Source organism: Punica granatum, chromosome 2, assembly GCF_007655135.1.
Source record: "Punica granatum isolate Tunisia-2019 chromosome 2, ASM765513v2, whole genome shotgun sequence".
Lineage (NCBI taxonomy): Eukaryota > Viridiplantae > Streptophyta > Magnoliopsida > Myrtales > Lythraceae > Punica > Punica granatum.
Window position 1 is genome coordinate 14,394,372 of NC_045128.1, and position 69,659 is coordinate 14,464,030.

A 69,659-nucleotide genomic window follows, 5' to 3' on the forward strand; every position below is an offset into this window, starting at 1 on the left:
CCCAACAGGGATCTTTCAATTGCCTAATCAAGTCCTTGTTTTCAGATTGGGGTCGCTGAACCACGAGATGCAATGGTCACCCTGAGTTGGGCTAGACCGAGGGCTTCTCGAGGTCGGACCTTTCTTATGGTTGTAGAAATTCCTTTATTTATTTTTTTGTTCGGTTACAAAAAAATTATAAAGAATATTTTTTTTTTTGCTGAATAAAAAGGTTAGGTCGAGTTATTAGCCCGCTGTGGTTGCCCCAACTAAGGGAACTTAACCGTCACGGAATGTTCCTTTCGCCATATCTCGCTGAGACTTTAGCCCAACTTGATTACCGCAGCCCCACCAACACACTAGTGGATTAAGTCCAAGCTTCACAAGATCAAGCATTATGGACTGGCCACCGCCATCCCATAATACACCCACATAGTGGCAAGCTCTACGTCCTCAGTGAGTTCGAACTCATGATGTTTAAGTGGTGTGCTTGGAACTTAATCACTAGACCACCATGTTGGTGGTATAAAAAATAGATTCATTTGGTTGATTCCGTCCCTGTGGAAGGATAAAATGTTCAGGTAATGAGACAGTAAGATGGTCAGACTAGTGAAAGCAGGGCGCTGAAAATGCGGTCGGAGCTTCCACTAGGGTTTTCCACTAGCTCAAGTATGAGGCTTTGCTCTCAGAGAAGACCTTTCAGGCATGGCCACCTTCGGCTCTGGCTGGCCAGCTGCCCTTCTTTGATCGGTAGCGGTGCCAATGATTATGCACAAAATGTTTTCTATTTCCTAACTTCCGCTGATTCTCGTACTGGTGAAAGGGAAAGCGAAAGGGAAGGCAACAATGTCATGGTGCGTTTGGTTTCAGAGTTAAAAGTAACTTTGATTTTGACTTTGATTTTGATTGTAGAAAAGGACAAGTGGGATGTGATTATAAATTTGACTTGGGAAACGTGTGTTTTTGTTGTGTAGTGTGTTGAGTTAAAGTTAAAGTTAAAATTTTTGACTTGAGAAATGTGTATTTTCGTTGTGTAGTGTGTTGAGTTAAAGTTAAAGTTAAAATTTTTTGTTTGGGAATCCAAACAGTAAATCAATGTCTGTCTGTGTGTTGGTATGATGTACTCCATGCTGCTTCAGCAATATATATATATATATATATATATATATATTATGATATAATAAATCTTCATCATCGTCTTCTGATCTTCATCATTGACGTTGCCACCACCTATCACTGCTGCCAGGAAAACAAGCTTGGAAACCTTCCTTTTCTTCTTCTTCCTCCTCTTCCCTGTTCCTGTCCGTGTTATTGAGAGGCGATGACGATGTTAGTTACATGGTGGTGGTGATTAAGTAATTGCAGGCGTAGAGAGCTGTCCGTAGCTTGGCAGGGCGGCGCTGAATAGCCGCAGCCATGGCGGGGCCTTCGACATGTCTGATCAAAGGCGAATCTGAGCCTCCAGCACTTTCTGGGTCATCATTTTCATTTTTCTTGACTTTTTAGTTTTTTCATCTTTTATTGTTTCCCCTAACTGAAAGCTTAATTCTCATCCAACTTAATTACTTTTTTTATTAGGTGCGAATTAATTATTTATTATTTTGGTAAAACCCCACATTAATTATCTTTTCCCCCGAATTCCAATTCTTTTTCAATTTCAAAAAATGATGTTTCAAAACTATCCTTTCATTTCCCAGCTGGACTCTACTTTCTATAATTATTATAAAGAGTTAACCATTCTATAATTTGGTCCTCGAATGAAAGCTATATGGAGGTTTGCGGGAAGATCTATCCTTGAATGGAAGCTGTTTGGTTTGCGGGAAGTTCTAAAGTGCAATACAATCACTTCTCTAAACCTTGATGAATAAATAAATGAATAAATGGTCCGCTGGGAGGGATTGATTTGAATGGAATTGAAAATAGCAGAGATATGATCTAGGATGAGGCTTTTGGTCTTAGAGGGGTGACCATGGGGGCTTTCATCTGGTTCCCCTGGCCTTCTTGGATTGTTAGCGGAGCCGATGACTTCTCTAAGCCTTGCCTTGTCAGGTTGTCGATGATTTCTCATGCTTGATGCTGACTCTTGTTTTCAAAGCCTTAACAGTTTCTCTGACCAGGAGAGAGAAAAACCGGAAAGAAGAAAAAGAAAATGGAGATTTCACTTTGAAGTGGGAAGGGCTTTGCTAGCCCTTCATGCTTCATCTATGTGTATTTGTGTGCGCGCGAATATATGTGTATATGCATGTGCGCATGCATACGTACTTCATCATCGAACCAAATGCAAACCTTCACTGCTCTGCTTCCTATGATTATCTTTGTCTTCTCAATTGACAGCGACTGAACAGAAGCCTTTTTTGAAATCAATTCTTGCAAGAAATTGGTTCCAGCTGAGTACTGCTCTTCCTCCTCGCTGACGACATTGTAAAGAGGCAATGATGATTTGAAAATTGGGAAGAGCTGTGCAGGCAGGGAGAGCTGTCCGTAGCTTGGCATGGCAGCTTTGGAAAGCCTGCAGTCATGGCGGGGCTCCTTCAGCTGTCTGATCAAAAGCGTATCTGAGCCTCATCGATTGCAACACTGCTGGTTCCATTCCCTTGTTCCCACTAAGTTCTATTCTTTTGCTATTGGTGAACTAAATTTTGGGGAGAACATTTGTTCTTTGCTTGATTGATTTTTGTTATTAAGAAGAAACTCTCTTATTATTATATTTTCTCTTACCATATTTTGAGCTGCTCTTTGGACTTCGCTTGTGAAAATTCCTTCCTTTTTTTTAACCAGTATTCTGAATTATATGGATAGTGGATGATTTCTGTATGTTGAATTATTGAAATGAGATATTCCAGTTCCACCAAAGAAATTATTAGAATGAGATAGCTATTATAGGTTATGGCATTTCGTGTGTGCAATAACTGATTCGTGAAGTAATTGCAGGCACAGAGAGCTGACCGATTCTTGAAGTAATTGCAGACACAGAAAGCTGTCCATATCGTGGCATGGCGGCGTCAAGAAGCTGAAGCCATGACGGGGCTTCATCAAAATGCCTGATCAAAGGCAAATCTGAGCATCACACATCTTCCGATTCATTAGCTTCATTTTCTTGCTTGGGTTAAGCTCTGCAATTATTCCGTAGCTTGGCATGGCAGCTAAGAAAACATACAGTTAAACCTTGATAGGTTTTGACCTCCAAGTTGAGTCGTATCATGACTGCTGGGGGATAGTCTTCTCCAGTTCGAAGTTGAGCACATGACTTCTCAAAAGTTTGTCTTCCCGAAATTTTTTACTTATGAAACTTCACCAGATTTTTCTGGTAAACAGGAAGGGCAACAGCGGACAAAATCAGAAATTATACAATGAGTTACTCGGTCTTTTTGTTTTAGAATGAGGCTCTGCTCTCCGAGAAGTCATCACTCCAGCCAGTGAGTTGCTCTTCTCCGATTGATAGCGGAGCTGATGATTTCTCAAAAACTTTGGCGCCCCTTAGTCACGCCAAAAGAGGAAAAAAAAAAAAACACCTGTGTATGTACTTCCCCTGCAGCATTGATGTCCACCATCAATGTTGTCATCAACATCCTTGCCGCTGCTATGAAGCTGGAATTTTTTTTTTCCTTTTTTTTTTCTTCTGGAGAAGTATGAAGTCGGAATGTTGCAATTGCAAAAAATCAGTTGCCTCAATAAGTACTGTGAATGCTTCCAAGCCAACATCTTATGCTCTGAAAATTTTAGGTGTATGGACTGCAAGATTTTGAAGGAAGTGAAGATAGACAGGCTTTATTCCATGGCGGCCATTCCCAACATGGCATACATTCTGCGGCCTGCAAATGCTGCCATCACCGGAGCCATTGGATTCTCGAGTTATGCAAGAGAAAAGGCCAAGAGCTCTTCTTTGGGTAAAGACCCGTCCAATCAAATAGTTGAGCTTCCCTCAGGTAATTTGACGGTTAAACACAGAGATGTAAAAAATAGTGGTATCTGTGGCTCTATTTGGTTTGGAGATCTGGGAAAAATAGGTGTTCTATTTTCTCTGTTTTTTCATCAGACCCGTCTTCTGCAGTGAGGTTTTAATGCATTTTTTCCTGTACTATTAAAGGTTAAAAGTTGGAAAACTTGGACATTTCTTCGAACTCCCAACAGCCAAATAGAATCCCTGCTTCATCATCTACGAGGAAGATATAGTTCGCTTGATAAGTTTACGCCTTTTCTAGGAGGAACTAAACATGGAATTTGCTCGATGCATATGTGACCTACACTTTTGTTGGTGCTGCAAATAGAAAGTAATTAATATTAATTGCAATCTCTCTCCCTTATCAGGGAAACCATGTAAGAGCTGCAACTTCCTCTTCCTTCTTTTTCTGTAGCACCAGTTGGGGGCCCTGCATTACCGGGCAATTCCAAATATACCTGTAGGTATAAACCTTCTTTTATACTGTTCAAGTTCAAGCAATATTTATAACCTCCTTGCTCAGTAAGTTTACTCAATGTCCTGGATGAAGGTCTCTGTTAGCGGACATCATCCAACTGCAAGATGTGAAGGAGCTTTGCTCAGTCCTAGTGGTATGGTTGGAAGAAGCTGCAAAGACTCTTGCAGGTGTGTATATATCGGCTTTTATGTGGTATTGCTTCTGCTTCAAAATAGTATTTCCATTGGTGTGTAATTACCTTGCGATGTAGACGTCAATTTCAATTGAAGTTTTGTCCTTTCTATTGTAGGAATTGCTAGTTTGCTTATTTAATTTATCCCCCTTTTTGAGGGGAAAAGTATCCAAAAATGTTTTGTTTTATGTACTGCTAGTAGATGATCAGGATTTATTTTATATTGTTTTTGAGGTGTATTATGAACTGGAGAATATCTTAGAATAGCCTTGGCTCCTCCCGTTCTTAGTATATTTTAAAAGTATCTTTTGCTCCTACAGCACTTCATTGGCCCTGGTAGATAAAAGATTAGATACTAATCGTAGTCTTCGACAACTCAGCTTAAAAATGCCATTCATCATTACAAGAATATTCCTCTATGAAGCATAGCAAGTTTGCTGTTCTTGAGAGGAAACTACATTATAGGGACATTCTACATCCATGTGGGGCATTTAGTCCGAGTATGCAGCATCAATGTCTGATAACCTCAGCCTGGTGTTATGGTGCTTATAGTTGCCTAAGCTTGTGGATGACACAATTGCTCACTGCATGTTTCTTTCCTGTCATCTCGATCAGAACAAAAGGATGCAAAAGAGAAACTGGCCAAAGAACAAACGGAGACTTCCCTCTCAATGTCAACGAAACAAGGGACTCAAAATCAAGTTGATGGTGACAAAACTGTGGCCAAAGACCGTTCCAGCGCAAGTCAGGCGCCTGATAAGAGCGTCCAAGACGAATCTGACACAGAAGTTTCTGCGGATATGCCCCAACTGAGAGGCCAATGTCCCCTGGGACTCTTGGCTTTGATGTGTGATGAACAGGACACGATGTTCTTGGCGGCTGCTTCCTCGAAAGGATTAATGGGCGCTGGCGGTAATTTCAAATCCACAGTTGCCTCCTGGTAATCACGACGGAGATTTATAGAGAACAGGAAAGGCTGGTATTTAAGGCAAGTTCTGATAGCCTTCTCTTTAGCATAGAACCTCAAACAGTGTTCTCATTCTGCTAATTTATCATTTGATTAGTATTTTGAGGTATTTGAAGAGAAAATTATATTTATCAACTGTGGTATAAAAAAAAGAAAATCCTGTTCCTCTGGTGCCAAATGGAAAGTATATGGTGCCATAGTATAAAATTGGATGTAAAGAAGATTTGGGATTAGAATTTATCAATCTCATGTTGAAATTTTGTCTAGTGCCAGTGCGTACACTCTCATGGCATGCTGGTAGTGTTGGAAATCTTTTGACAGTAATCTTTCCCACTCTTGTAGAAACGAAGTACTCATCGCTCACGAGGGTGGAATTAGGAGGTCAGGAAGGAATACCCAATCAACAATGGAACAGCAAGTGAGGGAACCGGTTTCGCGAGTAATGGTCTCACGAAACCGGTTCCTCCTGCTGGCAAAACTTTTCAGGCTACAGAGATTACAGCTGTTGCCTCCACTTATAGTGACATTACACAAAACCAGCCCCCTTCAGAAAATGATGCTGGCACTAGACCAACTTCAACTGCAAGGCTCGACCAGAGAAAGATCTAGCCGAAACTTAACTAGGTCGGCGAAAGGATCATTCTTCAACAGGGTGTTTGGTCCCATTCCTTCGTTTTGGTGTCCTTTTGGGCTCAGATTTGCAAATCCAACTCCCTCAATTCTACTCAAACCTAGATTTGCAAATCCCATCTCCCTCCTCAGATTTGCCATTCTGAGCAAAAAACTAATTGGGCCAAAATACAATAAGACCAAACAGCCTCTGCCATTTCTAATTTTCTGGAAGCACCACGCCACCATGGCCGTTGCCGCTGATGCTCGCACAACCGCCCTCTGCAACTCTCGTTGGCCATCGATTCAACTGATTGAAGCAGGACGGACACTAAAGGGGGGAAATTCCCAAATGTCCTCTCAGAGCATTCATATATGTATGTCGAAGAATGCATATACGTGAATCTACCGGTGCAAAACAGATGAAGATAGCCATTAGCCCCTTCCCTCCGCCTCTCTGGAAGTCTCTAACTCTCTGACAGTGACTGAGGCGTCGATGACGACGCCATCGCTGCCGCTCAGTGCTCACTCTCGCTCCCCCTCCCTCTCGTCTCTGCCAGCGGCCCACCTCAGCTCGTTGTCTCCGTCAGCATCCAGCCTCAGCTCATGGTCCCTCTTCACAGTCCCTGTCCTCCAGTCCCTCGAGAAAAAAAGATGAGAGGGAGAGTATAAAAAATTTTATTCCATCATGGACATATAAAAGATGCATGAGAAAAAGATGAGAGGGAGAGTATAATATGTTATTCCATCGTGGACATATAAAAGAAGCTCATGCAGGATGGAAGTTTATCGTATTCATATGATTAATTACAATCGATGTCATTTTACCATATGTGACCCGAAAAACATTCATATATAATTTTCACACAGTCGGAGATGCTGTGGCTACTCTCCGATCAATCAAAATTATATAGATCACACGACACCTCTTAAATCTTAATGCATGCGGTATTGCATAAACTCAGCCACAAAAATTCCAATTTGTCCGGGTCAAGCCACGAGTTAGAATGTGGCCCATTAACAAAGACAAGTGATTTGATTTGAAAACAGAGTGGAGCTCACAGTTTCGAACCAAACGAATATAAAATGTCGGGCCCACCAGTCAAGCCCAATTCCAAAATCAAAGACAGATTCTGACCCGGAGCCGAACAGAATTTAGGTTCTAAGTTGGTCAGATCCGATTGCACCAAGTTCGAAATCTAACCTCAGATTTTCAGGGAGTTAAAATCAGTCTTATCAGAACTGGACCGGACGTCGAACCGGATAGTGTATTGGCTCATGAGTTTACGGGTTCAACCGGTGGTTCGATGGATCGGACTGCAGATTTAATTAATCATAATATTTTATTATTTAAAATAGTATTAATGATAATTAAATGCATAATATCTATCTAAATTCATTAACAACGCATATATTTAGGGAACAAAACTAATTGACGAAGAAATAAAGTAACAAGTAGCTATTGCCTAATTGGTTAGTGTGTGTACATAGAGGGAGAGGTCAGAGACTTAAAATGGACAATTTATAATGTTATAAATTTTTTTCTTTCAGATTTCAAATATGAAAAATGGGGTACCTCTCTTTATCTATACATATATATAGTTGTATCACACCTATTGAATAGGATTAGAATAGTAAATATTAAAATAAAGTTTTAACTTCATTTTTATTAAAAAGAGAAAATGAAAAGACAATTTATATTTGTCCCTCACCTTATTAAATAGGATCATAATAGTAAATGAAGTTGTCTCCTACCATATTCTCACGTTCCCATCCTATGAATAGGGTTAAAATAGTAAATAAAATTATCTCCCATCCTACTAAATATGTTAGAATAGTAAATACCAAAATAAATTTTAAGTTAATTTTTATTAAAATGTCAAAACTAACAAAAAATCAATATTTTTATAAAATAAAGTTTTAATAAATTATTATTAATAAAACACACTAAATAAAGCACACTAAAATGGTGTTTGATAAATTAAGTACTTAAAAATTAAGCACTTAAATAGTTTTTTTTAAAAAAAAGAAATGTATAGGAAGGGGGAAGAAATGATAAGGATGAGAAAACATTTCTTAGAGGGAAGAGATCAACAATAAGTGAAAAATGACTTATTTCATTAAGTCAAATTTTTTGCTTACTCGTTAAGTGGTTTTTGACTCAATGATTAAGTAGATGAGACTATTATCTTTCATCTTTCTCTCTCTCCTATTCATTTTTCAAGTAACTAACTTGTAACTAATTTCTAAACACTTATTTATTAAGTTTTAAACAAATGCAACCTAACTAAAAACATACTTGAATTCTCGGTGTAGATGCTACATAGTTGCTTCAGAGACTACGAGTATAATAGGAGCATCTGTCGACAAAAGGATCGCCCTAAGATGATCATCTCATGGCTATTGAGAATAAACAAATCAGACGGTTCTATTTCTCAATCGTGCATTGCATACTATAAATAAATAGAATCACAAAAGAGGAAAAGTTAGGTAAAAAGAATAGTATGAGGGCTAAATTGGTTAGATTTCAAAGTAGAGGGACTAACTTAGATATGGGAGGGAGAGTCGGTTGACTCAATTTTCTTGCTTTCGTTTCACTGTTTTCATTTCATCAGTTTAACAAACAGCAGGCGTCCATTTCCAAAGATCGATCCCCTCTTCTCTTCTTCTCCTCCTCCAAATTTCCATCTCAACGCAAGAACAAGTGAGTTCTTGGGAACTCTCATTTCTCTGCCAGGTTCTTCCCCTCTCTCTCTATGGTTTCAGCATGATCTTGAACTTGATACTCATCATCACTAGGGATTGGTCTTCTCACCATGCGAGGACTTGCTTGTTGCGACATTGATGAAATTGAATCTCTTGGGTAGCTTCCGATTCATGCGTTGTTTGCCTAATTCCGCTCAAATATAGTATTTTAGCTCCCCGAATCGGATCTTTCTATATATACATACATACGAGTTGACATTGTTTCAAATGTGACCTCTCGCTGTTTGAAATTTCCTGATCTTGACAACTCTGAATCGCCCGAAGGGCTATTGTGTTACAGTAATGGTACATTTGGCTTCATCTTCTGAGTCTGCTTATCATGGTATTGAGGTTCGAGTATTGGCATCCCGAGTTTTGGGGCCATTAAGGTCCTCATGTCATAGAGTGACAGTCTTTGATTGTTGACGAGGCCGAGATACGGAATAACAGTGATCCTAAGTGTCCTCATGACTTTGCTGTTTCGAGAAGGGTTTATGGGCGATGCAAAGTTCATGATTTTTTTCCCTTTTAGGGCCGATCTTTTTAAGAAATAGTGCTGCGAGCTGATAAATTTCTTATCATTCCATACCGATAAGTAATGGCCATTGGTCTTGCAGTAGTTGTGAGCTTCTCCATTCGTTCTGTATATGTTCCCCGTATACCCGGAGGAGACATTCACATGATCCTAACTTACTGCTGCTTGTGAGTTATTGTTCTCAATTTTTTTGCTTTCTCTAATTTTTTGGCTTTCTGTAATTACTATGACAGGTACTTGGGGAATACTTTTGGCTGGTCTCAGGGCATCGACCTATAATACATACCATCTCAGTATTTATGGATCATTGTAAGCGCCTCATCTCTGTTGTTTCGTATTTGGCCTCTTTGGCTCTCCACTGCATTTGTTTGCTTTACTGCAGGATCTCTCCTTTTAATCTTCTCGTTCTTGAGATATTTGATCAGGCCATGCGGAAATGCTCTTTCTGCTAGTTTGCATGAGTCAATCTCCAGAATTGGGCATACTCCAGCAATCTAGATATATCAATACTAGCAATCAAAGTATTTTGGAGATTCTAAGTTCGCATATATGATGGCCTTTGATAGGGTGACCGTGCCAATATAGTCATCTTTTCCAGCCAAAAGCTTGATGATTTTGAAGATGAGATGATTCTGTTATCTTCATATTGATTGAGTTCTCACTCATTATGCCGTAGAATGTAACAGCAAAACAGGGTTAAATCCCCACACTTGCATTATATGTTACAAAATCAGAAAGTACATATTATGAGGAAGATGGATATATCGGCCTTCATTAAATGATTAGTTGCCCATTAATGATTCTTGTAATGGATTTTCGGTATGTTTCTAAAACATGCATATGGAATTTGAGGCCTCAGGATCTAAAGAATACCTGCTTATTTTGATATAAGCATAAACGTCTGAGCAAAATACTTCTAGATCCAGCCAACGATTACTGATAACAACTAATGAATATTTGATGTGTACAGATACTCCTATATCTGAGGGAGAGGGTTCAAGAAAGGTTCTCGAGTTAGCAGGTTCAGTTTCCAACAGGAAATTTTGGAGGCCATCAGCTCGACACTTGTCAGCATTTAAAGGTAGGTACCATGTGGACTTCATAATTGAATTGTTTTCCTTGCTTGAACCAATGAATTGTCCAAGAATAGTGTGGCAATCAACTTTATGCCAGTCCTGATGATTTCTACTATGTCTGTCATTCGTTTTTAGAATCTAAGATGATGGAGATACACATTAAACCAATCCATGATTTTATTTTGTAAAGATGTATTTTATGCACAGACTCAGAATAGTAAAAATATATTTTGTTTTAGATTTGGAAACCTTCCTATTTTGGTACTTGGTTTTTCTTTCCTAGTTCTTCACAGTTGAGGAATTAAATAAATTTTCTCTTGTTTTTCTTCTTTATCTCCTCTGTCTCTAGAATTTTTCTTTAGTCACCATGTCAGTGGTACTGTATGAAGTACTTGTTTATTCCGTCTGTTCGATGCTGCCAAAGGCAGACTGATCAGGTCCCATTTGATTCAAGTATGGGAAAGCATGGTGGGACTTTTCATCCCTTTGTTTAACAATTTGACGTTGTTCCAAAAAGTTCAATCCTGTCATGTTTCTGGGTAGATAAACATTTTTCACTGGACATAGAACTGAAAATTCACATTGGGCTTATTGGTAACTCAGCTGCGAGAAATATCTTGGTAAGAATGTGGCAAACAGCTGCTGCGGAACTCGGAAAAGCCAAGTATATCCACATAAAAGATGCAGAAGATTCCCAATTGGGCATCTATGATCGGCCTCTTCCATGTTTTGGCTGTGGGATCGGTTGGTTTTCGTAAGTGATTTTTCATTGCCTTTTTTCCATCTACGAGGCCATGGTTTGGTGCAACGAAATGGTAGTCAGATTGTCAATGCAAATGGTCCAACTTTATGTGGTGATTCTATTCGTTTGTACCAAATGCTGCATGGTGTACATATCTATGCATATACTGTGTGGACGAATTCTAAAGGTTAATATTTCTTTCAGGTTTCTCTTAGGTTTTATTTGCCCATTGATGTGGTACTACGCTACCATTCTCTATTTCGGGAATTACTACCGTAAGGATCCTAGGGAACGTGCCGGCCTTGCTGCTTCTGCTATCGCTGTAAGTCTCTCTCTCTCTCTCACACACACACGCGCGCGCGCACGCTCTCTCACACGCACGTGCACACACACACAAAAGCACACGCACAAAATGTCTGTCTTGAAAGTAGTCGATCATACTTAATTTGGGAACCTCATTGGCAAGGATAGTCAGAAACAGAGCAACTGTTACAGTTTTTTAAAGACAAACTGCCCACCTATGAACATGAAACCCCAAAACATGTAGCTACTGGGTTTGGGTGGTAGTGCTTGCGTATGTACTGTTTTTGAATTCTTGTAGTTCGATGCTTCTGATAGGGCATATACTAAACGCTGTGAAGACTCAAGTTTATCGAATATCTTTACCACATGACAAAAACGAATAACTTTTTTGTAGTCTCATTCATTGACTCCTTAAAAGCAATGCGTTCAGCAAATATGATAGTCCTTTTAATGTTCCTTTGTTTAAGCTGCTGTTGAGTGGTGAAACTATCACCCGTGTTGTCGTTGTTGCAGGCGATGACATGCTCGGTTGTGCTGGTAGTTGTGCTAGTGTTTCTCTTACTAACCAGATCCCTTCACCGTGTCTCCTGACGTCTATACATATGTCAAGAATTTAAGGAACTATATACTTGTAGATATGACAATGGCCTTCCCCCCTCAACACCATAAATCGAGTTGATTGGTCTGCTATGATACCAGTGAACTACTCTCAGCCTATATCATACGCATCCATTTCTATCTGTAACTTTGTTTCCATCGTGAGGTTTAAGTTTGAGATTTTCTTTGGAAATTTTTTGTAAGAAACACATTCATTGATTTGGATCGCAACCGACAATAATAGTGATAAGGTATGTGGGTATTCAGGACACTGAATTTATTTTGCAGACGTGGTAACCTTGAGTCCCTTGACCTTACATATGTGGAATTAGCTGGTAGATTTGTCTTCCTTTGCTATATTTTCCATATTATAGTACTTCTTTTTCCATGTATAGCTGAATTAAGGAATGCGTGTGATTCTGTTAGCATATACACGCATCGTCATTCCACATGTAAAAGCAACGGCCAAAGAAAAAGGTTATAGTGATGACGTGTAAAACGAAAACGTAAAATTTTCCGGGATGGCACCTCCTCGCTCTCCCAAAACATTCCTTCCCAAGGGGAAGCTCACGATATCTCTTCGGAGGAGGCTGACGAAATCCATGTAGCACCAAGCGCATCGAAGGGTCACCCCCTGTACATACCACGCATTGTGCGAAGTCAGCTGGTATGGATTCTGCAGACACCGACCCAGTTCCACCAGCTGGAGGGTCAACAACACCAGTAGTCTCCTATAAAGATAAGCTGACCGGAGTCATTCCCGGCGCCTATGAAGAAGCTTTTCGCATTGCGCAGAACTAGGATGATGATACAGATGATGATATGGAGCTCCAAGGCTCCTCCTCACAAGGGCGGAAAAACTGGATCTTCGAGCACCTTGGAGGAATTCCCTTATCCTCAAAACTCTATGGCAAGCCTTTGAAGTACAAATACTTTGTGCAAAAACTCAGAAATCTATGGAAGCCGACTGGAGGTTTGGACATCATGGATATAGGAAGAGGGTACTATACAGCTACCTTTCATAATGAGGCAGATCGTTCTCGAGTTCTTCGAGATGGGCCGTGGTTTATAAACTATCGCTTCCTTACGATCAGACTTTGGGAACCTAATTTTCAGCCAACCAAAGCATCTGAATCTACAGTTGCAGTTTGGCTGCGAAATCAAGAACTTCCCTCGGAATACTATAAGCCGAGCCTAATACGACAAGCTGCTAGTCGGATTGGACCTCTCTTGCAGGTTGATCACTACACCACACTGGCTGAAATGGCAAACTTTGTAAAATACCACTTGGCCTATATGCGATTGGGCCTATCTCCAACACAAAAGCTCGAGCTTTTAGGTCGGAATTGGGCCCAATCGCTTATTAGCCCAATGGAATTTTTACATGGTATTAGAGCCTAGATTGGACTTCCATGCTCGAGGGGGGGGGGGCGACAATCAACAATGAGGCCACATTTGGGCCGGACTAAGATGGGGCGGGTTTCTCTCTGCACTTAGATTTCAAAGAGACCACAAGCTCCACACTCGGGCCAAACATCGGCACTTCGACTGCCCATCGACAAAAAGACATTTAAATGGCGTGATGTGAACCCATACACATGCGCACAGAAGCATTACCCGCTCTGATACCATGTAAAATTTTACTGAGCTTATAAGCAATTGGGTCCATCTCCAACCTAAAAAGCTCGAGCTGATAGATTGCGGTACCTAATCACTTATAAACCTGTGGATTTCTCTTTAGTTTTTCTGTGTGGGACAAATGTTTCAACACCCGCCCTCACGTGGCAATGTGTGGCTTTGATGCTTCACCTACATATGCTACGTGGACTTGGATACCCACCCTCAAGAAATGACCACGAGCCGGGATTGGATTTTCGTGCTCGGGACTTAACCACGAGATGGACTTCTCTTGCACCTCGGGAGATGAAGGGAGATAATTGATAATGAGGCCGCACTTAGACTAAACTAAGATGAGGTGCAATTTGGCTGCCTCGAAACTAGACTTTACGTAGTGTGAGCCTACACGTGTGCGAAAGCGTAACCCGCACTGATACCATGCCAAATACCACTGGACCTATAAGCAGGTCCATCTCCAACCCAAAAGCTCGAGCTTTTCGAGCTTTTGGGTCGGAGATGGCCCAATTGCTTAGCCCAATGTAATTTTTACAAACTTTGCCCGAATCTGCGTTTAACTGAACCTGGCTAAGCCATCTCCAAAAGTTCTTTGGATTGGGGAAGTGATGATGCCAATTATTTGTGAGGGTAGTACCACGCTCTGCTTTGAATGCGGTGTGGTTGGCCATCGAAAAGAAAATTGCCCAACCATAGTGAAACCTGTTACTCCGGTGCAACCCAATATCACATCGGCGAATGACATTCTGGGAGGAAAATCAATAGAAACGACACAAAAATTTAAAGACTATGGGCCTTGGACCCTTGTTTCTACTCGGAGAAGATGACCAGCTCCAACGAAACTGTCAGCTAATACTCCAACATGAGGTATGCGGAGGGAAAGAGTGACAACCAAGCCGGAAAGAAGTGGTGAGGTTAAAAGACGTCAGCAACCGTTACCGCTAAAACGACTAGCTCAATTAGCCGTTGCAAGCGATAAAGGAGCGTCATCATCCCACTCTATACTCCCTATACACCAACACCATGAGTATAGAGAAAAGGAATCAATTGGCCCACAACCTGTGATTTCTCAAACGGATCACATGCCCATTGATGGCCTAAGTGATATAAATCAAGCTGAGGCCCACCTTGAGCCGGTGATAATAGAATCCACTATCTCGACCCATGAGCATAATCACTACAGCCTAACTCAAGACAACGTTCTGGACCTTGAAAACATAGAGTTTGGCCCAGCAGCTCCAATGGACATGGAGACAACAAAAGAAAAGCCCAAACTGGGTGACCCGGGACTTAACCACGATGTGGACTTCTTCTTGCACCTCGGGAGATGAAGGGAGATAATTGATAATGAGGCCGCACTTTGACTGAACTAAGATGAGGCGCAATTTGGCTGCTTCGAAACTAGACTTTACGTGGTGTGAGCCCACACGTGTGCGCGAAAGCATAACCCGCACTGATACCATGCTAAATACCACTGGACCTATAAGCAGGTCCATCTCCAACCCAAAAGCTCGAGTTTTTCGAGCTTTTGGGTCGGAGATGGCCCAATCGCTTAGCCTAGTATAATAATACAATCATTACTTTTCGTTTTTTTTCAATTTTTTTAATAATTCAATTCAATTTTTAATACTAAATTCTATTAACTATTCATTATTTTTTCCACAATTCAACAACACAATCATTACTTTCTCTCAACTATTCATTACTTTTTCACACATTTTTCTCATAATTCAACAATACAATCATTACAAATCAATTAAAACCAAAATTCAACTCTACTCAACTCTAAAACCAATCACAACTCCTTTTCTTCTTATGATCTCTTCTTCCCTTCCCGCTCCGGACTGTACCCCATCCTCTGATAGCATTGGAGATAATTGGGAAACCCTTCCCCTGATTTCACCTGTCATTAATGGGGCCAAGGGTGTTCATGGACAATGTCCTCGAAGGGATGAGAAGACTATTGCCAATGAATTGGAACATCTACCATAGGGGAACTTGACATTTTTTTGGGGGATCACCCATTAAGGGTGATGGTAAGGACGACGTGCCCAGATCTCCCACTGCTTAAGCTAGGAAGAGTCCATCCATGGATGTTGCTAATTTCTCCCCAGGAATCTGAAGACAGAGTCAACCCCAACTCCAAAATACAGGGTTTGTGGGAATTTAAACGAGGCTGATATCAATGTTCAACTCTCAATTTCCTTAGAATGTGTTGAGGGTCACCATTGGAGCTGCAATTGCAGGAAGAAACCTCATCTTGTGAATTTTGATTCCTTTCTCCCCATCGGCCAAAATGCATTTGGAACACTAGTTGACAGAAGTGCTTGCTTCGAAGACACATCGTTTGCTGCAAGGGAGAATGACGGATAGGTTCCTAGAAACTAGTGTGAACTAGCTGAAGGTTCCTCCAGGGGCGGAGGTACTGAGCATTAGCGATATCGTCAAACTTTAGCCAACGCTAGAAAGGCTCTCGATAGCGTATGACTTTATGTTTTTCACAAACTGATCCCATTGCAAATACCAAGTTGTTTCTATGTTTCTCTGAAAATATGGATTACATCAACAACAATGTCAACAATACTTTGTCCCCAGCCGACCATCCCAATGTGGATATTCTTATTCTTACTGAAACTCGAATGTCAAAGGAAAGAGCTGAGGCCATAACAAATCGCTTGCCCTTTGAAAAATTCGAAACAGCTAGCTTAATAGGATGCGAGGGAGGGTTACTACTTCTTTGGAATTATAGCCTTACAAATGTGAAAATTGTGGGCTCGACGAAGCAAGAGGTACTTGCTCTTATCAAGGTAATGCATTTTAATTTCACTTGGTTATTATCTTCCATTTGTGCTAGTCCTAGATGGAATGAACGATCTATGCTTTAAAGTAACCTTCAACTTATTGCTGATGCTTGTGCTTATCCGTGAGTTGCCATTGGTGATTTCAATGAAGTGCTTTCTAAAACTGAAAAATTCGATGGTGGTATTGTTTGTCTTAGTTGTTTTCTTCGATTTGCTGAAATGCTTAACAACTACAAACACTCTGATTTGGGATTTTCGGGACCAAGATTTACATGGACGAACTTTCGGGAATCGGGAGGCCTCATCCAGGAGAGATTAGATAGGGCAGTCGCTAATCCTTCTTGGAGGTAATTTTTCCCGAATGCTTGAGACAATCACCTCCCGAGGGTTCACTTGGACCATTGCCCAATCCTTCTTAATTGTAATCCCACAAGACGTCCTTTTCATTTTGAAACAATGTGGATGTCTCACCCAACCTTCTTGAAGCTTGTTTTTGACTCATGGGATGAAGATGGGCATGCACTCATGAATTCTATCAACTGCTCTGAACATAATGTCTCTTCTTGGAACAAGGAAGTTTTTGGTAATGTTTTTAAACGAAAGAAGAGGATTTTGGCATGTTCGGCTGGGATACAAAAAGCTCTTGCTTCTCAACCTTCTACTTTCTTAATAAATCTTGAAAAGGAGCTAAGAGTTGAATATGCATGACTCTCTAAAATGAAAAGGAGTTTTGGAGATTAAAGTTGCGCGTTGATTGGCTCGTAGAGGGTGATCGTACTATGAATTTTTTTCTTGTCTCCACCATTATCAATCGAAGTTTTAAAAAAAATCGGCTTTAAAAACTCCTATAGGAGCCTCGATTTCATATCCGTATCAATTAGCCAATCTTGTTAACTCTTACTTCAAGAACCTTTATTCCTCAAAACAATATTTCAGTGTTTTTAATCCTAATTTTGGTCTAGCCTCTGTGCATCGCTTTCCTCCCGAGGCTATTCATGAACTCAGCCTCCCTATCACGAACCTTGAGATACTCGAAGCTCTCAAAAGCTTAAAGCCTTGTAAGTCTCCAAGTCCGGATGGGTTGCATCCAATATTTTTTTCAAAAGCATTGGGATATTATGAAAAACTCAATCTTTGAGTTTGTTTGGAACATTTTTTAAGGTGGAAGCTTCCCGAAAGGAGCTAATGATATTGTTATCTCTCTAATTCCGAAGTGTGATTGCCCCGAGTCTATCTCGAAATTTCGACCTATTAGTCTTTGTAACACCAGTTATAAAATTGTTACAAAATCTCGGTGAGAAGACTACGGCCTTACTTGGATGAGTTTATCTCCCCCTACCAATCCATTTTTATCAAAGGTCGTCATGTTGCTAATAACATTGTGTTATTGTGAGAAGCACACTCGACTCTCAAGAACAAGCAAGGAAAAAAGGGATTATGATTTTGCAACTTGATCTTGAGAAAGCCTTTAACCGTGTCGAATGGGGGTTTGCGCATAATATGTTGTCTTTTTTCAATCTTCCTCAGAACTTTTATCAATGTGGTCATGTACTACATCTCTTCCTCTAGTATTAAAGTTCTCTTTAATGGAGAGAAACTCAACCAATTTCTTCCCTCCCGTGGCATTAAAGAAGGTGATCCTCTCACCTCTACATCTTTATACTTGTGACGGAGCTCCTCTCACTTCTCATTGAGCAGGAGATTTCTCAAGGTAGGTGGAAAGGGATTCGCCTTACTGGGGGTACCATTGCCCTCTCCTACTTGTTTTTTGCTGATGATATTCTTTTGTTTGGGTTTGTGGATAAGAATACTTGCTCCTGTATCAAGCAAACCCTTGACGACTTTAGTCAAATTTCTGGTCAAAAAGTCAAATTTGCAAAATCTAGGGTGGTTTCTTCCCCCAACACCACCGCGACTTCTAAAAACATTTGCCCTTAATTTGTTGGTTCCGGAATCAACCACTCTTGGAAAATACTAGGCTTTTCAATGGATATATCCGCTGCTCGTTCTTCTTTGTTCAATTTCCTTATTGATAAGTTCAAAGAGAGACTTACGGGCTAGAAAGCAAATCTCATCTCGATGGCTAGTAGGGTTGTTCTTGCTAAGTCTGCTCTTAGCTCCCTCTCATCACACATTATGCAATGTACACTCATTCCACAATTGATTTGCAATTCTATTGATCGGTTGACCCGTAACCTCATTTGGGGATCCTCGAAAAATTGTAAGAAATTGCATCTAGTCGATTGGAATCACCCTCCCCAAAGGGAGGGGGAGCTAGGCATTCCCCGAATTGAAGGTCAAAACTTGGCTCTCTTAGAGAGTTTTGCTTGGAGGCTTAAGAATGATGACAGGCCCTGGGCTCGAGTCTTACAAAAGAAATAAATTCCTTCTAAGGCGGCCTCTAAATATTCAAATATCTTGATTCGCAATGTTGTTGCTATAAGTTCGCAACTCTGCTCCTTGGGGAGTAAATGGACAATTGGTGATGGCAAAAGTGTTAACTTTATGGATTGATCCTTGGGTGGAAAACATGCTACTCATAACTCATGTTTATGGCCCCATATATCCCACTGACATTTTTCTTAAAGTGACTAATGTACTTAGGGTCAATGGTTCTTAGAACATGAGTAAACTGTCTTTTCCTCTCCCAAATCTCATAAATGATCTTCTAAAGCCTGTTCCTAGAAGTATCATCGGTGAAGGAGAAGAGGAGAAGATGGTATGGAAGTTTTCCATGAATGGAGTATTTACAACTAAGATAGCGTATGCCCTCGCATGTGGGAGGGTACCAACTGCCACTTGTAACTCCTGGACGTGGATATAGAAAACTCATACCATCCCTAGGATCCGAAATTTCATTTGGTTGGCCTACTATAAACAGTTGCCAACCGCTAATCTCTTCAATTGCAGAAGTCTCCCCATCTCTTCGATTTGTGCGATATGTTTACAAACTGATGAGTCAATTTCACATATTCTAAGGGATTATTATGTTGCCAGCAGCTTTTGGGCTAATTTGGGCATCTTGACATCAAAGAAAGCTTCCTTTCATCTCCCAATTCATGAATGGCTAAAGTTGAACTGTGAGGCGTATGAACTCCATATCTTTCAAGTAACTTGGAAGGTTATCTTCCCTTTTGTGATCTGGACATTGTGGAAGCAACGAAATAGCTTTATCTTTGATAAGAATGCACTCCACACTCAGCCTCATCGAGTATGTATTGAGCACGCAGCTGAATATTCTGCTACCATCAACCTAAAGAGCCCCACTCATGAAGCATCAATCTAGGTTCATTGGAATTCTCCACATAATGGATGAATAAAATTAAATTTAGATGATTCTGTTGAGAGTTCTTCGGGAAAAGCAGGAGCATGTGGTATTTTTCGAAAACCACCTTGGAGGATGGATAAAGGGATTCAATCGCTTCTTGGGAGTTACATACATCTTTACAACTGAGCTATGGGCCTTGAGAGATGGTTTAATAATGGCTCACGAGTTAGGCATCCAATCTCTACTCGTAGAATTAGATGCCAAGGTAGTGGTGGATCTATTCCTAGAACTGACTCCGATAATTTATTACTTATGCCTATCATTTTGGATTGCAGCAGCCCAACACGGGGCTTTGACAACTTCCAAATTCAAAATGCTTATCGGGAAGCTAACACGTTTGCTGACTTTCTTGCTTGGATAGCTTGTGAAGAACTCTGCTCATGCAATAATGTTGTTATTTTTAATTCCCCACCTATCGGGGCTTATGATTATATCTTGTTAGACCAAATGGGTACTGTAACTACCCATAAAGTTTGTATTAACCGAGACGTCTCAGCTGACATTGGTTAGTTGCTAATCTAAGTTCTCCATTTCTACCACAAAAAAAAAAAAGGAAACGTGCTCGTTGCTGAATTGCATTGCCTTATGATCCAAGGTCAGCGACTTCAGCAAGGCAAGATGCAAAGGTTTGGAAAGAATGTAACCTAAAATGTATCGCTAGAGGAATTGGGGTAGGATAGGATTTGAGATATGCTCATTCTACATTAGGGGTGTTTAGGATAGGTTAAGCAACCGGACAACGGATAACATATCAACAAATAATTTTGCCTAGGAGGTCAGATTTGGTGGATTAGAATTACGTTGAGTTTGAGATGATGTAATTGCCACCCATCTTTCATCCGACGACCAAAATGTGCCCTTTGAATGTGAGAAAAGGGAAAGAATGGTGGTGTCGTTGAGCCCCATCGCCTTGATATGTTTCCAAATCTATCCCTGCTCTTTATTCTCAAAGAAAACCGAGCGCCATCGCCTTGATATGTTTCCAAATTTGCCACTCCTCTTTATTCTCAGAGTGACATAGGGCTATGTGTGGCAAGTGTTGCGGTCCATTGCTCCCTTTCTCCTTCTCTAAGATGTTTACAGTGTTCCCTCATCTCTCTCTTTATTTTTTTAACATAATTTTATATTTCAATAAAATGTCACACTAGTACATTTTATGGAAAATTAACTAATATGACTAAAGGGCACAAATTGCTTAACATTGAGGACACAACTTATAAAAAAGACAAAAAAAAAGCTAGTTAGGATGAAATTTAGAATACAACTAAGCTTGCGTTTGATAATACAAATTAAGCGTTGAAATTAAATTTTCAGTAGTTAATTGTATTCGGCTTGTTTGATAAACACAAAAAAAAATACTTAACTTAATAGACTTAAGTAAAAAAAAAGCACTTGATGATTAAGTAATTAGGGACCTACTTAATCATTCAACCCCCTTTTATTTATTCGTTCACTTGGGGGCAATTTTCTTATATTTGCAAGGGTATTCCTAAACTTTTTCATAATTACAATTTGGTCTATTTTTTATTTTATCCAAAAATGTTAGAGAGAGAGAGAGAGAGAGAGGGAGGGAGGGTGGGGGGAGGCCCTTTATTCCAGCCACCACCGCAGGGGTCGACCTCCCTCAAATAGAAGAGAGAGAGGGGGGTTGAACCCTAATTCCTGAGCGGTGGTGGCCTCGATCCCAACCACTACCATGCAGGTGAGGTCGTTGACGACCCCTAGTCACCAGAGACCTCGATTAGGGCGTTGGTGGCTGAAATCAGGGCCACCACCGCCCCTCTCTCCCAAATCTTCGGTCTCACCTTTTTTGTAAGTTTTAAAAGGAAAAATAAAATATTGGGACAAAAGTTAAAAGAATGAAGTTTTGTGGTCAACTACATAGCTTAAGATATCAAATGATACAAATTTTTTTAACATTTGTCCTACCGAATAAATTTCACTTAATTCATTAAGTACTTAAAATTTCAAGACTTAATTTTCAATTCAAACAAACACATGTTTTTTTTTTGGCCCAATGGATACAATTAAAGGTTGAAAACCCAAAAGTAGACTTGTTTCTAATAAAAAATTAAATAAATAATTGAAACAGGGTATATGAAGAAAACAAAGTATATGAAGCAGGGATAATTTCGGAAAAAATGTTTTATCAAAGAATTCTCCTCTTTATTATTATAATTATAGATTAAAACGAGATAGTCCCGTTAGCTACTGATTCCTTGAGGTCATGTGTTAAACAACACTTTTGTTACTGAGATCTAAAGCAGTCTTGTCGTATGAAAACCAATTCCTTAATACGTGCTTATCGAAAGAACAATTCCTTAGTAAATGACATTTTTTAATAAGGAAGCTCACCAATACAATAGTATACTGCATTAATTCACATATTTATAATTTTTCTTACAATTTAGTTTTGAAAAAATAACTACTAAAGTCGACCAGTGAACCCATGTCCATTAACACAATAGATGGTTGAACCCATCGGGCGGATTGGACTGCCACTCTGAGCTCAATTCAATAATTTCGCCCACTCCTCCATTCGAAAACTTTGGTTTTCCCTCCAAGTGGTTTCTGATTAGATTTCTAGTTTTTGGGTCAAAACAAAAACATTTAACTTTTTTTAAGGCATGTACCATAGTATCCGGAAATCTAACGGGACTCGGCTAATATAGTTCGAGCCTGGTTGAGCCTCTAAGGGTGTAAAGCTCTTCCAATATAGATTTTCTTCATTTATAAGACTTAAATCTGAGATATTACTTAAGGAAACCGTTTGAACTAATTCATGTTAGTTAAACTGCGTTTAATCTTGCCAAACCGCGTTTAAAAGCCCATATTTATTATCTTATGGGCTTACATTTACGGCCCAGCCCACCTGAAGTTTGTCCGTTCGGCATGCGCGTCGCAGCTCCAGTGGCTACTGCGTGCTGATCCCCCAGCCTTCCCCCTCTTCTCCGCCATTTTCACTCCGGCGGCCTGTGATCTCCACCGCGACTTCTTCCACACCTGCAGTGAGGCCGTGTCCATTGAAGGTGCTCTTTGGTAATTTGTAGTGAGTGCTATTGATTTTTGATTGTATGAGGATCTCCCGGTCTCATTAGGGTTGTCTTGCAGCCGGAGAAACTGCTCTGCTTTGATTGCTTAACGGGCGGGAGCCATGGCTTCCTTGTTTAAGGTACTCATTGCACCAATCTTCTGTCCGAATGGTAGGTCTTATTCCTGTCCTCCGAGCTAGCTTTAGTCAACTGAAGCGGCCTCTGTTGTTTTCAGTAGACTTTAAGATTAGGGGAGAGTGCGGGTTTAGGTTGGAGCAGGGGTTAGTGCTGAACTGAAGGACTGACATTTCTTCAGTTCTGTGATTGGTACTATTGTTTGGATGAAGGAGGTGTTCTTTATATAATTGAATAAGTGATGTCGAGAGAGTTTGATTTAATGGCCGGAACTCGCTGAGATTGATGCATTTTTAGGCCGCGCTTGCCGACTTAAGGAATAATTGTTTTACTTCTGTATTACTGGTTTTATTTTTTGGCCAAACTTCTGCATCCCTGTTGATTAGATGGAAATTGAGGAGTTTGATTCTGTGAGGAAGGGACAAGGAGTCTGATGTGAGATATGCGGCAACACTTTAATGTCTTCTGAGTGTTCGTATGGGGTGCTTACTTGGTATTACATCTCAGGACCCTAATAAGCTTTCAGCTTACCGGGATAGAAGATTTCCCGGGACACAAGAGGAATTTGAGCAGGCTTTACTCTCTTCGATGACTGTTTATGTCGGGAATATGTCTTTCTACACTACTGAAGAGCAAGTTTATGAGCTATTCTCTCGGGCTGGAGAAATCAAGAAGATCATCATGGGGCTAGATAAGAATACCAAAACGCCTTGTGGCTTTTGTTTTGTTCTGTACGTCTCTCTTTCTCATCAACCTTCAGCATCTTTATGCAACATTAATGATTGATCAGTTTTCTGCTGTTGAAGCCTCTCTCAATTGTCATACTGATGACTTTTCGATATCTAAATAAAATAACTAGGACTTTAACCAAGTACTAGAATTCAAGCTTCCTCCAATGTAACCACATGCTACCTGTTGCATGTTTCCTAGGTATTACTCCAGAGAAGATGCAGAGGATGCCGTCAAGTATGTTAGTGGAACAATTCTGGATGATCGCCCCATACGTGTGGATTTTGACTGGGGATTCCAAGAAGGAAGACAATGGGGACGTGGTCGAAGTGGTGGACAGGTGAGCTTCTCGTGTTTTCTTCTTTTTCTTAATTAGATGCTTGATTTTTATTTCATTCTCAATTTTCTTTTTGTCAGGTACGGGATGAATACCGTACAGACTATGATCCAGATATCCTTTTTAAATCATTAATTCTATATTATTTATGTGGTGCATGTAATAGTTCATTAAATCTAATAGCCACCATAAGAAAGATCTTTTGTCACAGAAAATTGCTGCCTTTGAAACTTTTACTTTTGCAATAATATGTGCTAGTTTTTATTTGATAAGCTATTAAAAGAAATTGCGATTTCCAAAGGCATATTTTTGCTTTAATCTATGGTCTTACTTTCTTCTTCTAGCAGAAGTGCAGACTTCTTTGTTCATTGTGCTGAGCTAAATAGTTTCTTCCACTTGTTAGGTTTCTAGTACTGGTACAAACTTAAAAGTGAAATTCATGTAGCTAAGTTTATTTGCGCTACCTTGTCAGCTTGTTGTTACCTACCATTGATTTTGACATTCTCCTGGTTGGCAAAATCTAATAGCTGATAATGATTTCTTTCCTTTCCTCTAATATCTAGTACTTTGAGGTTGTCATCTAAGTATTATTCTACCAATACAATTTTCAGATATATCTAATAATTTAATAATATAGAAGGAAAAAAGACTAGAAATTTGGGAATATGTTCTCTCAAGTTCTCCTTGACATTATTACGAAGAGGTGGCTATGGAAAATTGGTCCAAAAAGAACTTGAAGCACAACGGCAGCTTGTGGATTACGGTGCTGGGTCATTGGGGTCTTTCCCACCAGTTATACCACCTTCCTGTAAGTCATCAAGAATTATTTCCATGTACACATGGCATGCCTGTTTCTCTGCTGTCCTCTTGCACTGTAGTATTCTTGCATATGCCTGACCATTAGTCTAGATTTCTTCGCAGAGGACTTACATTTTATGCTTTGATAATTTGTGAAAGGCCAAACTATGCTGTGGTTCAGACTTTTAGTTCTGTCAGGAGCACTGTATTTGGATTGAATTTGGGCAGGCCACATCATCTAGTTCCACAGCTTGAAGATTCTGATATATTGAATGAATATGAGCAATAACTAAGAGCTAGTGTTCTATCCGGGAAGCTGATATCAGCAGGTTGCTGTAGAATTGCACTGGGATATAAGAAATCAGAGGCAACAAAAATAAGCACTCTTTGCAGGAAATCATATTTGAGCAGAACATTTCAATAATATCTCCAGAGCGGAAGAAGAATATGAATGTAGATATAGTAGCAGGAATACGAGAGTTGTCATATATGAGTAGTTATTTGGTGAACTTAGTGGAAACGTAAGTCTTTGTTATTTGAAAGTGTCTCTATGCTTATTCTGACATCATCCTCGGTTCTGCAGATGGAAGACAAGGAGGAGGCCAAGGATATGGGGGTTCTTACCGGCATGGAAGAGGTATTACCTAGCAAGTCTTCTGCTAGAGTAGTGTTTTAAAAAAAAAAAAATTCAGCCGTACATTGTACATGATTCTTATATTTTAATCAGTTTGTGGAGATTCCCTCTCAGCATAGCATCATTTGAATCATTCCTCTAGCTGTAATATGTATTCAGCCAAAAACAATTTGTTGACAACCATTATGATATTCATTTTGGATGCTTCTGTCACTTGAATAATCGGATAAATTTGATTCATCTAACCATTATCTCTCCTTTTTTTTTTCTGTGTAGGAGATTATCCTCGGAAACGGTACCGTGATGATGACCGCCGCATGCATGAGTCTTCAAAGAGAACATCAGACCATGAATCCAGGAGAAACTCAGATCCCGACTCGAGACCGGTAATAATTCCTTGAGACAATAATACTATGCTCTTAGATTCGCACAATTAGAAGTTCTTACTGCGAACTGTTTTATTCATTCAATGAATATGCACACTGTTTTATGGCTTGTATTGAAAGGATATGATAAAGCTCTAATGCATTTTACATTTGATAGATCTCCTGGTTCTGGACTAACACAAAATAACTCTTTAATTTTGACAGGAAAAGAATCCTCGGTTCCGTGAAAGTGGGGATTCCGATGATGAGGAGGAAGATGAAACCAAGCAACATTCGTGAGCGTAATTGTTGTAGCGTACGTGGTGCGGTGATGTTTGTGCTTGTCACAGGAGCAAAGACAGATGATGCTAATTTTCTGTGGAACAGAATATCTTCTATTTTGATGATTTGGAAATGTTTTAGGTATCATCATTGTATTTGTTGCTAGTTTTCCTTGTTCTATTCTCTGAAAACGAAAAGAGGAAAACATGCATCTTACTGAGAAGATGATATAGATTATCGCAAACATGAAATCTCGTAAGAAACCAAAGCATATATTGGCACAAACATAAATATATATTATATATATTTGTATAAGCATTTGGAGGGTAAACAACTTTATTACGAAGCTTTGATTCTCGACTGACAGTCTATTAATTTTGAGACCATAAATCACGAGAAAAGAGAAGCCGGTTTGGATTTTAGGTCGAAGTGAAAAGCTGCACCGAAGCGAACCCCCCAACACAACATTTAAATAGGGGTAGGCATGGTCCGATTCGGTTCAGAAAATCGCGTCAAATTATCGGGTCGATCCGGTCTGCATTCACGTGAAAAACTAAACTAAATATACCTGGTTTCTTTTATTCGGTAAACCGGTTACTGGGATTTTTAAGAAAATATATTAATATCTAAATAAAATTGATGGATTCCGCTCGGTTGGATGCTATTCTTATGAGTCGAATTGTAAATTAAACTAGATTTTAGTTATTTCCATGTTTTTTATTTTATTTGTCAATTTCATCTTTAGAATCTATTCCGATTATTTTAATTTTTATGTTTTTTTGCTATCTTTCATATATATTTAAAATGTGAATTAATTAAAACGGTTTCCTTCGGTGAACTTTTGATTTATTGATTTAAATATAAAGATGTGCCACTTTTGGCTTTAAAAAAATCGCATTGAATTAGAACCGGGGAAAGGTTCGGCTCTTATCGGTTCGATTCGGTTTTTGGTAATTTTCCTACCCCCACACGACAGTGACCGACAACCATGGTCTTGGTCCATCCCCTTCTCTTTAATTAGTGGCTGGACTGATCTTCTTATCTCCTCCCCTTTCAGTTCACCAACCCTGTCTTCGGGAGAGAACTGAACTCATACTCACCGTGACTAAGGAAGAAGGCAGAATTTTCCAAAAGACAACGAACATGGAGGCAATGCAAATAGCCGTGCCGGTATTGGGCATAGCGGCAGCCGCGGCTGTCACTTTCTATGCCATTAGCTTCGCGGAACTCCGTGAGGTATGGTACTGGTACCGTCAACCTCTTCCATTAAATTCTTCCGGATGGGATGATATAGCGGTTGCCAAAGTTCGTGTGGTTAGGGAAATGAGAATAGTGGACGTTACAACATATGGAGAGGGTGCCGGAAAATTTTGTTGGGCATTCGATTAGATGTTCGAGTCCTATCTATTTACTCAATATCCGAACGCCCTATATACCACGAAGAATCTCATACTCGATGACTCCCCCGCGCAGTTTCTCATAGTTAACTCATTCCTGCATCTCTGAAGTCACATATTTACTCCCTTGGATAAATTTTTATCTGGAGAAGGTCTTTCAGCTCCCTTGTACTACGCCAAAGTATCGTTGCATAATCATGCGGCCGATTGATAGTGGAACTAATATTACGCGTTCTCTCAGTCTCTGTCACACCATGCGAAATATGTAACGGATATTTAAGATACGCTCTGATCCTTTCGTCCTTTACGTATACAGAAATCATTCAGAGATTTGGAAGAGTCGGAATCTGAAGGCAGTGGGTTCGAATCGAGTTTGAGCTCTAGGAAGAGAAGGGCCAGAAGAAAAGCAGCTGACAAGCAGAAAGACAAGGCGGCTTGATCATCTTAGATTAAAGGGATCTTCCTGATTTCCTACATATGTGGTTTCTAAATTGACTATCTAGGCACTTCAGCCATCTGCAATTCTATTTTTCTTTTTTTAAATGGGTGCATAGAAATGATTATTTTTACTCCGAAAGAACAATAAAAATGCGCACGGCATCCATTGGATGTCTCTAATGAGACTCGAATCAAGAGTCTCTTGATTATATTACAATTGAGAGCATCACCATTTCCAAATGAAAATGAAAATATCTTCTTTTTGCAATTGAGAAGTTTCAAAGCAAACGCATTCACTAAAACAAGCCGGCTTTCGGGTGGTTGATGATGTCGTAAAAGCAAGATTGTTGATGACCTTCCGCGCCACTTCTATCCTACTGCATTCCTATTTTTCTCTGTCAATGCGGAAACCAAATCAAAACCAATAATTTACTTGAGACAGACTCATGCTTAAAAATAATAATAATAATAATAATTTCCCTTTTAGAGAATCTGCTGATAGATTAATTTATTTACTTAAACTTAAAATAAAACTTACAAAGTACAGTCCCTCCCTCCCTCACTCTACCCTTCCATTCTCCTCCAACTCTTCCATTCACATTTTTATTTAGACCGAAGCACCAGACATTGAGAGGCCATCGATCTCAAAGAAGTCCCCGAAATTCACCAAATAAGCAAAGCAGCATCTATTTACATCAACTACACCGCACCACAATTTCAACGAGGCCAGCATATTTTTTTTTTTTTGACATTGTCCGCATCATTTTCTTCATTCACTTGGCTTTAGACTTCAGTTCCTTCACCCTCTCCTCTGTCGCCTTCAGCGCCTTCCCATAGATGCTTATCAACTGAAAAAACTCATAAGCAGCCATATCATAAGTCTACCCAAAACTACTCTTTTTTCCCCTTTAAATGCGAAATGGGTAATCTGTTCTGGAAACTCTTACCTCATCGATATCTTCGTGGGTCATTATGAAAGGTGGAGACATCATAATCTTGTCCCCGGCCACACGTACTAACATCCCATGTTTCTCACACTGAGCTCCAAAATACGCTCCTATTCCTGAAATAGACAAAAGGAGCTATTGTAGAAAATTCTCGTCACATAATACATATGTCAGACTTGAGCTCTTTCCTGCAGAAACCATGTCGCTTTCTACAGAAACAGATAACTGGAACTCCAACCTCTAGCAAAAATTAGCTCTAAAATTTAAGATGAGTAAATCAGCAAAAGGGGTATCCATTTTAGAGATACAGCCTGACACGTGCTTTTTAACTTGCAGTTTTTCGCGTCGTCCAAATTCAGAGTTAAAAAAAAAGAAAGAAAAAGGCTAAAATCCCAAAAACGATCTCATGCCATCTATGATCTCTTCATCCCTGCATTTTGTTCTGCTTACACATTCTCATGAAGCAATACTCAGTATTTAATCTGTATGAACATCAACCGCATAAATTCTTCTAGGTGAACATAATTTCATCTTATCATCAAAGTAAACAAGAGGAACAAAACACCAAGAACACAAAGGTATGAGATGAAAGATAAGAAACTTGCCCCATTCAGGAGGAAATGGATCGTTGGGCGATTTGTTGTCCGTAAACTCTGTACCAAGAATCAAGCCTGTTCCTCGGATCTGTGGAAGAGAACAAACTCTATAAAGAATGTGCTCAAAGATTTTAGGCCAACAAACTGATTTGGTTCAGGCTAAACATACCTCCCCAATTATTGGACTGTCAGAATAGGCTTTCAGCCCTTCTTGAAATTTCGGGGCGATGCTATTTACTTGGTCAAGAATATTTCTTTCCCTGAAATGAGTTACAGAATTGTCACTTCGTTCTGTTGGACAAGCCAGACCCATTTAAAGACATCACTCTGTGAAATCAATGATGATGAAATTTTTAAAATTGACCCTATAAACATAGAAAGCAATTGGTATCGAGCCATTCCCAGTATTCTTTTTCCAAAATGCTGAGCAAGAGATGAGACAACAGACCTGTATATTTTGATAGCTTCTAATGCAACAGCACAGGAAACAGGGTGCCCAGAATAGGTAAATCCATGAGAGAAAGTTCCTGTAAAAGATAATCAAGGAAAAGTAATCGAGTCAAAGCACTATTGACACAAGAAACAAGTAGTTTTTTGTAGACCTACCAAGTTTGTTACTCTGAGAATATATAACATCTGCTACTTTAGGGCTCACAAGAACAGCCCCTATGGGCATATAGGCAGAAGAAAGTGCCTGTAAAACCAAATTTCAGTTCAGTCAGCAAAGGAAACAACCATGCAAATTGATGAATTTTTCATATTCTTCCAGATTTACCTTGGCAAGAGATACAAGATCTGGCTTAATGTTGTACTTGTCACAGCCGAACATCGTGCCCAGACGTCCAAATGCACAGATAACCTGTAAGAAGGAAAGCACACCAAAAGCTTACTATGACATGAAAAAAGAGATAAACAAAGTGCATGAGATGTGAACGATAAGAAAAGTACCTCATCGGCAATAAAAAGGATATCATACTTCTTCATGACAGCTTGAATCTGGATCATAGAAAATGAAGTGGTCACTATAAGTGAATAGTAGATACAGCTGTCCACTCCTAGTAAGGATAATACATTGGCATTGATTATAGTTGCAAAATAGTTTTGTCCTTTTTAAGAGAGATGTAGGGACAAGGAACACATAATTACAAAAGGAAGAGAGACAACCACCCAAACTTTCCAGTAGGAGAACACCAAAACCTAAGTAGGTGAACACACTCTCACCTTCTCAAAGTAAGTTGCTGGAGGAGGAATAACACCTCCAGCGCCCATCACAGGCTCCGCAATGAAAGCAGCAATCTGGAAAAGGAAAACCTCTTCAGCAAGAAAACCCAATCGCATTCCGGATAATGATTTGGCATCATATCAAAATTTTCCTTCACCAAGACCAAAAGAAAGAGAAAAAGGAAGAGGGAGAAGGGGGGGAGGAAGAAAATGAGAGCATGATTTAACTATTACCGTTTCAGGTCCCTCCTTGAGGATAAGATTCTCCAGATTTTTAGCCAACCTAGTAGAGAACTCCTCCTCCGTCTCACCTGGATTACGCAATTTTCCATAAGCATTTGCTCAATAAAAGAAAAAATAATTATGGATTCCTGACATGTTGGCCGTAGGTGGAACCTGGAAGATGATAACGCCAGTAATGAGGGCAGTCTGTGTGCAGCACAAATGGGGCTGGTAAATCAAATTTTTGATGCAAAGGAGGAAGGCTGTTGATAAAGACACTAGTAAGTTTAAAATAGTTCTATATGCTAAATGTTATGGAACTGAATGTTCCAAAAAGTGCTATGACACAATTTACCCAGAGAGACTGGCTGAGATGAGAGTTGAGCCATGATACCTGTTAGAAGGCAAAGAAATCAGCACAAATTGAACCACTTGGAGTGTCATGAAAGAGAGAAAACCAGGCCCAGATAAGTAACAAGACGTACGAATTTGCTCGGGCTATGAACTTCTTTTTCTCAGGTCTTCCAAGAGCATTATTATAGTACCAGACCAGCTTCACCTATAAGCAAAATTTTACAGAGAGAAATTGAAGGGACATAATAAATAAGTGTTGGTGCAATTTGTATGTAAACTTTCATATTAGATCCCATGAACAAGGTACTTAGTAATTTTATATTGGCATTCATTTGAATTTGGTTGTTAAGTCGCACATTGAGGCAATTCCATAAGATATAAGATTAGAAATTGCTAATGCCTTAAAGAACTTAGTCTGAGAAATGGTCACGTTTTAGGTTAGTGGAATTGATCCTTCTTCCTTTTTAATTCTGTCAGGTTAATCCTGAACAAGTTACCAATACAAACTATATGCATCTCACTGCAGGAAAGACATATGAAACTTAATAAGGTAATTGCATATGCCAAGAAAACCTGAGTGTCATTGGCTTCTGATCCACTATTGGTGAAGAAGGCCTTTGCCATTTTTGTTGCCGTGAAAGTATCTAGAAGTTCCTTAGCAAGATCCTGAGATTATGAAAAAGTTCAGGAGTTACTGGAGATAGCTTCAAGTACAAGTTACAAGACATTAAACTGACAATTTGTTCTTGCTTATCAGGCAGCCAAATTTGACATATGCGGAAACACCAAATCATAGACCATAGTGTCACAAAACAAAATATGACCGAGCGCATAATGCATAAATACAAGGGCTTAGTTCATATTGGCTCTGCAGAATTGCAGTTGCAATATTCCAGTACCAGAGACGGTTTGGTTGTACGGTTCCAGAAGGAATGATAAAACGGCAAGGTATTCAGTTGTTTGACAGCAGCATCAATAAGTCGTGGTTCATTGCCCCCTGAAAATTTCCAACTGTTCATTACTAGCATATAGAAGATAACATCTCCAGCCATTTATTATTTACTAATATTTTGGCAGGAGGGAGCCATTGAAGGTCCTAGATAAAGTTTTCATTACCTAAAGCAGTGCACCAAAGACCTGCAAGAGAATCAAGATACTTCTTTCCATTTATGTCGTAAACATAGGAACCCTGCATCAACAAATTGAGGAGAGGTTCGTATGAGACGAGAGTAGAAGTCTCAATTCTTTTAATAGTAAGAAAACTAATATTTATTTACATTGCATGAAACTACAGTTGACAAGGGATTAGATCTTAAAGTTGGTTAGAGTCATGATTTACCTCGGACTTTTCTATCACCAATGGATGTAGATCAGTGCTCTGCCATCCCGCTGTAAAAGGCGCCAGCATATCATGGCCCTTAAATCTGATAATAGTTGAACCCCATCATCAAAACTGGCATATATAGAAGTGTTCTTTCTAAAAGAGAAAGACGAACCAAAACAGAGCACTGAGCAACGAGAAAGGGGAAAAGAAAGAGAAATCGTACCCTTGACTGTTGGTCGCATCTGTTGATTCTTCTTTCGGCAACGGCACCCCAGATGTATATGGTCTGGCAAGGACTGGAACTCCATGTACATGGTCTGGCAAACTTCTAGCAGATGTGGCACATCTTGAACTTGACAAGATCTAAGGAAAAAATAATAATTAGAATTATAATAAACAGCAAACATGTATCATAATCCCAAGGGGACACTGCTGACATTAATGGACGGAGGAAGAAAAGATCGTCTTAGGACGGACATTGCTGACTCCAAAGCGCAAGCATTCTGAAGGAAGAAAAGATGGTATGATGGCAGACACGGATCAGTTTTCGCCCTTAACCGCAACACGACCCATTTCAGTTGAAGTTATGTGAACCGTAATGAGCCCAACAATGCAATCGATGCAAGGATAAGGCGACATTTTAAAAAATCTACAGTTTCAGCTCGTCAACGGAATCCAGGAAAAGTAAACATAACAACCGGATAGCTGAACAGAAGGGCAAAGAATGATTTCTAACTATATTATATAAACATATGTATATATGTTATATAAACAGATTTATACATGCATATTCAGGACAGACGCCAAAGTTTTCAACTTTCAACATCTTCTTCATTATCCACACGATCGGTCAAAGCAAAAATGACAAATCAAAACATCATCAGAAGAGACCCTCGGAATCAAAAAGCCTAATCCGTAAAACGTAAAGGCAAAGTCGCTGACATCTCCCATAAAATCGGAGAATCAAATCCCGAGGAAGACCAAAAGAAAAATCAGAATCTGAAAGGACAAAGAGACAACAGACCCCGGAGAGGACGCCGAGGAGAGCATCGTCACCGCGCCGCTTGCCGTAGAGAAGAGCAGAGACGGAGGCAGAGGAGGAGCGAGAAGATCGGAGCAGCATTGTGGGGGTGGTCGGGCGTTGAAGAAGAAGAGCGACAGAGAACAGAGACAGAGACGAGAGAGAGAGAGAGAGAGAGACGTTCTGTTCTATTAATAGTCTCTTGCGATTGCAGTGACTTGGTGACTCAGCCTTGTCGGGAAAATGCCAAATTCCAATTTGCTTCCATATCCGAATGATTATGTGGGAAAAAAAAAATGGGATGGGATTTTGCCCGTCAACTTCTCCCGAATTACAGGCCCTGCCACTAGCCCCTCTCTGGGCAGATATCACGGAACAATAAGCATTCATTCCTGTAATTAATAGTTATCTATGTAATTTCATCAAAATTAAAGAGTAATTTATTACACGTGAATATGAGGAGAATAATTAGGTGCATTTTCACGAGGATTTATTAGGTCCTTGTAAAAATAACTACCCGACATTATTTTCGAAGTGTGTAATTACTTTTAGATCGTATTTGTCATATCATTCTAAAATTTATCAATTTAAAATTAAATACACAGAAAAGGAAAAAATGAAATTAAGAAGGAGGGTTTGAAACCTGCAACCTTCGGTCCGAACACGCGCGTAAACAGGAGAATGATAGAGTTCAGAATTGAGGGTGAGAAGGAGAAAAAGTAGGAGTGGATGAGCGTGGTGGTAATTATTCGATAAAATCATATCCTTTAAGATTTTTTTTTATTGTAATTAGTTAAATATAATGTGATACGCATAATTTTTTAAAAAAATTAAAATTGAGAAGAGGGGATCTTCGCGTGTTTTATAATAGTGGAGAAGAAAAGCGATTTCCTGCACTTTTCGAGCAAACGTGGCGCGATGGCTAAAAGTAGGCCATGTTATACTCTTATGTCGTAAATAAATATTATTTGTAAATTATAAAATAATCATAAGAATGAAAAGTCTTTCGGACTTTTATGAGACTGTAGAAGATATCCTCTGTGGAATTTGAACCAATATAATATTTGCGTAAACCTTACAAATTCTCTTCATCACCCCCATCATAAGAAGTTTTGGCAGCGGTTGCTTTCTCGAGTTGGCATCTTTCAATGACATGTCGCACTCTCTTATCTTAAACAGAAACCTATTAAATCGGAAATTAATGTTTATTACACATATTAAAGGCGAGGAGAATATTGGCTTAGTCAACAAAAAACAAGAAAATCTCGCATTGGAATCTTGCCATGATGTCATTGTAAATGATTCTCGTGAGTTGAAATTAAAATATATAAAGGACGCATTTGGGCCGGCATTGATTGATAAAAGGGAGCTACAAATGAAATATAAACTCAGTACAAGAAATTTCACCGATAAAAATCAAATTTTAAACTTTTTTTTCTATTCGAATAAAGAACGATTGCACTACGCTATAAATCACCTTTTTGGCTCTATGTTTTATTTCAACATATTTAGTAAGAGGACAGACAGTGGCTCTAAGGTGAAACATAGCTCACAAACATCATGTTGGAAAAGTGTGATTTTTGTGATTTTGCTGAAATAAACGTCAACACAAAATATCAAGTTCGTGTCAAAATGAGTTGGTTCAAACGGTTCGACGTTTATTATGCTTAAATAAGGTGGCGGGTTCGAGTTCTTATGAATGCAGAAAATTCACATTAGTAGAATTTTATCCTTGGTGAGCCGACCCGACTTAACTGGATTAGTTGGGACCCAATTAAATTTCCAGATATCATAGTTTGAACCGAAAAAAAATATCAAGATCGAATCACACAATTTGTTCGAAAAAATAAAAAATCAAGTCAATTGAAATTTATCCAAAAAAAAAAGAGAAAAGGAGAAAAAGATGTACCTCATTATTAAACATTGGATACGACCAAGATATTTTACAGCAAATTTCGGTGAGTATTATTCAATCACTTGATAGTGTAACACCCAATCAGAATATTTGAAAGTGAAAAATTACCTCCACGGTGGGTTCACAAACTCCCATTTATAAGCATTCTGATTGACGTTATGCATTCAACTTTGAATGATTAATACTTAATGACTATTTTCTCCATATTTTGGGCATCAACATAATCTGATGCGGAAAGGATGATAAGATAAAAACATAGAATCTCATGTAATATGGCATAGAAGTGTACCTCAAACATGACTAGTGGTCCCCGTCATTCTTCGAGCATGCATCAGAAGCAGCACCAAACTCCCCATCAAAGATGCGGGGTGTGAATGAAGTCCTATATGAACTGGGCTTGTTAAATGCCCCATATTATGATCTTTTACAATATTTTTACTAGATTTATAAGTGATTGGCCCGCAGGTTCTACGCCCTTGAGGACTCCCACGACACGCCAAATCCAAAAGTTTATAACCCCTGACATGCAGGGACAGATATATATATATATATATATATATATATATATATGTTATAAGTAGTGGGGTCAAGTGAACCCACTAAAATTTTACAAAATTCTATATAGTACTAACAATTGTAAATAAATTTTCATTTTAATCCTGTCGTAATCGAAAAAAAAAAGACAAAAAATGTGAAGTCAAATATAAGTTGAATCCACTTTCTTCTCCTACTCTGTCTCACATATAAAATAAGCAAAAACTTTGGAAATAATTAAAAACGCCCCACAACTCTCTTTCTCATGTGCATTGAATCTCAAGAATTTAAACCCAATTCTCATTCTCTTCACTTTGCAATTTATAGCAATTTCAATTCTCATATCTATATTAATCCGTTACAAATTAGTCACAATTCGTGACAGAAATTTTTCATCACTAAATTCCATTAGAGACGCTTGCTCTTCTTGTAGTGTTTTAATATATAGAATAATTTTTTGGTGTTTCGACAGTGCAACACCCCATGCGAATTGCACCATACAACACGATGTGCCTATTTTTATTCCTAATTTTCCCTTCACAAGTATATCTTTTTAGAGTTTCCATTTTCCTTAATTTCTACTTTCCCCTATATAGTAATATTCTTTTGGAAAATCAGTCATCTGACGTGGCCAATCAATTATTGCCACATCATTGGCCTGGACCCTGTAATTAAATTGGTTGGCTAATTGAGCCGGTTCACGATGTCGATTATAATATCGTCCACTAATTAGATCTGATTTGTCATGACATATTAATTTAGTTGTCTTAACAAATAATTATTTGCGCACATCTACTCAATTGTCAATGGAGGAAATGTTTTCGTTGCCCCAAATTTTCTTTTAAATTCATACATTTTTGTTTGAACAGTTAGATTTAAGTGTTTGTATAGAACATATGTACCCTCCCTTAATAGATGTGAACAGTCATAAACATCAATTAACAAGAGACATCACATATGTTGTCAAGACATTATAATCTTATTGGCATTTTAATGGGCAACAAAACTTGTCTCTTTGAGTGGCAAATGAAGCAAACAATTAGCAAGCAATATTAATTTTTCTTAATAGTCCTGTTGGTTATCTCTCACTCTTTCGGCTTCTTGCCCTATATTAACTCACTAGTGCATTATCAATTCACAAATCTTCTTCTCCTCCTTTCATATCCACTACAAACAATACAATGTCGTCCCGAAAATAGTACAATGACGATGTGTTCTTTCTCATAATTCGGATTGTGTTGGCCACCTGCGACATTGAATGCGTTTTGAATATTCGCCTAGCGTAATCATAAATAACTTCTTGTTCCTAAGCTTTTTTTTTCCCTATTGTCAACTTGAGATTTCTTTTAGGGTAAATTATACTGGTGGTCTAAAAAGTTTTAATAATGTATCACATTAGTCCAAAAAGTTTTTTTTTTGCTACTTGATGATATAAAATGTTTCAAAATTGTAACATGATGGTACAAACCATCATTTGACGCCTTCAAGCTGACGTTGGTGGTACAAAACCGGTTTTTGTAGGACGTTACATGATGGTGCAAAATGTTTTGAAAGTGTAACTTAATAGTACCAAATGTTTTACATAAGTTACATGATGATGTAAAATTTACAGTCTTGTAAAAGATGGCTTAACGGCGTCAATGGCGAGATAACGGTTTGTACTATCATGTTACAACTTTGAAATATTTTATACCATCAAGTAGTAAAAAAAACTTTTTAGATCAACATGATACATTATTAAAACTTTTTAAACCACCAATGTAATTAACCTTTTTTTTTAACCTCGAAGCTTGCGTGAATGGCAGGTTGAGGTGATCTTTGCAACTAGTTTCTCTCATTCTAAGAAGAATTGAACTCGCTCATGTTGTAAGCCGAACCCCGACTCTTAGTGTAACTACTAGAAACTTCCATGGGGATGCAACAAATGTTGGGAATATGTATTCTAAGTTAATCCTTGACACACATTAATTTTTCGAAAATATTGAACTAATAAGAAGCTACAGACTATTGCAGGAAGCAGTGCAGCTGAGGAAGCGAGGTCGAATCCATTGGTAGACACATTGCCTTTTATAACCTCTCATTGGTCGGTGCAATCAATGGAGAAGATTTGGCAAGACATGCAGAGCGCTTTGGTCACATAATCGATAAATAGAGATCCACAACGAGGTTTCTTATGGAGTTGCAAGGACACATTTCCATCAAATGCATCTGTGCAGGGCGATGGGATGCCATTGTTGGAATACTGTTGTTCATAGATTTGATCCCATTGATCATCGACTATGTGAGCTTATATTGCAATGCCCATTTTATTGTTTGGTTAGTGAGACTTGCAAAATTGGAGCTCGTGTCAACCATGATTGAATAACGCATAATAATTTAGATATCTTCTATTTAAATTGCAAGTGTTCCACCAGTTTTTATATTTTGATGATCAATTGATTAACTACATTCAGTTTGGAATTGCACTTCATGGGAAAAATGACTCCGCCAAGTCAATATTTTTTGATGTGTTCCGAATATTATACATAATTGTGCTAGTCAAAGAGGACTATCCTTTCATACATAAATGTGAACGGACACCACGTAGTAATTAACGTAGTCTCCTTCACCAGTGGTCATTTTACCGAGTACAAAATATTGCATAGGAAATTTAATGTGCCACTAGACATTGCTCTAATTTGGATTATTACTGCTTAAAGACACTCATATGTCAAGACATTTGCATTTAATTGCCGATACAGAAACTTCAACGCATACAGTTGAGCACATTTGCCAAAATATATATAATAAAATATTTGAGCTTTCAATCTCTCTCTAACAGTACTCCAACTTGGTTTCTACTACTTAAAAGAGTCTCATACATGTATGGTTAGATCCAATTCCAACAGTAATCTTCTACTCAAATGATCTGCTTTTGTTATCACGGCATTCTCTCAATTACCTACACATTGGAAAATGGCAATGTAATTTAACTAGAAACAGAAATGCTATAGTTAGTGTTCGTATAATGGATTAATTAATCGATATACCCGAATTTTTTTATCATCCGGTTCATTGTATTTGCCATTGTTGGATCCGACATTTTAACTCTAGCCATTTTCTATGACAAACCAATCATACGTGAAATAAATTACATATCTTCTTTTAGCTATTTCAGCGAACTTGTTATAAGCATAACTGAGATTCTATGCTACGACCCCAAAAAGTAGGAGCTGATATCACTTGGAAATTCGATCAAAGTTTAAATATATTCACTTAATTCCAAACAAATTCAATGAGAATTCAAGCAAACATGAAAACAAACAAATAAACAAATTGGGATATGAATTGAAGATTAATTACCTGGCCGATTTGAAGAAGGAAGAACTGAGACAAAATATGAAACCGAAAAATTACGTGACTGAGATCTTTAAAGTGCGGGAGCATGCAATATGGGAAACCACTAGGCTCAAGTAGCGTGGACAGCGGAGCTCCGGCGGAGGTTGGCGTCGCGTGGCAATGTTGCGGCGGGATTCATGGCAAATGATGATAATTTCACCGCATATCAATTGGTTGACGATTGAAGATGATGAAACCTCGGTCAGATGCTGTCGTGCCGGCAACCATTGTGCAGCTATTGGTTGTCGTGCTAGTCGACATCAACATTCATTCCTGCAACGGTGGTTCGGGCTGTGGGTTGAATTATAGACATATAATCTGTAAGACTCTTAAAAACGGTTCGTTCAGTAAATCAAAGAGGAAAAACTGCTGGAATGGAATTACACGTGGCATAATATAACTGGTCCACTTCAGTAAATCAAATTTGGGATGAAATCATGGACTGATGAAAAGTTATGGGGACTAAGATCTAATTTTATAAAGCTAGAAGGACCCTAAGATAAAGTGTTGTATGGTTCAACTCAAATGAGGTGCGCACAGTAGAATTTGCCATAATTTTTGTTTTGCAATTTGTCATCTATTTGAAAGCTACATGTCATTAATAATTTAAGTACTTTCAAAATTTTGTACAGGCTTATTCTGATTAATAAGTTAGTAAGCCGTAATATGAAGTTACGATTCAGTTTACTATAAACTTGTGTTGTTGCCCGCGTGTTGTGCGGGCCTTTGTATTCATATAGTTTAGTTAATTTTTTGTGAGAAATATTTTTTCCGCGTAAGAGATATATTTTAAAAATATAATGAAATGATAACTTGAAACATTTTTTAGTTGACATTTTTATAAGGGTAGATTCTAATATGGAAACCAACTTGTGTTCTATAATGCAATATTAATTTAAGTCATTAGATCCCACTAACTTTTAATCTCATATGTCCATTATTTTCATTTTATAATTTTCGCATACAATACTATATCGTTCCCGAATCTTCCCGCCATATATACCAATCATATTCTTATGCGTCGTCCATCATAGCCACGTCACCGAATTGGACCATAAATATCAATTTTTAAAGAAAATCTGTCCAATAAAAAGCCAGACACATTTGCAACACATCATCGACAAGGATAAATTTGAAGATTCTGGAAAATTTAGGAACTGATCTGGGAAAAAAAAACCCAAAACCTCAGTTGCTGAGTCACAAAACTGTCAGCTTGCGTTTGATTTTTTAGTTGGATAAATTATCCAATTCAACTTGATTTTGTACAATAATTATAAGTGTTGACAAATATATTGATGTGCAAGAGTATATATAGATAGATGTGAAAATAGTAGGGGTGTGCACGGTTACTGAGTATACTCGGAACCGGTCGGAACCTACCCGTTAGGATATGGTCCGGGGTAGCTCGTATTGAAAATAGGGTGGGGTTCGGGTATCAAAATAAAGAACCGGTGACATCCGGTTTCGGTTCCGATTCTAGTTCCAACCTATAGGGTATCCAAAATCGGAATTGGAACCGATATCCGGAACTGGAATCGGAACCGATATCCAGAACCGGATGGTAATTACTAAAAAAAAAAGAGAGTAAAGTTAGTCTCAGTCAGTCTCAAGCAGGAGTCTGGAACACAGGATTCATCTGGGACTGAGTCGCCTCTCCTATGAATCGCCTCCGACTTTCCCACTACAGTTCCTCTCCGTCGGTCGCCTCTCGTCTCCGACTCTCGACTCCGTCGCTTACATCTCGTCTTCAAGTGTGCTCGTGTCGTGATCCCATTTCCTGGTGACAGCGGTGAGCTTCTGTCCTGCCTCCTCTCCATCGCTCTTGTTTCGTTTCCGACTCTCCACTCCGGCTCCTCTCCGTCGCTCTTCTATCCGACTCTCCCGGTGAGATTCTCCTATGGACTCTCCATCGAATAGGCTCTGTTAGTCTGTACTGTTAATTGTCAAAACCCTAAATAGGCTTTGTAATCCCCTGCAGCTCATCTCCGTCGATTGCCTCTCGTCTCCGACTCTCCGGCTCCAACTCTCCTTGAAGCTCCCTTTCCCGGTGAGATTCTGCCTCCTATGTTGTCTCCGACTCTCTCTGAACTCCAGTTGGTTTGATTGAAGGAATTTGTGATCCCATCTACTGGAATGGAAATAGAAGCATAATGTTACTAATGTATATGTGCATACTGAACCAAATAGATCCAACCTTTAGCAAATGGAAGTATATTAAATTTAATTACATTATTGCTCCCAACTGCTTGCTGCTGAAATTGATTAATTTGGTTATCATCAACTATCTTGTTAGATTAAAAAGTTTTGCTTTACATTTTTTTATCCTCTATTGGTTCTGCAACCTGTTTCTTCCTCTTGTGGTAGAAGAAAGAACTTCTAAAAGATCTTGAAACCCTTTTGTTCAGATTCTTGTTTTTATTACTTTTGTTGATCGGATTTCGTCTTCGATGATGGTGGGACTATTGGATATCGATTTCTGCCTAGGCATCATACAATTTCTATAGTCACTAAGTTCAGTTGGACCTTCAAGTGAATACAACAATTCATTCTGAACAAATTAACGACAGAGATTCAAAGGTCACTTGTAACAACAACTTCAGTGCAGTTAACTCATGATTTCAGCACAAATGCAAAAGTTTGTTCTACAAATCATTGGGTTGCTTCAAGTCAAGTTCTCCTTTTTGATATGTGAGCGATGCCCTTTATTAATCTTATTCACTTAAAACAACCACCAAACTGATGAAACCGAAAAAAAATTATAGGTTCTAATAGAGTACCCGGAACCTGTACCTGGAACATGTAGTATAATACAGGTTCCGGGTAGGTTTCGGTTTCAGGATTCAACAAAGTAGGGTCCGGTTTCAAAATCTTGGAACCGGTCTCTTACAGGGTAGGGTCCGGGTAACATGAAAAAAAACAGGGTATCCGGAACCGGTCACCCCTAAAAAATAGATAATAAATTTATTATTAAAAAATTAATTTTAAAAATGGTTATGAAACAATATGAGTAAGAAAGTATTATTAAATAGAAATTTACAAATGATTAGAAAAAAGTACAAGGGAAAATGTATTATTAAATGAAAAAAAAGACAAAATAGTAATTATTGTATTGTTAAATTTGAGGAAAAATACAATTGAAGCTTAGTAAAGTTAGATTATTATTCGTAAACCAATCTATACATAAGTTCAGGACAGGTTGAAAATCACGAAAAACACCACAGGGACTGATTTGGAACAGTGAGAAAACTTGTTGATTTGATTCACCACTGGAACTGATTTGGAACAACGACAGAACTTGTTGATTTGATTTTGTAAGTCCTTCACCTACCAAAAGATTTTGGAAGTCCTTTATTAACCATTTATTCACATGTCCCCGCCAAGACATGTTTAGAATTTGTTTGAGAGTATGATCGGATGTTCCATAATCACTTTACTTTATAATTACAGTATTTGATGAGAGTTTTAGAAATTACGGTTTGAATCGAAATTGCAACCATGATCGGATGTTCCATAATCACTTTACTTTATAATTATAGTATTTGATGAGAGTTTTAGAAATTACGGTTTGAATCGAAATTGCGGTTGCAAATGTGATATTCTCAAGCTTGTTAATAAATACTTAAGAAATTCACTTCTACTTATTTTATTTCAAATATTAATAATTGTCTTTCTTACTTTCAACAATTTTAAATCAATTTCTTCCAAACATTTCAACTTATTTTGAAATCAACACTTATTTTTCAACTTATTTTGAAACCAACACTTATTTTTCAATTATTTTGTTTTGACACTTCTCCATCAACAACAACTCCCCAAAACCAAGCCCAGTCACGGTTATTGACCACTAGAAAGCATTGAAAACCCATTTTCCTCCTTATAAATAAATTTGAAATTGACACATCGTTGCACGAGTTTAGCAAGTACATTTATGCATACCCTTCGTTCGGCCACTTCATAAAATTGCAAACTCACATCTTCACCAAGTCAAATCCTAATTCAAGGTGATCTAATCGTTGTCACTCCAACACAATATTCGCCACACGCAAACAGAATAGAAACACAATCAGGAGCAGAGATGCATTTCTCGTGCATCATAATTATCAGGTCAGTGACATGTTAAACTGTCGCAAGCAAAATTACTCAGGCAGCAAAGATGACATCTGCAAAATTTTGCCTTCAATCATTAAGAGACGCTAACCAATGTTTCCAAACACTTTGAAGATTCGTACATTTCAGCTAAATATAGTCGATATTCCCTCAAAGAATATTTTTTAGTCTGATTTAGTCCTGGAACAATCGCTGACAATATGCCTGCAAAAATTTGTGGTTGAGACAAACCATTAGGATGCTCATATGCAATTTCCTCAGCTCTTCCAGTCTTTTTGAACGAGACGGACATATTTGCCTTCGACTATAAATCTTGAGCTTGAGTTGAGCTGGAACAGGAGAACGACAAAGGACATTGAATCGGTTCGGTATTATGGCTGTATCAACAGAAAGGAGGAAAAGAGTTCTTAATTATTTGGATCCACTCACCTTCTGTTGGAGTGTTTCACTAAGTGTGTTCTCATCATGCTCTTTCCCCATCTCTTTTGCTGCTCCAAACAGAAGTTTCTTCAATTTTTTAATCTTCATAGGTTTATCTGGATTCTGTATCAAAGAGATCCTGACATTAAAACAGCAGTAAAAGAATGTAACATGGACAACTTCCTAATCGATCATACAATATTATCAGAGAAACACAGTCAGAATTTAGATATTCATCATTGTTAAAAGATAAAAGAGCATACCGATTTCAAGGCTGACTCGATCAGCTTCTTCCACTTTATTTTCCTTCCTTTCACATTTGACCCATCAGCCTGGATCACTTCTCCATTTTGAGAGTCATCACGTTTTCTCTTTCTCTTTTCTGGAGAAATTCTGTTATCCTTTTCTAACTTGTCAGGTGAAATTCTACCAGTTTCAGAAGAATGAGGCACTTTTGGTTCCTCCACTATTGTACCATTAGCAGGTAAAGGGTTCTCACTACGAGCAGTTGTTTGAGGAGTGGACTCTTCCTTCTGCTGTGGTTGCCGCTTCGAAGCATGGAAAGCCCGTGCTTTAGCTCTGTGCTTCTTCCCATCAGCATGGAGAAGCAAGGTCTGCTCACTTGTTGCCTTGGTGTTGCAAAGACTGCATAAGCGGAGGATTGTTGAGCAGATGGAATCGCATCAAAAGGGTCGCTTTGAAATTGCAAATAAGACTTTTTGCAACTGAAATGTCTAAATCTCCAGTTCACTTATATATCACTAGCTAATGCATGAGAATTGTCACGCAATCAGAAGTCACATAGAAGATACTGACTTATTCAAGTAGGTGATCAGGCGATTACAAACCACCCCATACGAGTTGCTATAGTGCAAATGCTATTTATTTCCCAACTAATGAAACAAGTTCCATTCACTTGTGCAAGTTGCAGCGCCTAGACACATATTAATGGGCACTAAATAACTACCACAACTGATGATGAGGAAAGAGCTAAAGGAGGCTGTACCTACAAAACCACGGAGGCCGTTTGGATAGGCCGACTTTAATGTCGAAATCAGGCTGTTGCTGCTTAGAATCCTTGTTGATCTGTTTACCAGGTGTGCCATTCAAAGCTTTCCCTTGGCCCTTTGGACCGTACTTTTCCTGTCGAAAACAAATAGACTACAGATTAAGCAAGCAGCCGAACAAACAGATTCTGCTCTAATTTCACAAGCACCGCAGCCAAAACATTCCAGGCCTATATCACTGTTGCGAAACTGAAGTACAATCATTCAGTGAGCTTCAAAAATTTCGGGAATAAAACGCAATTGGCCATGCAGAAGCTTATCGAAACCAATTCAAAGGGCTAGCAATGAAGACGGAGAAATCATCGAATTGCAAAAGGGGAAAAGGGTAATAGAAGAGACGCGTACCGCTTCGGTGATGCATTGGGTGTGGCCCTGGACGCTTTGCTGGCCGAAAGTTTCTCCACAATCGATGCACGAGAGCTGCACAGGTGCCAGATGGTTGTCATCACAATCAAGAAGGAGAAGAAGAAGAAGAAGAAGAAGAAGAAGAAGAAGAAGAAGAAGAAGAAGAAGAAGAGGAAATGTGGATGAATTTGAAGCAAAAGATGGCGGAGAGGAAGCTGAGTTCATTCGTGGGATCGATTCATGGAAGTAGTGTAGGTACCCTGGATGCAGAGCAAATGCGGAAGTGATTGGGAAGCTTAGGCTTCTTGAGGTTCTCTCCGCAGTCCTCGCACTGAAACCACACCATTGCTTCTCCTCAATCTCTCTCTCTCTCTCTCCCTCTCTCTCTCTAAGAATTCCTCGAACTGATGATGAGATGAGAGCTCTTTGGCGATGGGGAGGGTTTTAGCAGCGAGCTAGGGTTTTCCCACTTCCCCCGGCATCGTAACCTCAGGGACGAACACTCTCGAAACGTTTCTCAAAATTTCTTTCTTTACTTTTCTTTTTCCTTCTGTGTAGTAATTTCATATTTGGGTGTTTTTAATTTTTAAAAATTTTTTTTCATTTGGTACGAGGTCGTGCCTGAACTTGAGGTGAAAGCCAAATCCAACCAACCCAACAACCGATCCGATCCGATCCCAAAAACCCGTTTTAAAATTTGGTTGGTTTGAGTTCTCGGTCAGCCACCGAATCGGACTCGAAGAACCCGATGGGGACCCGGGCTGGCCCGAATTTTAAAAATAAAATAAAATATAGACCTAAATTGTTCGATTGTGTCACTGCCTGTGTGTTCTTAGTGAGAATAGAAAAAGATGGATGTAACTTTTTAGTTTACTAAGGATATACTTAGCGGTCGCTGACCATCTCATTTGGGTGATGACAAGATGAATCGAGACCCCAACATTCCTCCCTTGATCTCTGTCTTCACTCTTGCCTTCTTATAGTTATATTTTTTTATTATTTTCTTGAACTATTTTTATAATAAGAAAGTAAAAGAATATATATATATATATGTATAACAGATACCCAGCAAAAAAAAAATATATATATATATATATAACACAAACTAAAATTAATTATAAACAATTCACCCAAAAAAAGTTAATAATAAACAAAATTATTTGGTGAAAGTCTATATAGGATGGGATCCATCCAACTATTGAGTAACTACCATTAGAATCATATACCTTATTAGTTATTATAAATCAATCCGCTTATCTACCTCTCCCATGTTATATAACCTTTTGTAATTAAAACAGGGCCATTAGATGATATAAGTCTCACATGTTTTCCATATGATTAGAATAAATCATTTAATATTGATTATTCAGATTCTGGCTTGCAATTCAACGGCAATGTCGCGTATTATCTTACATAACAACGGGAAATATCTTCTTAATCTATTCAATTATCATGTCATGTTAATGCTCGAATCTCAGTAAAATTAGCCCAAGAGGGGGGGGGGGGGGGGGGGGGGGCAAAAGAAAAAAAGAAAAAAAAATCTTCAGTATTTTCTCCCAGAAAATGGTTATGGGTCAAGGAAAGCTTACATCGACTTGGGAGGTATTAGGCTGGGTACTGCCCAAAAAGTCCTGAGCATTGTTTTTTTTTAAAAAAAAAAGACAAAAAATATGAGATAAGAATGGAGAAACTTTACATTATGAATTTTTATTCTTTAGAAAAAGGAAACATTCCCGTGATTTGTGGACTATTGGGGTCACGAAGATCATTAACTTAATAACCTTAATGTCTTATTGTTGATCTAGACTTGAAACTAAACTATGTCCGAAAAAAATTTAAAATTCAACTCAAAATTTTGTTAGATTGAACAATTAATATGTTGGCTGAGATGACAAGGTAATTTATTTCTCTAGAGTCTCATATTCAGAACCTGTTGAGAGACGGTATGAAGTGATCCTCATGAATACTCTAGACTTGGACCTATTTAGGAAGGAATTTAGACTAAGTTCCACTCTAGAAATCTTACCGGTGATGAAGTGATGAATCTCATATCGAATAGAAACAAGAGTCTTGGCTGGATTCTAAGAGCGATGATCATTTCTTTCTTTTAAGATATGCCTTTTTAGGGAAAAACCTCTTAAGAAACCCGAAGTCTTGGATGGAGTATGATGGAGTTAGACTTCTGGCTTCTAAAGAGTTAGAAAATTCTAACAGCTCCATGATGCAGGTTTTGGATCCATGCCCTCTTTTGTTAGAGAATAAGTAGGATGGAGCGTTAGAAAATCTTTAAATTGGGATAGCCCACGATTAAGTAGTGAAAACGTACTTTCTAGCATTGATTGATGATAAAGAATGCTCATATCTTACGACACGGACACGAACATGCCATTCGACAACCTAATAGGAAAATAGATTGTTAAATGTAATGAAGATAAATTGCCAATTATCAATAATCCAAAAAAACTCTCGACGCTGCCCTTTCTTCATAGATCGCGAGAGAATCCAAATTCTTTTTTTATACTGATGCGTCAACTTCACTTTACAATAATGTGAAAAACCTTCAACGGGTCGAGTCGACACATGCCTTTTCATTATAGAACGCAAAAGAATCTAAGTTCAATTATATAAACTAATATGTTAAATTCACTTTACAGTTAGATGAGGACTTTCTTTTTTTTTTTCCTTTCTTTTTTTTAATGCAATACTATGTCATTTTCTTCTAGATTATCTCTTCAATTTAGTAGCTTAAATGGGGAAAATTTCGTTTTAATGTGGATTCTTTTACCTTCTTATTAGGAATGGAATTTTAATAATTGAGAAAGTTAAGCACTTTTGAGAGGATATAGAGGACCCCTGGAGGAAAATAGCTCTAGTCCTAGCTGTAAAATGAAAAATAATTACAAGAACTTCTTTTTAAGGCCACTTCACATTTTTTGAAAAAAAAAAAACTCAACCAAAGATTTTTCATTTCCTTTTGTTTACCATTATGAGGTAAGACATTCTTCATATTTCTTGTCTCTACTCATTCACTGTCGAAGCATCTCATGATGCCAAAACATCCCAAGAAAAGTCAAGAAGTAATTTTTGTCATTTAACTCGACAGATTTTCCCTATTTACTCTTCCTTATCCTTAATTCTCACCATGCATAGTAAATTAAAATCTTACAAACAAGCAAAATTAAGTTACTCAAAGGAAAGAACGTGACAATAATAATTTGTGAAAAAGGTAAGAAATTAACTCAAGAAATTGTGGCTCCTGTCCTCATAGAATATGATAGTGTCTCCTATCTTGAGTCCATTTTTCTTCACAAAATCTCCTATTAAATCAGAACGAGACGATTGCATTTGTCATATACCGAATTTTTGAATATTTATATATTTCTATATCATTTTTAATCTTCTAAATTAACACACTCATTTGGGCAATTGATAAACATTGATATTATTACTCTAGATGGAAAAATGATAAATTATCGCGTTGCGAATAATTATCCCAACTATTCCAATCTTAGTTCTTAAGTTTACCCATGTATTATCAATTGAGGTGGAATTTCCTCTTGTTCTGTAGACCAACATGCATGCATACTAGGCTTTTACCCTTGCGTTACATGGGTTCATTTTAATAACATGTATATATATATATATATATTCTTTTATTCTTTCTTACAATGTAATTTTTTCTAAAGAGTAATTTTTTATTAAGATCTATAATATTTTTTAATTGTATTAATTTCAAGTTTCAAAGAATAATTTTTCATAACTTTCTAAAACTTATAGAAATTTAATTAGTTCAATGATAATTTTGCAACTAACTGTCTCATTTGATATGTATAATCTATTTAAGTTAATTATTAGTTCAGATTTATCACGTACTTTAATTTCGAAATTACAATTGAAATTTATAATTATCAACTTTATTTTGAAAACAATTTTTATGTTATCCACATGTCTTTTTAATATTTTTTTATTGATGAGCATAACTACATATATCGTGCATAAAGTTTTTTTCTCCTATATGACCATAAAATCATAAAATTAAGAGCTTATAGTTTTTTCATGAAAATTATATATGTGATCAATAAATTATTTCTTTAGTGTTTCATCCTTCGAGTTGTATATTTAACGCATTTATATTTCACTTCTTATAATAATTATATTCTGATTTTTTGGAGACACATTTGTTCCTTCATATAATAAAATATCTCCAATGAGTAATTTTATATTATAATCAATGATATACTAACAAAATTAAGCTAATTTTAGAATAGTTCAATAACGATTTTGTAACTAATTCTATTAATTAGTATGCATGACATATTTATTTGATTATTTATTATTAGGTTTACTTTTCTATTGATAGTTTAGATTTAATATTTTATTACATCCTTATTTCAAATATTTTAAGTTTATATTACCATAACTTTGCATAGTAACTACGGACTTGAAGAGAGCATTTTCTCTCCCCTTATTTTGCTCTTTCCTTTCTCAATCTCAAAATTCCACATTCTATCATATTATTTTAAACGATAATTTAAAATTTAAAAATAGTAGTTAAAATTTCCAAAGGTAATTAAAAATTTCGAATAATCTTACTAATTTCGCTAATCATTCCCCTCATTTGTTTGCATATTATTAAATCATTAACATTATGTAGATCCAATACAAATATTAAATGCCAGTATACAAACTTGATTTTGAATTTCTTTTTGAAAATTGTGTCATGCTATATCCTTACTTTCATTTATGAATTTTTTACTTTTTTTATCCTAATTTCATAGAATTAGTCATGTAATACTGTATTTTTAGATATGTGAGTATAGTTAGGTAATTATTTTATTTATTTGATAGTTAATATAATACAATGATATATTAAAGAAATCTTGCAAATATATATAAAATGTTATTTTACACATTTTTTGGAATAGTTCTAGCCATATTCTTTATTTTCATACGTTAAATTTTATATTTCAATATGCTCCTAAATTTTATGTAGTTAGTGTTTTGTGATAATTTATATGTTTGCTTAAATAATTATCTTCAAATATAAATTAATATAATATCTATTTTCGTATTTGTTTATTAGATAATTTATTGTTTAGTCATTTTATTGATTCAGGATCATTACTTTTAGCACGCGAAATTTTGTTTTTTAATATTACATATATCTAATTAGTAATCATTGATATATATATATATATATATATGCTTAATTACTAATTTATTAGAGCATTTAGTTTTTATTCCGCGGTCCGGTTTATAAGTACTAATTTATACTTGTTCGCAGTCTGGTTTCTATTATCCCACCTCGGTTCAATCCGAAACCTCTTCAAGGATTGTCTGCCAACTAATATAGAACACCAGTAGTATCATTATATGTCTGCTCAAGGGCTTCAATATGCTTTTTCTATGCCGATCCGACACCACTGCTTCCATCTGCTCTCTCTATGCCGATCCTTCAGCATCAATCCTTACTCTCAGATGTCTATTCGGTGGTGATATTTATAAGTAAATACGTGCATGTAGAAGGCTTTGCGTTCAATTTCGGAGTGAAAACATACAATTATGAGAAGACCATGATGTGACAAAGCCCCTGAAATCACAAAATGAGGAAGTGCTGGGGCAACGTAACATGGAACAGCAACAAACACGACACTTGGGGACTAACCTGGCCTAATAAAGTAATCATTCAGTAGATCTTAGTACTGTTGAGAAGATTGGCTTTCAATAAAATACAACAAAACTTGAAATTATATCCTTTTGAATTTACTATATATATCCCTAACATTAAATTCCAAAATGAAAGACTATGCTTGGGCAAAACATCACCTCATTCGAGTCACTACCAACAGATAACTGGTAAAATCCCGTATTCCTACAAAGGAGCTTTCCGAAAGAGGCTGCAAAGTTTACCTTAAGCTAAGCTGAAGCCAAAGGCTCATTAATGAATCCCTCTTTGCGGCCTTCAAACCCAGGCCTCAAGAGCTTTTTCTCCCGCTTAGCGATCTTTCGCATCTTCTTCTCAAGGGCCCTCTCTGCTATATTCTCTGACCTCTTTTGCTGTTTCTCTGTCTTCACCTTCTGCTGGGCCTCGAACCTCTCCTTCCACTTCTCAGCATTCTTCTGGTGCCTCTTGTTCTCCTTCTGAATGCTCTGCTTCAGCAACTTTGAGTCATCGTGGACCTTAATCCCGGCAGCCCTACTTGTTGCCGCCTTCCATGAGTGCTTTTTTGAGACCATTGCCCCCTTCACCGGATCCTTCTTCACTTCCTCGAGCTTCCTCGCCCTCTCAAGCTCCTTTTCCTTCGAGAGCTTCTTCCTCTTCTTCCTCCTCTCCTCCTCGTTCCCAAGCTTGACTTGGCTAAAAGCAAGTTCCTTTGAAGCCTCTTCCATGTCATTGTTCACCTTCCTATCTCCTCCATCACTGGTCGAGGGTTTTACTTCAGCATCTCTCTTCCGCTTCTTCCCTTGCTCGACCTTCTCGGTCTTTCTTTTGATCTTATCGGGATTCATAGTGATCCTTGCTGCACGGAGTTGTTCAATTTTGCTATGTAGCCGTTGCTGGAGCTCTTCATATGTCACTTTACGTTTCTCATCTTCCATACTGGATACTGTGAGCTTGGTATCCGCTGCATCTTCTCTGTCACCCCCATCGTCCACTTTCTCCTTCTCCAAGCTCTGCATCAACAAGTCAACAGTTGTAGCTGAAGATTTCTCGGGATCTAGTCGGTCTCTCCTGGCTTTCTTAACATTTTCTCTCGACTCTTTCTTCGCCGATTCCTTCTGGGCCTTACTGAGCCCATGGAACCACGGTCTCTCCTTGTCATCATTGGGCAGGTAAAACTTTGCAGGAATGAGCTCGATTAACTTGTCGAGAAAAAGAGAATGCTGATGGATTACAGACTTCAGATCTAGACCCCCACCGGACCCAGAGGTGGAATCACTGACACTTTTCCTTTGCTTCCTCATCTGCAAAAAGATCAGGTTGTAACCATGAGTCTCAAATCAGACGAGGGCAGTCTTAACTGTCCCACATCACCTCTCAAACATAGACCAAACCCAACCATCCAACATAGGTCACAAAAATTCATAAAAGCAACACCAACCATCCATCACATTTCAACTATTTTAAACACGGAATGGAGCATTTAGAAGTCTTCAGCTTGATCTTATCCATCTATTACCACGGAAACAAACACTAATGGTGAAGAAGGCTTTTCAGGTTCAACAGGTTAAGCAGCAGAAGATGCAATCCCCTTTGCATGTCACACAAGTAAATACTAGGAATCATGAACTGCCTGCCTCAATGCTAGAAATCATGAACACGTGATGAAACAAGAGAACAATCAAAACACTGCACAGGGTGTTCCTATTATAACTGAAAGTCTAAACAACAAAAAAATGCAGTATCAGTTTAAACAAACCCCCCCCCCCCCCCCCCCCCCACAAAAAAAAAAAAAAAAAAGAAGAGAAACCAACAGAAGTAAAATACACCAATGAAATTCCAGAAGTAGCCAAGATTTGAATAAGTACACAGAAAGCAAAATACAATAACTGACAATTGCCTTCACAACCGAGCTATGTCCAGCTTAGTTCTACCCCTAACCTTCAATTGAGCTGAAACCGATGAGCCTACCGGCTGAAATTGGACAAATTCTCTAAATTTACGCGGAAGAACACCAACAGACACCCGAGCAAATTGTATATTCCTACTTGATCAGCTCGTAGAGGTACAAAACCAGAAATCTTTCTATCCCCAGATCATCAAACCCCCTAGGGACCACGATTCGAGCAGCAAGTCACGGGTCGAACGCCAAATTCAAGAACCCGGCCTCAAATCAGAGAACACTAACTAGAAGAGAAACGACACGGAGAGAGAGAGAGAGAGAGAGAGAGAGAGAGAGAGAGAGAGAGAGAGAGATTTTACTCTGACTACTAATCTGCAGTGTCTTGGAATCCGAAGAAGAAGAAGAAGAAGAAGAAGAAGAAGCAGAAGCTTGCCGTGATTCTTTCAAGGCAGGAAAGAATCGTCGACGACGGAGGGATATCGCGAAGAGAGGGAGACTGCTCGAATCGATCAGTGGAGAAGAAGATGATGATGAACGGAAAGAAGGAGCTGAGCCCTAAGCCCCAGTCCTGTCCTGTGTTTTCAGGCCCAATGAAAATCTCACGGCCCAATTCTGATGGGCCCTTCGGGTACTCCCGACCCGGAAAGAGCTCCGGCAACGGTAGGTAAATCGTGGTGGTATTTAAGCTGAGCCACCTTTTACCGCCAAGGGTCGTGCCCGATTACCAACTTATCGGGGCTCGGTGCTGTTATCGAGATTTTGAACAAGTATAAAGAGGACCCGAGTCCACGTGTCAATAGGGGTGCTCGGTTTCATTTTGGTGCATTTTTTTGCTTAAACCGTGACCAAATTATAAATACGAATTTTATGAAAATTAAAACCATATTCATATTCAAACCATATTTTAAAAATAAAACCAAACCATAAAATTCGATTTTTTTCGATTTTATTAACCGCATAACCACATTCGATAAATCTTTCAATCATCCATAATAATTCGTCGAACTCCATAACGAAATACACACAAAATAACTCATGTACAAAACAAACAACCAACTACAATTCTAAATAAAAAATAAAATGCCTTACATGATGAAGACCATTATATTCTTCGAGGAAAACACGTGATCTGCTCGTGCTTTAAAGGAAAACACGGGTAAGGATTTGAGTACATCTATTGGAAATGTTTTCAATAGATGGCAGGAAGTATCATAGAAAAAGGGTAAATTGTCACGTTGCAAAAAATTATCGTAGCTATTCCAATCTTAATTCTCAAGTTTACACATGCATTATCAATTAAGGCGGAATTTTGTCTTTTTATGTGGACCAACATACATACATAGTAGGCTTTTGCCAGTGCGTTACATGGGTCCTTTATATATATATATATATATATATACTCTTTCTTACAATGTAATTATTTTCTTGTTTTAAAGACTAATTTTTATTAAGATCGATAATATTTTTTAATTATATTAATTTCAAGTTTAGAACAATAATTTTTGATAACTTCTTATATAAAAATTATAGAAATTAATTAGTTTATAACCATAAGTTTATAGTACCAACTATCTTGTGTACATTAATATTTAATTTATACTAAAAAATAATTAATAAAGCATATATATAAATTATCAATAATTGCTAATTAGATATGTGTAATATTAAAAAATAAAATTTTAAGTGTTAAAAATAAGAATTCCGAATCAATAAAATGACTAAACAATAACTTATCTAATAAATAAATATGAAAATAGATATTAGAGTAATTTATATTTGAAGATAATTATTTAAGAATATATAAATTATCACAAAAAATTAATTACACAAAATTTAGGAGCATATCAAAATATAAAATTTAATGTATGAAAATAAAGTATGTGTCTAGAACTCTTCCAAAAAATGAGTAAGATGACATTTATATATAGGGTAAATTACAAAAAAAAACCCAAGTTTTGTAAAATGTCTCAATTTTGTCCTAAATTTTGTTTTGTAACAAAAAAACCATAAGTTTTCTAAAATGTCTCAAAAATGACCTCCGTTATAACGTCCGTCAATTTTTGCTGCTGATGGTGGGTCCCTTTAACAGTCTACGTAGGTCACACGTAGGCAAAAATTGACGGAAGTTATAACGGAGGTCATTTTTAAAACATTTTATAAAACTTATGGTTTTTTTGTAACAAAACAAAATTTATGACAAAACTGAGACATTTTACAAAATTTGAGTTTTTTTTTGTAATTTACCCTTATATATATGTGCAAGATATCTTTAGTATATCATCGTATTATATTAACTATAAAATAAAATAAAATAGGTATTTTCCTATACACAATGTTTCTAAAAATACATACCACATGACTAATTCTACGAAATTAGGATCACAAAAACAAGTAAAAAAATTCAAAAATGAAAGCAAGGATATAACATGACATAATTTTCAAAAAAAAATTCAAAATCAAGTTTGTATACTAGCATTTAATATCTATATTGGATTTGAATAATGTTAATGATTTAATAAATATGCAACACAAATGAGGGAATGAGTAGCCAAATTAGCAATATAGTATTTGAAACTAGTCTAATTAGCATTATTATTCAAAATTTTATTACTGTTGAAATTTTTAATTACAATTTTTAAATTTAAATTTTTGTTGTTTAAAATAATATGATAGAACGTGCAATTTTGAGGTTGAGAAAGGAAAGAGCAAACTAATGAGAGATTGACACTTCGGAGACAATAGAGAAGAGAAAATAATATTAAGTGGACACTATTGTCCTTAGATTCATCTCTTTTTATTTAAATCATATCATATCTAACCTAAAAATAAAAGATACTTTTGACGTTTCAATCACATACTAAAAATAAGGAGATAGTAAAAAATGGAAAAAAATATATGTCACAACATAACATTTTGCTATAGTGTCAATTTTATCATAATTTTTTAAAATTATACTATATAGAATAACATTTAGAGTATAGTGTCAATTATAGTCTGACGTTAAATTTTTCGTGAAAATTAAACGAAAGGCTGACGTGGGGCACATGTGAATGAATAGTGGGATTAGATTATTGCCACATGCAAAATAACTCATACTCCGACTTGCCGAGTACCTTTTTACTCACCCGACACCCTCACTATCAATACTCAAATCTCTTTCCTGCCTCTTCACATACATAATTGCTATTTTTGAAAACAAGCACACCATCAATAAAATGAAAAAAAAAATCACATATCAAACTTACTATAGTTCATATAGTGAACAATGAGTGAAAATTTGTTAGAAAGAAAAGGGAAGCTCATACTTTGTCAAATGAAATGCAAATTTTAATTTATTTTCTTCTATGGGAACAAAAGAAAGAGAAGTGTAAAGAGAAATACTGGCAAGCTCATGGGTGAAGAGGGGAGAGAAAGGGCAAAGTACTGAACTGAAAAGAAATCTAAGATTGCAGTGAAATAAGAGATGTGTGAAGAGAGGCGGGAAAGAGATTTAGCTATTGATGATGAGGGAGTCAGTAGGTAAAATGGCATCGAGCGGGTTGGAGTATGACTTATTTTGTATGTGACAAGAGTTTGGGCCAACTATTTATCATCGTGTGCATCACATCGGCCTTCTGTTTAATTTTTATGGAAAATTTAACATGATGACATAATTGACACGACACCATAAACGATGTGTTATATAATATAATTTTAAAAATTGTGATAAAATTGACACAAAAGCAAGATGTTGTGCTATTGACACTACACCCTAAACGACGTGCTATATAATGTGATTTTAAAAGGTTGTAATAAAATCGACACAAAAACAAAAGTTTTGTCGTGGCTTATATTTTCCCCAAAAAAATTGATTTTTCGCTTAAATAATAGTATAAGATATTGTTGTACTTATTCTACGAAGTTATGGTATTATAAACTTAAAAGATTTGAAATAAGGATGGAATAAAATATTGAATCTAAAACAACAGATAGTTAAATTTGTCAAAAGTATCAACAAAATGAAAAAAAGTAAACCTAATATATAAATAATCAAATAAAGATGTCATGTATACTAATTAATAGAGTTAGTTACAAAATCATTATTGAACTATTCTAAATTTAGTTTGATTTTGTTAGTATATCATTGGTTATAGTATAAAATTAATCATTCAAGATATTTTATTATATGAAGAAACAAATATGTCCTATAGAAATCTGAATATAATCATTATAAGAAGTGAAATATAACTGCGTTAAAGATATAACGCAAAGGATGCAACACTAAAGAAATAATTTATGGATGACATTTATAATTTCCATGAAAAACTATAAAGCTATTAATTTTATGATTTTATGGTCATAGAGGAGAAAAAACTTTATGCACGATATATGTATTTATGCTCATCAATGACAAAATATAAAAAAGGACACATGGATATAATAAAAATTGTTTTCAAAATAAAGTTGGTAATTGTAAATTTCAATTGTAATTTCAAAATTAAAGTATATATGATAAATCGGAATTAATAATTAACTTATATAGACTATACATGTTAAATGAGAGGTTAATTGCAAAATTATCATTAAACTAGTTAAATTTCTATAATTTTTAATATAAGAAGTTACCAAAAGTTATTATCTGAAACTTGCAATTAATATAATTAAAAAATATTATCGACCTTAATAAAAATTAGTCTTTCAAACAAGAAAATAATTACACTGTAAGAAAGAATACATATATATATATATATATATATATATATATTATAAAGAACCCGTATAACACATGAGCAAAAGCCTATTATGTATGTATGTTGGTCTACAGAAAAAGAGAAAATTCCACCTCAATTGATAATGCCTACGTAAACTTGAGAATTAAGATTGGAATAGCTACGATAATTTTTTGCAACGTGACAATTTACCCTTTTTCTATGATACTTCCTGCCATCTATTGAAAACATTTCCAATAGATGTACTCAAATCCTTACCTGTGTTTTCCTTTAATGCACGAGCAGATCACGTGTTTTCCTCGAAGAATATAATGGTCTTCATCATGGAAGGCATTTTATTTTTTTTTATTTAGAATTGTAGTTGATTAGTTGTTTTGTACATGAGTTATTTTGTATGTGTATTTTGTTATGGAGTTGACGGATTATTATGGATGATTGAAAGATTTATCAAATGTGGTTATGCGGTTAATAAAACTGAAAAAAAAAATCGAATTTTACGTTTGATTTTATTTTTAAAAATATGGTTTGGATATGGATATGGTTTTAAATTTTCATAAAACTCGTGTTTATGGTTTTGTTACGGTTTAAGTAAAAAAATGCACCAAAATGAAACCGAGCACCCCTACTGCTTCGTGGACTCGGGTCTCCTTATACTTGTTCAAAATCTCGACGACAGCACCGAGCCCCGATAAGTTGGTAATCGGGCACGACCCCAGGTGGTAAAAGGGGGCTCAGCTTAAATACCACCACGATTTGCCCACCCTTGCCGGAGCTTTTGCCGGGTCGGGAGTACCCAAAGGGCCCATCAGAATTGGGCCGTGAGATTTTCCTTGGGCCTGAAAACACAGGCCAGGACTGGGGCTTAGGGCTCAACTCCTTCTTGCCTTTCATCTTCTCCACTCATCGATTCAATTAGTCTCCCTTTCTTCGCGACATCTCTCCGTCGTCGACGATTCTTTCCTGCCTTGCAAGAATCACGGCGAGCTTCTGCTTCTTCTCCTTCTCCTTCTCCTTCTTCGGATTCCAAGACGCTGCAGATTAGTTCAGAGTAAATCTCTCTCTCTCTCTCTCTCTCTCTCTCTCTCTCTCTGTCGTTTCTCTTCCAGTTAATGTTCTCTGATTTGAGGCCGGGTTCTTGAATTTGGCGTTCGACCCGTGGTCCCTAGGGGGTTTGATGATCTGGGGACAGAAAAATTTCTGGTTTTGTACCTCTACGAGCTGATCAAGTAGGAATACACAATTTGCTGAGTGTCTGTTGGTGTTCTTCTGCGTAGATTTAGAGAATTTGGCCAATTTCAGTCGGTAGGGCTCATCGGTTTCAGCTGGTAGGGCTCATCGGTTTCAGCTCAACTGCAGGTTAGGGATAGAACTAAGCTGGACATAGCTCGGTTGTGAAGGCGATTGCCAGTTATTGTATTTTGCTTTCTGTGTACTTATTCAAATCTTAGCTACTTCTGGAGTTTCATTGGTGTATTTACTTGCGTGACATGCAAAGTAGACATAATGCATCGTATAATATTTATCTAGTAGATATTTGAGATTTAAAATACTGTTGCTGAGAAAGTCTTTTGCTTTCAGGGACCCTTTTCAAATTTTAGTCAGGCATTTGTTATGCTTAACATGTGAAATTCGTTCCAATCTTAGTCGTTATTGTCAATTTATTGCAGGACGGTGCTCAGATTGGTTCATTTAGTTTGGAACTGGTAATATTTGTGTGGGATGGGACAATTATTGTGCGTTGAAGCTCCCAATTTTTATGGGAGTCTTATCCGTTTAAATCTGAATGACTCTAAATAAAAAGCCTTGAACCGTTCGTTCTGTTCACAATGCCACTTTCATAACCCAGAAGCAGTACGAGAGTCGCCCTTATGACTTTCTTAATACTTACACGCTGCTCCAGTAATTCTTAATTGTTACGGGCCTGTTGCTTTCTCCTAATTATGGAGATGATTTGACCCCTGGACTTCTCCATTTCTCTCTCTCTCCGCAATCTTGGCCCGATCTCAATTTCATTTCTCTATTGTATGCAGCGAACTTCACAGCCCTTATATTTGTCATTCAAAAACACTTGCCATACTCAGTTCACAGTCCTACTATTGTTATCGCTACTCTTCTTTCACAGTGTGACTCCCTTGAGTCTTATCTCATGACACTATCTAAATTGTGAATCATGCTCTTCTAATCCTTGTGGCCTTTTATTGGTTTCCTCTTCTCAACATGCATTTTCTTCTACCCATGAATTCTTCTGCCCCCCATGCCTTCTTCACAATTGCCTTGCAACCTTTTCTAGTTAGATACATAAGATGCCAAGGACAAAGGGGATTGCATCTTCTGCTGCTAAACCTGTTGAACCTGAAAAGCCAGCCGATTCTGATGAGAAGGTTGATTTTGATGAAGAAAATGATCCGGAGGAGGAGGAAGTTGAGTATGAGGAAGTAGAAGAGGAGGAGGAGGAGGAAGAGGAAGTTGAGGAGATAGAAGAAGAGGTGGAGGTAGAAGAGGAGGTTGAAGTTGAAGAGGAGGAGGAGGAAGAAGATGATGATGTTGATACATCTGATGGAGCTGGTGGCCGGAAAATCCTCAAAGGCTATGAGGCGATTGTTGTCGACGAGGAAGAGAGGAAAAAACTTGAAGAGGTCCTTGCACGTCCGCCACATGGTTCTGAAGTCTATATTGGTACAATCCCTCAAGATACATCTGAACAGGAATTGAGAACTTTTTGTGAGTCTATAGGAGTAGTTACCGAGGTATGCCCTGCTAATTTCTCTGAAATGATTGTTCCTCTTTCATTGCAGTCAATATGGGAAATCATCCCACAATGGTTTTTCACTGCAGGTTCGTATAATGAAAGGAAAAGATTCTGCTGAAAACAAGGGCTTTGCATTTGTGACTTTTACAAGTGTAGAACTGGCTTCTAAAGCGATCGAGGAATTGAATGGTACTGAATTTAAGGTACATTAACCAGGCACTTCTTGCTCAATAGTTAAGTAGATCATAAGCATAGTTAAGTAGATCATAAGCATATCTATGACTGCTGATTGTTAAAAGCCAAAATCAGATGGCCGTTGTTCTTCATGGTTCATGCATTAATTCCAATTCCCCAAAGATGCGAAGCAGGTTGAGAATAATTATGCCTTAACTGAGTTTGGTAGTGGTCTTTTCTGTTTCTCTAGAGTAAAAAGATCAGATGTTCAACATCTCAAGCAAAGCATCGTCTGTTCATTGGCAACATTCCCAGAAACTGGAGTGATGAAGATCTAACGAAAGCTGTGAAGCAGGTTGGACCTGGTGTTACTGCCGTGGAGTTGGTGAAGGTAGTTGATAGCTTAAATGAGTTACTGCGAACCATGTTTTTTCTATTGGTCTTTTCTTCTACATCTGAGAGCCCTGTTCATGATCCTTTCAGAAATTGTCTTTATCTGCTGCCAAAATCTTAGGTTGTTTTGCTTTTGCTGAAGTAGATTGATAGTGATACTCTCATCTTATTGCCAGGATTTGAAAAACACGAGCAATAATCGTGGCTTTGCATTTATTGATTACTACAACAATGCATGTGCTGAATACTCCAGGCAGAAGATGATGAGTCCATCTTTCAAACTCGATAGTAACTCTCCCACAGTGAGCTGGGCTGACCCTAGAAATGCTGATTCCAGTGCTTCTTCACAGGTTCTGATCTTATCTCTTTTGTTTCTTGTGATTTTCACTGCAGTAAGTTTGCATTTGTGCTACACTATGCTTATAATTTTGAGACCATGTAGTCAAGATTTTTTGGGGGGGTGGGGGGTGTTTGGGGGAAGGGGAGAAGGGGGTGGGAATCACACGCTCGTGTGTCAGGTGGATGCTGGTTTTTGCGATATTTCTATGATAAATATTTTGATTGGACCTCCCGGGGTGGCTTTTAAAAAGCCATTTTTCAATACATAAATTTACTTCCTTTTCTTTACATTCTTTTCCTCAGATTTAGTTGCTTCCCCTGTGTGTCACATAGGTCCTGGAGGGTTATCGCTTGCTGGGCATTGAACTAGAAATTGTTTTACTCATTATGTAGGTTAAGGCAGTATATGTGAAACATCTACCAAAACATGTGACCCAAGATCAGCTAAAGAAGCTATTTGAGCGACACGGGACAATAACTAAGATCGTTCTTCCACCGGCAAAGGCAGGACAAGAGAGAAACAGGATAGGGTTTGTCCATTTTGCAGAGAGAGCAACTGCCATGAAAGCACTGAAGAACACAGAGAAATATGAACTAGATGGTAATGATAATCAACTGCCTAAAATATTCCGAGTTCTTTTTATACATGGGACTGGTTTGTGAAGCATACTATGATTGGGTTGCTCGGTATTCAGGGCAAGTCCTGGAGTGTTCCCTTGCAAAACCGCAGGCAGACCAGAAGTCTGCTGCAGGGCCTGCTTCACAAAAGGCAGGGCTTCTTCCGAGTTACCCACTCCGAGTTGGTTATGGCATGCCTGGTGGGCCCTTCGGTGCTCTGGCCCCAGGCTTTGCTCCGACAGGCTTTGCACAAGTGAGAAGATACTGCATTTATTTGAATACTAATCTGGTTTGTTTCTTATTAGTTTAACATGTCAGGCAGGGCTAAGCACTAGACTTTCTTTTTGGGTTGAATATTTGTTTTAGTTTCGTCTTCTACAACTCTTTCTCCTGAGCAAAATATGAAATTTCTTTGCAGCCAATGATCTATGGTAGGGGACCCACTCCGGCGGGCATGGCGATGATGCCAATGCTTTTACCCGACGGAAGAATCGGATATGTCTTGTAAGCTCAGTGGTCTTAATCTATTTGGCTATTTATTTATCTTTGTAAGCTCTGGCATCTAAAACAACTCATTCTTTCCTCAGGCAACAACCTGGAGGTCCGCCTCATATGCCACCACCTCCACATGGAAGAGGCGGTAGCAGGGGCGGTGGCATTGGTGGCAAAAGTGCTGGCAGCATGAGCCAGGGAAGGCACAGCGCCGATAGCAGCCAGGGGCGCCGATATCGTCCATACTGATAACTTATTCACATCACATAAGTGCGAGTGCATTTTTTTTTCGTTCTGCCTCAGCCAAAGTCCAAGCACTTAGGATTGTCTATCAACTGAATTGTAACACTAGTAGCGTGATTATATATATCTGCTGAAGCAGGGGCATCTGTTTAGTCTGTATCGTCTTGTTTGCTTTCTTTATGCCGATCTTTTCAGTCTGTCCTCATTCTCAGGTTGATTTCTTGTAATCGCAGTAGTTGAATGTAATTTTCCGAAGTAAATATGTGCATATGGAGTGTCTTGTGTTGCGTTCCTGAAATGAAACCATACAATTATGAAGCATTCGGTTAACACCGAGATTGTGTCCAATGTGGTAAGGCAAGGAAGAAGCGCTGGACTGCCCATATGCAATAAGATGCGAACCAAACGAACATCTTTCTTTATTAAGAAAAAAACAAGATGCCTAAATTTGGTCAGGGTGTATTGTTATTAGGCCCCCATTTATACGTTGTACCATATTACTCCTTTATGACTTATTTATGGTTACGGCAAATGTGGATAAACTCCCAGATCACTCTCCCAAGTATTTCACTCCCTTAATTAATTCGTTCCCATTTTGGTTATTAAACTATACATAATCATATATATCCCTAGTCCTTATTAGTTTGGATTTGACTTTATTGCTTTACACTAATCCTCAAATTCGTAACACGATTAAAACTTTTACATAGAATAAACACAATTACAATAATTAAATGAAAGCATGAACAATATGGGCATGGATTTCATTATTTAAAAGAACCGGCTCATAGATTATTACATAGATTTTCAATGAAAGAAACTTATTGTGAACATAAACGGAACACACAATAATTATAAAAAGATTTTAAAAAGAAGTATGAGAACATCACATGCTTTTAATCACGATCCTACGAGCTTCCGCATTCCTGCCACAGAGTTCATAGAATCAGAAAAGAATATTGATGCATTATATGAATAATGAATTACTTTAAGAAAAAAAAACTTTATCGATTTAAGGACAATCTAACCTTATACATGGTCGTCTTCTGAATGAAGTGCCTTGTTGAGATCGATGGTATTGATCGTATTGACTCCTCTATGCACGGCAATGATATTTGTCTCCATAGTCGAACCAATATTTTCAGGTTTAGATGGGCATGTCCGACTATTATGACGACCAATCTTGCATATGCTCCATTTCCTTTTATTCTCGACAATCTCAAAAGCAGATGGATCACGCCTTGTAGAATTAGTTCTCTTTGTGGATATATAATGTGATGGACGGCCTCTATGAGCTTCAATGATGGGTTCATTTAGCAAATGACCCCGATGAGTTTCCTGCACAAGTAATTTGATCCTGCACATATTGCTGCTCTTCACCACTATGGACAAAGTCATTGTCCAAGAACGTTTTTCCATCGAGCCTCTATTGTGGATGAATCATGTGAAGCTGTAAAACTTGAGATCTCATAGAACATATTTTTCGTGCACAAGGAAGACCCCATCGTAGATAAAAAAAAAATCGTTTCCATTATTTGCAAGTTCGTATTGCTTAAAAATCTCTTTCGATGCAGAATTTGACACGTGCGTAACCAATTCTTTGATAAGGAGAATGTGAAAGTGATGTGCAACACGTACCTTTTCCATTTGAGGTCGTGTCTTGATTTCTTAAAATTGATTGCCAATGGCAAGACAAATCCTATTTTTCACCTCAACTAAATCCCCCGTTGAAGCTCCCAAGTAATCTTTTAATACCGAATGAGCAGCTTCAGCTTTTGATGCTGCCCGATTTCCAAAATGCAAATACATCTCTGTCCATGGCATAACAAAAAGTTCTTTGAAGGGAAACCATGTGCTTCTAATATAATTAAGAACCGATGATTTTTCACTATATTGGTTCTCAAAAAATTTTAAATTGTCATTAAACCTTGGTTCAGAAGTGGAATTCAAAATAATGGACCAATAAGCTAAAAAAAGAATCCCAACTTTTTTCTTCTTTGAAATGGAGCTTACATTCAGCTAATATATATATATATATATATATATATTTATTTATTTTTTTCAATATGCCAAACACATAAACGATTCTTGCTTCTTGGAAACACAATTTGGATGGTATCATAAGTGCCAAGTCTCTGCATGCGATAAAAACCGAAGGTTGAAAATCAACACCCAAAACATTACTAAACATTGTCAATGCCCATATATAATCAAAATGCAAAAGAAAAAAGTTAATATAAAATACATGCAAAGAAGAAAGCTGATAAGATTAAAAAAAAAAGAGAGAAGAAGAGAGAGAGAGAGAGAGAGAGAGAGAGAGAAATTAATTTGTTCTTCTTAAATACATTTGAGAAAAGATTAACTGACAAAAACCTTTTTCTGGCGCAACTATTTTTCTTTTTCGAATAGTCATATGGCCAAACAATACTAATAAATTACTTGCAAGAGCGTATAGAGCATAAAATTTGAGAAAGCAATGGCATCTCCAAGTGAATAACCAACTATTTATAGGCGATAAATGAAAAAGATCTGATAAATCAAGAGATTTATTTTTTATTGAATAATAGCACCTAGATGATTTTGCAAATCCTTATCACATATGAAACATAATATTATCCTATCTAATCATTATTTTTTCCTTCTTCGCTCGGTGCCATATTGGTTGTCTTATCCCACCATTATTCTTCTTTAGATATCGTTATAATCTTTTTTTTATATGTTTCTCTTCTATATTTGTATCACCCTAAAGATATGATTTTTCTATCTTTTATGCAAATAAAATTTCAAATCATTTAAGTAAAAAAATCAATTTACATATAGCTATAAATTTTTCACTTAAGCTAAATGTTATCTTATTTGAGTATTAAGATATGATCTTTTTGTATTTTGGTATGAGAATCTTTCAATGAGCAGTACAACTCTAAATTAAGGAGACTGGAAAATTGCGTAAGAACACTTGTTTTTCATCTATTGTACAAAACATTCAAGATATTTTCAAATTTCTAATGAATTGGCCTTTTCTGACCTCTACATGGCGGGTGAGGTGAGGGCTTGAAGTGGCACCATGTCCAGTCAAGATGACCGATGGCTTCATGCGTCGCCCAGATTTTGTCGACGTCGGTTGCCGCAGTTAATCCCAGGTTGCGTATTTTGGAGTCTGCTTTGAGTCCTCGACTATCCCTGGACGGTAACTGTAGGGGTGTGCGGGTCCGGGTATTATATTTTTTTAATGATATCCAGACCCTATCTTGTAAGGGATAAGTTCCAAAATTTTGAAACCGAGTCCTACCCTGTTGAGTCATGGAATTGGAACATACCTAGAAACTATATTAAATCATAGGTTTCGGGTACCCTACTGGAACCTGTAAATTTTTTTGTCTCGCTAGATAAAATAAAAAACGTTTAATCTATAATCAATAATTACGCAAAATAAAATGTCGATATACATTTAGATTTTTTTTAAATAGTGACTATATTTTTTAAATATAGGAATATCCGAGTATAACTATATATATATATATATAAAATGGGAAAATTTCGAGTCCAGATATCGGTTCCGGTTCTGGATACCCTATATGCAAGAATCGGAAACAGAATCGGTTTTCACCGATTCTCTATTTTAATACTCGGACCTACACTATTTTCAATACGAGCTATTCGAATCTACGCTAACGGGTAGGTTCTGATCGGTTCCGAGTATATCCGATATCTGTGCACACCCTTAGGCAACTATAACTGGCTCTGCCTAGATAAATATAACCTCGGCCATCAAGTTCGAGATTTCTCCATCATGACACGAATTTAATATGGTCACAAAGGCTAATAACATTTCAGCATTTTGCAGCCTGGCCTCGTTGTACTTTATTACCACTGTTTATGATTTTGGGCTTCGGGATCCAGTTAGATGGGTCGGATTATAAGGCCTAATCGAGACGACGAACTATTTTCTGCAGATACTAGATGACTGGATCAAATCAATCCAAATTCATGCTTGCGTCTAGTCCACAAAAGTTTGGGGGACAATATCTGAATCAAGAAAGTTCAGGGGCTAAATTGTAAATATCCGAAACAAAGCTCCGGCCGTGAATTCACAATAATTCACAAAAAAATAAAAAAATTTCTAGAATAACTAAAATTAAATTCGAGAAAAATTAAAATAAAATAATTAAATATAGAGCGACCAATCTAACAAGCAAAGAGGGTTGCACATTGATAAGGTGATTATCTTCATTAAACTTCCTACGATTAATTAAATACACCTATGAAATATTCAAATTAAAATTTTCTTTTAAATTTAATTAGGATAAACTTTTAATTTTAACTTTTTCATATTTAGGTTAACTAATTTTTCGAAATCTCATAAGGGCAATTGATTCCCTTCCTCGACTATTCTCCAAGACTGAGGCATCCCGTTTCCTGTCCTCGATGTGCCCCAACAGCTCCATGCAGCACCGAACAGCCCTGACCCAAGCTGGTTCCTTCCGATTTTAGCCATCTGGATTCCCCTTGGTTCGTGATTCATAATAGAAAAGGCTCGGCTCTCGATCACAGTTCTGGGCTCTTCCCGATCAGGATCGGGAGAGGTAACTCCTCAAACTCATAGAAAATTCCCTACGTCTCTTGAATGTTTGATCGATGTTGATGGTGAAGATTGCTTACTTGCTCGAACATAAAAATGAAATGGACTTATTTTGCATTTGATGTTAAAATCGGTTGCATGAGTTAATGAACGAACCTCACGAAATCGGTTAATCTTGAATAGAGCCTAAAATCAGTTGTTTGAGCATAGAATGAACTCACGTAAACATGGAATAATTTGAAGTTTGCCTTAATCGATTTAATCGGGACATAAAACAAAAAAGTATGCATGAATTGGGTTAAGCCTGCACTTGGCCAAACCCGTAAAATTGAGAGTTTGCTTGATGTTGATTGAGTTGATCATAGATTTTTCTTTTTTCTTTTTCTTTTTGCTGGGTGAGTTGATTATAGATGATTTCACATGAATATGGATAATTATGTAAAGTTGGCAATAATATCTATTTATTTTCTGTGAAGTTTGTTTATTTTAATTATTTATAGAAGATAATGATGATGTGGATGCCCCATAAATTATATTTTGCAAAATCATGTCGTCTACATCAGCACTTAATAGAACAGTTAATATTGATTTAAACATAATTATTTTCAAAGTACATGCCTAAATTTCTAAAACTTTTTATTCTTTTTGGCTATATTTAGGAAACACGGTAATCTACATGCTCTATTTTTTATTAACCATATATTTATGATTAAATTTTATGACAACAATCATTTTTGGAATAATGATAACATTTACATGGGACATGAACCGCTGGCTAGTCAATATATGAATTTTCTTACATTATTTACAACTTAATAAGTATTTAATGGGTTCATTAATTAATTTAACAGGCAATTTTATTTTGATATATAGATATTTACAGGCGTAATAAAATGTTGCCGTTGTATTTGCACACTAGAGTATATTCTTTTTTTATTTATGTAAAAAGAGAGGGTATCTGCGCGCATGGAAATTATGTATAAAATTAAAATATGGCAAATTCATTACCAACAGGCCCGTCTAGCTCAGTCGGTAGAGCGCAAGGCTCTTAACCTTGTGGTCGTGGGTTCGAGCCCCACGGTGGGCGTTACTTTTTCATTTGGCCTCTGCTCTTTCATTCTACCCCCCATTTTGTTCCATTTCATTTTGCCTCTGCTCCTTCATTCTACGGGCATTATTGCCCTTCTTTTTGCCTCTGCTCCTCATCCTACAGGCTTTATTGCCCTTTAATTAATGTCGACTCATGCAAGATTCCCCTTTTTCAGTGTGTACCATGATATTCAGAAGTTTAACGAACTCTGATTAATTCAGTTTGAGCCGTATCGGCCCATGAAAAAGGTAAAGTTCTCCTAACATGAACTGCAAGAAAAAAAACTCTTATTAATTGTAGTGAAGTTTGTCTCTAAAGCCTATTTATCTGCTCTAAAAATAAAAGAGACAAATGAGTAAATTTTCTTATTTACCTATGTCGTTTTAGGTTTATATGGACAAATTAACAACAATTAATAAAAGCCACTAATTAGTACTATTAGTGTTAAATAAAGTTACCTCAAATAAGGAGATATAGCAATAAATTTTGCTATTAAATTTATCATTCAAGACAATCATAATTGACTCTATATAGTTTTTCAAAACATTTAAGTTATGTCTATATATTTTATTCTAATCTCTCTCATATCTTTATATTGTGTTGAGTCCGACTCGAATCTGACCGCTAGCATAATATTGTTAGTCTCATGCTTTACCATTTCACCACCAAGGCGTTTTTTAATTGGATGACAAATTCAATTTATATCTCATAATAGAATGTCAAAATTTTATAAATATGCAAAATTTTTATTTATATAATTATTTTAAATTAACAAAATTATTAATATATAAATATGAATATAATAGTGAATCAAATACCGCACATAGATATCATTATTGTTTTTCTAAGGACGGTAAATTTGAAAATTGTTTCTATAACAAAAATTTGTATAAAAATCAAATAAAAACACAATAGATGATATAATATATAAAAAAATATTAGAGCACTATTTAATTTAATTTAATAGTCACATAACGTAATTTACACTTATAAATAAATAAAAGACATCCGCTACTTATGTAGAGAGTAATTTGAATATCCTTTAATTCATATCAAATAAATTTCTATGTTTAAATGAGAATTAGATTTAGAGGCAATTGTGTTTTACCTCTAAAAAAACATACCGGGGCAAATACGATTGGATATAGAAACAATTAAGTCTTTTGCTTTCTAAATAAGGATTTAGAGATTCTAAAAGTTATTTTT

The 69,659-nt window shown here is 37.3% G+C and overlaps 7 protein-coding genes, 2 long non-coding RNA genes and 1 other non-coding gene across 18 annotated transcripts; 6 read left to right on the top strand and 4 right to left on the bottom strand.

Moving 5' to 3' along the window:
- The first annotated feature begins 3,036 nt into the window (after positions 1–3,036).
- LOC116197504 lies at positions 3,037–5,557 on the top strand. The gene is made up of 5 exons (XR_004155055.1): positions 3,037–3,213; positions 3,703–3,905; positions 4,288–4,383; positions 4,470–4,564; positions 5,185–5,557. It is a non-coding gene; the product is annotated as an uncharacterized LOC116197504 (long non-coding RNA).
- Positions 5,558–8,765: 3,208 nt separating this feature from the next.
- On the top strand, positions 8,766–12,490 carry LOC116195151. The gene is made up of 6 exons (XM_031524131.1): positions 8,766–8,882; positions 9,659–9,734; positions 10,396–10,506; positions 11,105–11,255; positions 11,448–11,565; positions 12,060–12,490. The coding sequence occupies exons 2-6, from the start codon at positions 9,725–9,727 to the stop codon at positions 12,135–12,137; spliced, it is 468 nt and encodes a 155-aa protein (XP_031379991.1). The 5' UTR covers positions 8,766–8,882; positions 9,659–9,724; the 3' UTR covers positions 12,138–12,490.
- A 10,284-nt stretch (positions 12,491–22,774) lies between these two features.
- On the top strand, positions 22,775–26,467 carry LOC116195153 (nuclear cap-binding protein subunit 2). Of its 3 annotated transcripts, none has more exons than XM_031524132.1 (9): positions 22,775–22,933; positions 23,016–23,076; positions 23,579–23,802; positions 24,002–24,140; positions 24,218–24,251; positions 24,835–24,945; positions 25,519–25,572; positions 25,846–25,955; positions 26,160–26,467. In XM_031524132.1, exons 2-9 carry the CDS (start codon positions 23,059–23,061, stop codon positions 26,232–26,234), a joined length of 765 nt encoding a protein of 254 aa, XP_031379992.1. In that variant the 5' UTR covers positions 22,775–22,933; positions 23,016–23,058; the 3' UTR covers positions 26,235–26,467. The 3 variants fall into 3 exon arrangements, with proteins under 3 accessions (XP_031379992.1, XP_031379993.1, XP_031379994.1); XM_031524133.1 differs by having other exon boundaries at positions 22,788–22,943; XM_031524134.1 differs by lacking the exon at positions 22,775–22,933 and having other exon boundaries at positions 23,010–23,107.
- A 780-nt stretch (positions 26,468–27,247) lies between these two features.
- Positions 27,248–28,265, top strand: LOC116195155. Its single transcript, XM_031524137.1, has 2 exons — positions 27,248–27,452; positions 27,930–28,265. Exons 1-2 carry the CDS (start codon positions 27,360–27,362, stop codon positions 28,050–28,052), a joined length of 216 nt encoding a protein of 71 aa, XP_031379997.1. The 5' UTR covers positions 27,248–27,359; the 3' UTR covers positions 28,053–28,265.
- A 269-nt stretch (positions 28,266–28,534) lies between these two features.
- LOC116195154 (gamma aminobutyrate transaminase 2) lies at positions 28,535–33,917 on the bottom strand. Its single transcript, XM_031524135.1, has 19 exons — positions 33,740–33,917; positions 32,939–33,078; positions 32,731–32,815; positions 32,508–32,580; positions 32,291–32,388; positions 31,965–32,057; positions 31,523–31,596; positions 31,393–31,431; positions 31,212–31,300; positions 31,050–31,126; positions 30,816–30,890; positions 30,543–30,590; positions 30,370–30,453; positions 30,201–30,288; positions 30,043–30,121; positions 29,764–29,854; positions 29,604–29,682; positions 28,999–29,114; positions 28,535–28,899 (listed from the first exon to the last, which is right to left on the bottom strand). Exons 1-19 carry the CDS (start codon positions 33,836–33,838, stop codon positions 28,825–28,827), a joined length of 1,602 nt encoding a protein of 533 aa, XP_031379995.1. The 5' UTR covers positions 33,839–33,917; the 3' UTR covers positions 28,535–28,824.
- A 4,936-nt stretch (positions 33,918–38,853) lies between these two features.
- Positions 38,854–40,076, bottom strand: LOC116197240. The gene is made up of 2 exons (XR_004155007.1): positions 39,528–40,076; positions 38,854–39,126 (listed from the first exon to the last, which is right to left on the bottom strand). It is a non-coding gene; the product is annotated as an uncharacterized LOC116197240 (long non-coding RNA).
- A 3,641-nt stretch (positions 40,077–43,717) lies between these two features.
- LOC116194123 (UBP1-associated proteins 1C) lies at positions 43,718–46,038 on the bottom strand. The gene is made up of 6 exons (XM_031522856.1): positions 45,762–46,038; positions 45,503–45,577; positions 45,097–45,233; positions 44,354–44,735; positions 44,100–44,213; positions 43,718–43,999 (listed from the first exon to the last, which is right to left on the bottom strand). Exons 1-6 carry the CDS (start codon positions 45,846–45,848, stop codon positions 43,928–43,930), a joined length of 867 nt encoding a protein of 288 aa, XP_031378716.1. The 5' UTR covers positions 45,849–46,038; the 3' UTR covers positions 43,718–43,927.
- Positions 46,039–51,163: 5,125 nt separating this feature from the next.
- On the bottom strand, positions 51,164–53,590 carry LOC116197522 (ribosomal RNA-processing protein 14-C-like). 2 transcript variants are annotated; one of them, XM_031527689.1, is made up of 2 exons: positions 53,427–53,590; positions 51,164–52,468 (listed from the first exon to the last, which is right to left on the bottom strand). In XM_031527689.1, the coding sequence occupies exon 2, from the start codon at positions 52,466–52,468 to the stop codon at positions 51,419–51,421; it is 1,050 nt and encodes a 349-aa protein (XP_031383549.1). In that variant the 5' UTR covers positions 53,427–53,590; the 3' UTR covers positions 51,164–51,418. The 2 variants fall into 2 exon arrangements, with proteins under 2 accessions (XP_031383549.1, XP_031383550.1); XM_031527690.1 differs by lacking the exon at positions 53,427–53,590 and adding an exon at positions 53,106–53,352.
- A 5,078-nt stretch (positions 53,591–58,668) lies between these two features.
- Positions 58,669–63,105, top strand: LOC116196777 (heterogeneous nuclear ribonucleoprotein Q-like). Of its 6 annotated transcripts, XM_031526670.1 has the most exons (11): positions 58,670–58,824; positions 59,051–59,132; positions 59,444–59,479; positions 60,067–60,523; positions 60,612–60,728; positions 60,950–61,090; positions 61,269–61,442; positions 61,825–62,032; positions 62,127–62,302; positions 62,468–62,553; positions 62,637–63,105. In XM_031526670.1, exons 4-11 carry the CDS (start codon positions 60,080–60,082, stop codon positions 62,788–62,790), a joined length of 1,500 nt encoding a protein of 499 aa, XP_031382530.1. In that variant the 5' UTR covers positions 58,670–58,824; positions 59,051–59,132; positions 59,444–59,479; positions 60,067–60,079; the 3' UTR covers positions 62,791–63,105. The 6 variants fall into 6 exon arrangements, with proteins under 6 accessions (XP_031382528.1, XP_031382530.1, XP_031382527.1 ...); XM_031526667.1 differs by having other exon boundaries at positions 59,444–60,523; XM_031526669.1 differs by lacking the exon at positions 59,444–59,479.
- Positions 63,106–68,377: 5,272 nt separating this feature from the next.
- TRNAK-CUU lies at positions 68,378–68,450 on the top strand. The gene has a single exon. It is a non-coding gene; the product is annotated as a tRNA-Lys (tRNA).
- Positions 68,451–69,659: the final 1,209 nt, after the last annotated feature.

Bases quoted from the DNA above. Each gene is read 5' to 3' on its own strand.
- LOC116195151 (XM_031524131.1), top strand. The intron at 11,256-11,447 runs GTAAGTGATTTT...TATTTCTTTCAG, and splicing joins TGTGGGATCGGTTGGTTTTC to GTTTCTCTTAGGTTTTATTT. The intron at 11,566-12,059 runs GTAAGTCTCTCT...TCGTTGTTGCAG, and splicing joins TTGCTGCTTCTGCTATCGCT to GCGATGACATGCTCGGTTGT.
- LOC116195153 (XM_031524132.1), top strand. The intron at 24,946-25,518 runs GTAAGTCATCAA...TCGGTTCTGCAG, and splicing joins ACCAGTTATACCACCTTCCT to ATGGAAGACAAGGAGGAGGC. The intron at 25,573-25,845 runs GTATTACCTAGC...TTTTCTGTGTAG, and splicing joins TTCTTACCGGCATGGAAGAG to GAGATTATCCTCGGAAACGG.
- LOC116195155 (XM_031524137.1), top strand. From the start codon at position 27,360: ATGGAGGCAATGCAAATAGCCGTGCCGGTATTGGGCATAGCGGCAGCC. The intron at 27,453-27,929 runs GTATGGTACTGG...TTACGTATACAG, and splicing joins GCTTCGCGGAACTCCGTGAG to AAATCATTCAGAGATTTGGA.
- LOC116195154 (XM_031524135.1), bottom strand. From the start codon at position 33,838: ATGCTGCTCCGATCTTCTCGCTCCTCCTCTGCCTCCGTCTCTGCTCTT. The intron at 32,816-32,938 runs GTACGATTTCTC...AACTATTATCAG, and splicing joins GATGCGACCAACAGTCAAGG to ATTTAAGGGCCATGATATGC. The intron at 30,891-31,049 runs GTAATAGTTAAA...TTCCTTTTCCAG, and splicing joins TCAAGGAGGGACCTGAAACG to ATTGCTGCTTTCATTGCGGA.
- LOC116194123 (XM_031522856.1), bottom strand. From the start codon at position 45,848: ATGGTGTGGTTTCAGTGCGAGGACTGCGGAGAGAACCTCAAGAAGCCT. The intron at 45,578-45,761 runs GTACCTACACTA...GCACCTGTGCAG, and splicing joins GCATTTGCTCTGCATCCAGG to CTCTCGTGCATCGATTGTGG. The intron at 44,000-44,099 runs GTGAGTGGATCC...CTCCTGTTCCAG, and splicing joins GTGAAACACTCCAACAGAAG to CTCAACTCAAGCTCAAGATT.
- LOC116197522 (XM_031527689.1), bottom strand. From the start codon at position 52,468: ATGAGGAAGCAAAGGAAAAGTGTCAGTGATTCCACCTCTGGGTCCGGT.
- LOC116196777 (XM_031526668.1), top strand. From the start codon at position 60,080: ATGCCAAGGACAAAGGGGATTGCATCTTCTGCTGCTAAACCTGTTGAA. The intron at 62,033-62,126 runs GTAATGATAATC...CTCGGTATTCAG, and splicing joins AGAGAAATATGAACTAGATG to GGCAAGTCCTGGAGTGTTCC. The intron at 62,554-62,636 runs GTAAGCTCAGTG...TTCTTTCCTCAG, and splicing joins GGAAGAATCGGATATGTCTT to GCAACAACCTGGAGGTCCGC.